General features: G+C 45.0%; 1 protein-coding gene across 1 annotated transcript; it reads left to right on the top strand.

Moving 5' to 3' along the window:
• The first annotated feature begins 1,524 nt into the window (after positions 1-1,524).
• On the top strand, positions 1,525-50,462 carry LOC143766424 (uncharacterized). The gene is made up of 7 exons (XM_077254100.1): positions 1,525-1,633; positions 34,840-34,989; positions 35,119-35,298; positions 35,382-35,505; positions 35,589-35,686; positions 35,885-35,975; positions 49,323-50,462. Exons 2-7 carry the CDS (start codon positions 34,918-34,920, stop codon positions 50,339-50,341), a joined length of 1,584 nt encoding a protein of 527 aa, XP_077110215.1. The 5' UTR covers positions 1,525-1,633; positions 34,840-34,917; the 3' UTR covers positions 50,342-50,462.
• Positions 50,463-72,089: the final 21,627 nt, after the last annotated feature.

A 72,089-nucleotide genomic window follows, 5' to 3' on the forward strand; every position in this document is an offset into this window, starting at 1 on the left:
GTCACTCTACATATCCCATGCCCCCTCACAGCAGCCACAAGGCCCCCTGGATACCCCTCTACATACCCCATACCCCCTCACATCATCCCCCTGGAGGCCCTCTACATACCCCATGGATGCCCCTCTGCATACCCCCTCACACCAGCCACACAGCCCCCTGGATACCCCATGCCCCCCCCCTCACACCAGCCCCCTGGATGCCCCTCAACATACCCTATGCCCCCTCAACAGCCACAAGGCACCCTGGATGCCCCTCTACATACCCCATGCCTCCTCACAACAGCCACAAGGCTCCCTGGATGCCCCTCTACATACCCCATGCCCCCTCACACCAGCCCCCTGGATACCCTCTACATGACCCATCACATCAGCCCCCTGGATGCCCCTCTACATACCCCATGCCCACTCGCACCATCCACACAGCACCCTGGATGCCCCATGTCCCCTCTACATACCCCAGGCCCTCTCACACAAGCCCCCTGGATGCCCCTCTATATACCCCATGCCCTCCCACACCAGCCACACAGCCCCCTGGATACCCATGCTCCCCCCCACAGCAGCCACACAGCCCCCAGGATACCTCATGCCCCCCCTCTCACACCAGCCCCTGGGATGCCCCTCCACATGACCCATCATACCAGACCCGAATGTCCCTCTACATACCCCATGCCCCCTCAACAGCCACAAGGCACCCTGGATGCCCCTCTACGTACCCCATGCCTCCTCACAACAGCCACAAGGCACCCTGGATGCCCCTCTACATACCCACTCACACCAGCCCCCTGGATGCCCCTCTACATGACCCATCACATCAGCCCCCTGGATGCCCCCTCTACTTACCCCATGCCTCTCACAACAGCCACAAGACACCCTGGATGCCCCTCTACATACCCCATGCCCCCTCACACCATCCACACAGCACCCTGGATGCCCCCTCTACATACCCCATGCCTCCTCACACCATCCACACAGCACCCTGGATGCCCCCTCTACATACCCCATGCCTCCTCACAACAGCCACAAGACACCCTGGATGCCCCTCTACATACCCGTTGCCCCCTCACACCAGCCCCTGGATGCCCCTCTACATGACCCATCACATCAGCACCCTGGATGCCCCTCTACATACCCCATGCCTCCTCACAACAGCCACAAGACACCCTGGATGCCCCTCTACATACCCCATGCCCCCTCACACCATCCACACAGCACCCTGGATGCCCCCTAACAACAGCCACAAGGCACCCTGGATGCCCCTCTACTTACCCCATGCTCCCTCACAGCAAATTACAACCTCAGAGCACTCACACCGATTCCTGCATTCTCATTCCCTTGTACAAGGCACCATGGTGCCCCTGGGTCCTCTCCTCACATGGCTCCATAGAGCAGCCCCTCGGTCCTCTCCTCACAGAGCTCCATGCTGCACTGTGCAGCATCTCATTTCCTGCGTCTCTTCTCCAGCAGCAGCCTCTTAAAACGCAGCTGGAGCTTCCTGCTATCAGCTGGTCATTACACTAAAGGAGGCCCCGCCCCTTCCGCACATCATGATTTCAAGGAGTCACTTCTCCCCCTCAAGAAATCAACTCCAATCTAGACGCTGCCATGTATGTGGAGTGCGGCTCTGCAGGTGGAGGTAGGTGGAGATTCCCCATTACTGAGCGCGGGGGACATTAACCCCTTCTGCACTGAGGCTCTTTTGGTGTTTAGATACATACGACCCAACTATGGAGGACAGGAAGTGAGAGAGCGGATTGTTCTCCTAGTACAGGGCCCCTTTCTTGGCCCCACACAGTGTAATGCCCCCATTATGCCCCTGTAAGCAGGGTTCTGCCCCACAACCAGCTGCCTCGGGCACTTTACCATGAGCTGGTACCTCAGATTCTTCCCCGCACCCCTTTCCTTTTCTTGGTGCCAAATCTGTTCTGCCTTTGGGGCTCTGGCCTTTATAATATCAGTAATCTGTCATCAAGGTCTCCTGACCAGGTACCATCTAGACTCTTCCCTCCTGAAACCCTCCCTCTTCCCATTGATGTCACATGGTCCCGTCTGGACGGCAGATAGCAGTCTGTACAAATGCAGCACAGCCCTGAGGAGTCTTTTTTATCACACTCCTTTTTACACCCCTTACACAATATATATGATGCCGCTCACACAGTATAATGTTTCCACAGTACTGGCATCTCTCGTTAAAAAAGGTATTTTCACACTACCGCCATACCCCCCCACACAGTATAATGTTCCTACAGTACCACTATACCCACACACAAAGTATAATGTTCTCATAGTACCGCCATACCCCCACACACAGTATAATGTTCCTACAGTATCTCCATCCCACCACACACAGTATAATGTTCTCACAGTACCACTATACCCACACACAAAGTATAATGTTCTCATAGTACCGCCATACCCCCACACACAGTATAATGTTTCCACAGTACTGGCATCTGTCGTAATGAAGGTATTTTCACACTACCGCCATCCCACCACATACAGTATAATGTTCCTACAGTACCTCCATCCCACCACACACAGTATAATGTTCTCATAGCACCGCCATACCCCCACACAAAGTATAATGTTCTCATAGTACCGCCATACCCCCACACACAGTATAATGTTCCTACAGTACCTCCATCCCACCACACACAGTATAATGTTCTCATAGTACCGCCATACCCCCACACACAGTATAATGTTCTCATAGTACCGCCATACCCCCACACACAGTATAATGTTCCTACAGTACCTCCATACCCCCACACACAGTATAATCTTCTCATATTACCGCTATACCCCCCCACACAGTATAATGTTCCTACAGTACCAACGTCCCACCACACACAGTATAATCTCATAGTACCACCATACCCCCACACACATAATAATGTTCCTACAGTACCTCCATCCCACCACACACAGTATAATGTTCTCATAGTACCGCCATACCCCCACACACAGTATAATGTTCTCATAGTACCGCTATACCCCCACACACAGTATAATGTTCTCAGTACTGCCATACCTCCACATACAGTATAAAGTTCCCACAGTACCTCCATCCCACCACACAGTATAATCTTCACATAGTACCGCCATACCCGCACACACAGCATGATGTTCTCACAGTACTGCTATACCCCCACACACAGTATAATGTTTTCATAGTACCGCCATACCCCCACACACAGTATAAAGTTCCCACAGTCCCTCCATCCCACCTCACACAGTATAATCTTCACATAGTACTGCCATACCCCCACACACAGTATAATGTTCTCATAGTACCGCCATACCCCCACACACAGTATAATGTTCTCATAGTACCGCCATACCCCCACACACAGTATAATGTTCCTACAGTACCTCCATACCCCCACACACAGTATAATCTTCTCATATTACCGCTATACCCCCCCACACAGTATAATGTTCCTACAGTACCAACGTCCCACCACACACAGTATAATCTCATAGTACCACCATACCCCCACACACATAATAATGTTCCTACAGTACCTCCATCCCACCACACACAGTATAATGTTCTCATAGTACCGCCATACCCCCACACACAGTATAATGTTCTCATAGTACCGCTATACCCCCACACACAGTATAATGTTCTCAGTACCGCCATACCTCCACATACAGTATAAAGTTCCCACAGTACCTCCATCCCACCACACAGTATAATCTTCACATAGTACCGCCATACCCGCACACACAGCATGATGTTCTCACAGTACTCCTATACCCCCACACACAGTATAATGTTTTCATAGTGCCGCCATACCCCCACACACAGTATAAAGTTCCCACAGTCCCTCCATCCCACCTCACACAGTATAATCTTCACATAGTACTGCCATACCCTCACACAGTATAATGTTCTCACAGTTCCGCTGTACCCCCACACACAGTATAATGTTCTCATAGTACCGCCATACCACCACACACAGTATTTTGTTCCCACAGTACCTCCATCCCACCACACACAGTATAATGTTTCCACAATAGTGGCTTCCCACAGACACAGGATAATGTTTCCACAGGACTGGCATCCCCCGCACACCGTATAATGTCCCCACAGTACTACCATCCCCCTACTTTCTAATGTTTCCACAGTACTGCTTCCTACATGCACAATATGGTACCATCCGCCTCACTGACCACCTCCGACAATTAATAAATACTCACTTAGCCTCATTCTTGGTGCAAATGCTAATGAACCCAGGATCTATGAGATATTTACCATACGATAGTTGGATAGGCAGGAGTGTATCATCCATAAGGCCGGGATCACACATGCGAGAAATACGTCTGAGTCTCGCATGGTAATACCCGGCATTGCCGCCGTCGCTCGGGAGCGGAGCGTGCGGCCGCATGTATTGCTATGCGGCCGACGCTCCGCTCCTGTGTGACTGCGGCAATGCCAGGTATTACCATGCGAGACTCGGACGTATTTCTCACATGTGTGATCCCGGCCTAAAGGTAGCTCACTTGGTTACTATGATGCCCATAAATTGACAGGGCTTGTGGGGTGTGGTATTGTTTACCCTTCCCATCATCACAATTTCAGTGATACCCACATTCCCATGACGGTGATACCACTGAATAGATTAGTGAATCAGGGAGTCGAAAGCTCCTGATCCACCATTCAGCCTTCGCTTCTGAGTCTGAGACTCTGTGCACTGCAGGCACAATGATGTCACTACATCACACCTGCAGTATAGAGCCTCAGTACTCACACTGAACAGAGACCAGAGCAGCGCACCTCAGGAACCGGATTGGCTGAGTAGTGTGTGTGTGTGTGTGTGTGTGTGTGTGTGTGTGTGTGTGTGTGTGTGTGTGTGGTTTTTTTTTTGTTTTTTTTTAATTTCAGGGATTGTATGGGCATCATAATAAGAGAAGAGCTGTTGGGACTCTCATACTGAATGTGTGGCTGGTAGGGGCCATTATACTGGGGTTGTGGTGGACTGTAAATCCCTCCATACTGAGTGTTTTTTTTTTAATTTTGTGTAGCAGGTTGTGGTGGCCATAATTACAGATGAGTGAATATGTTCGGAAAACGATCGCTAAACATTTGTCATGAATATGCTACATTCAGATTCATGATCGGTAACACGAGCATTTTTCTTAAGATCGGAAACGGTCAGTAACATTCCATAAAAGATGTAATAGATGCCGGCAATACATGTGCCACGTTTGGTAAAATCACAGCCACCAATGTGGGAGACTGGGGTTCAAATTCTGGCTTTGCCCTGTTGGACATAATATACAAGTAGTAATCCATAACGCTATGGTGCCTACCTCAATAAACATGGGAGTGTCACGAGCAAAGAGAGTCATGCTCGCTTGGACGTCGCCTGGATTAACAAGCTCCACGTCAGATGTCGAGGAACCAGGACAATCTGATGATAAATGGGCTACTGGACCAAACCATACATGGACAAGGCAAGAGAACCTGGATCTGATGAAATGCTAGTATAACAGCAGACCAAATGGGAGAGGATATATGAAGCGTATGAGGAAACTCTGGATGGATACAAAACCTGCTTGTCCACTAACTGAGAAACAACTAGTCACCCAAAGTTTCAATATCATAAAGAGAAAGCTATTATCACAACTTGAGATGGATCAACTGCACTGCAGATCCACCCCACATGAAGACCTGGAAGAACAACATATGCAACCCACTGAAGATCCTGATCCAACCCTGCAACTAGAGAGCACTGCAGCTGGTCTCAATCAGAAGATCTTAGATAAACTAAATACCATCAATACCAGTTTTCGACGGCCAAGGCTCAGCAAAGAAACACCACCAGTCAGAATGCTAGAGGATGCCAATAGAGCAGCTCTTGCATCAATACCTACCACCACCATAACTCAAACTAATAAACTGTTCTATGCTACTGCCTCAGCAGTCATGGAAATGATTGGCTATAGAACCAGCAGTAGTATGTGCTCCCCTTGGAAAAGAAGACTGTAGGCAAAGATCAAGGTGCCACGAAGGGAAGTCGGCCAACTATCAGAAATACAGAAGTGTGTAAAGGATCAAGAATAAGACCAAGCTGGACAAGTACAAATGCCTTACCCCAACTGAAGAGACTGCTAAACAAAGGCTCACAGCACTTGCTGCAAGACTAGGGAGAGATACATTAAAGATGCTGAGGCCAAGAAGATAAATTCCCTGTTCTCCAAAGAACCATCCAAAGTGTAAAAAACACAACACCAGTGCAATGTGGCTGCAATATCTGAGAATAAAACACAGCAACCACTTAGAGCAAGAACGAGTCACCATTACAGAAGCAGACTTCCAACAGTGGGTCAAGAACATGAAGAGCTGGACAGCACCTAGCCCAGACATGATCCTCACCTACTGGCTAAAGAAATTCACAGCGGTACATGAATGCACGGCAATGCAGATGAAGCAACTGCTAGAAGCAGGCCACCACCCAGCTTGGCTAACACAAGGAATATCAGTGCTGATCATGAAGGATCCTCACAAAGGAACAGTACCATCCATCTACCGCCCAATAACCTGCCTTACAACAACATGGAAAATTCTGTCAGGTGTCATAGCCACCAAGCTACAGAACCATATGAACCAGTACATGAATCCAGCTCAAAAAGGAGGCATTGAGACTGACACCAGAGGCTCTAAGCACCAGCTCCTAGTAGGTAAAGCAGTTGCTCAAGACTCAAGATCCAGACAGACCAATCTCAGCACAGCCTGGATTGTCTACAGGAAAGCCTATGACTTAATGCCACACACATGGATCTGTGAATGCTTGGTTCTGTACAATGTCACCAGGAAATTAAGAACCTTCCTCAGAAACTCAATGGGGCTATGGAGAACACCATTGGAAGTCTACTCATGACAACTACCACAAGTGACCATCAAATGCGGCATATAACAAGGTGGTGTACTGTCCCCATTGCTGTTCTGCATAGGCTTGAACCCCCTCAGTCAGATAATTACAGAGTCCTGTGTAAGAGTCATGTCGGTCTGGTAGTCGGGGGCAGGTATATCTCGCCCAGGTATTTGTCCTATGTGAATTAGGCCATTCAGTATCTTCAGGATACCGAGGGGTTAATAAGTGCAGGAATAAAGGCTGACCAGCTGGAGGTTTCTGGTGTCAGCCTGGGGCACACAGAATGCCTGTCTGTGTGAGACAAACGTGAGTGGGAGCTGTGCTCATGATCTATGTAATGTTAGCTGGGAGGGAGAAGCCCCCCCAGTTGTTAGATAGGAACGTATTTGTTTAGTTAGCGCCGGAGAGGCTAGGATTTATTTTTATGTTTTGTTTTCTGTATTTGCTTTCACTTTAAATAAACCTGACTTGAGGTCAGTCATCTTGGAAACCTGCTGTCGCCTCAGAATTCAATGCACAAACCACGTGACCTTTGACCCCAGCAAAGGCGATCCCGGAGTGTTTTGTCACATTGTGGTGGAGAATTGCGGGCAACACGTGGCACAGGCGACAGTATGGAAGACGTGGTGAAAGCCCTAGTGCAGGCCACTGCCACACAGCATGAAGCTAATCGCTTGATGGCCGCACAGCTGAAGGAGTTAGTGGACATGACGGCTGCAGACCGCCACCTTCTCCAACAGGTGGCGCAGCGCCTGGTGAGCATGCCTGAGGTAGACCCGGAAGCAGAGTCCAGAAGGATCCATGAGAGTCGGTACTGGCAAAAATTGACTGCAGAAGATGACGTCGAAGCATACCTGACAACGTTTGAGCGGACGGCGTTGAGGGAGAAGTGGCCGAAGGCACGATGGGCCGATTTGATTGCTCCGTTTCTCTCCGGCGAGGCCCAAAAAGCTTACCATGACTTGGACCTGGAAGTCGCTCAGGACTTTGAGAAGCTGAAAGTTGAGATCTTGGCCCGGCTAGGTGTAACGACGGCTGTCCGTGCACAGAGGGTACATCAGTGGACATACCAGCCAGATAAACCGCCGCGGTCTCAGATGTTCGACCTGATTTATTTGACAAAGAAATGGCTGCAACCCGAGGTACTGACAACCCCAGAAATAATCCAGCGGGTTGTCCTGGATAAGTATCTGAGAGTGCTACCTCCAGCGCTGAAAAGGTGGGTAAGCCAAGGAAATCCCACGACAGCGGATCAACTTGTGGAGTTGGTCGAGCGTTATTCCGTGGCAGAAGGACTTCCCGACGAAACCGCTAGCACCCGGTCTGTGCCTTCTCCTCGTGGAACCGGTAAGACTGTTCCAGCGACTACGGGTGAAGGAAAATCGCCAAAAACTGTGGGGGAGGAACCCGGGACTGCTCGCACTCCGAGACCGAGAGTATGGGACGGTGGTCTCAGTAGGGGGCCTGTTAGGTGTTTTCGTTGCCGTGAGAAGGGCCATGTTTCTGCGAACTGTCCTGTTACCACTGAACCCATGCAGTGCGATGTTATAGACTCTAAGAAACGCATGTCTTTGGTTACACGGCTGGTGAATGTGAATGCGGGTCAAAGTGATATAGCAAAACACCTGTGTGAATTATCTGTTGATGGGAAAAGTGTTGTGGCGTTACTAGACTCTGGAAGCGTGGTGACTCTGGTGAAAGCTAGTCTGGTGGCACTTCCGTCTGGTTCGTCTGACAAATTTTCTGTAACGTGTGTGCATGGTGACACCTGCTCGTACCTAACAGCGGTCATATCAATTTCCACTCCCTATGGGTCTGTGCAACACAAAGTGGGACTCGTTCCCGCATTGTTACATGATATAATCCTGGGCAGGGATTTCCCCCATTTCTGGCAGTTATGGGAGAATCAGTTGCTCCTTCACCGTAGCTGTGAACCTTCCCCCATGCCATCTGGAGGTCCCGAGTTCCTAGACCCCACAGGAAGATGTTGCTGGGGAGGTTATTGAATCTAACCTTCAGTTCCCCTTCTCAGTTATGGCGGGGGAAACTGAGGAAACTCAGCGAGGGGCGGAGGCAGACAGCCATCCAGCACCCTGCCTGCCCGATTTGGGAGTCCAGTTGGATGACTTCCACAGCGAACAAATGAAAGATCCTACCCTGACTCAGGCTAGGAAAAATGTAAAAATGATAGATAACGTACCCGTAGAACCTGACACTGGGCTAGCGTACCCGTACATGGTTCTTGAAAATGATTTACTCTACCAGGTAGAAAAAAAAGGGGAAGACACTGTGCAGCAGTTAGTGGTACCCAAACCTTATCGGCGGAAGGTACTGGACCTGGCCCACGGACATATAATGGGGGGACATCTGGGGGTACAAAAAACCACAGAAAGAATATTGCATTGTTTTGTGTGGCCTGGAATACACAATGATGTGCGTAACTATTGTGAGTCCTGTCCAGAGTGCCAAATCTCGGCACCTAAACCTCGGTACTGTAGCCCTTTGGTACCCCTCCCTATCATTGGGGTCCCTTTTGAGAGAATTGGGATGGATTTGGTTGGGCCCCTTCCCCGGTCCGCACGTGGGCACCAACATATCCTCGTCATCATGGACTATGCCACTCGCTACCCGGAAGCCATCCCTTTGCGTAACACTGCTACCAAAACGATCGCCAAAGAATTGGTGCAAGTGTTTAGTCGGGTAGGAATTCCAAAACAGATACTCACCGACCAGGGGACTCCCTTTATGTCGAGGGTAATGAAGGAGCTCTGCAGACTCTTACAAATAGATCCGTTGCGTACATCTGTCTATCACCCTCAAACAGATGGGTTGGTTGAGCGGTTCAATAAAACCTTAAAACAGATGCTCCGGAAGGCGATAGACAAAGATGGGAAGAACTGGGATTACTTGTTACCCTATTTGCTGTTTGCCATTAGGGAAGTTCCCCAGTCTTCCACAGGGTTCTCGCCTTTCGAGCTATTATACGCCCGTTGTCCCCGTGGACTGTTGGACGTCGCAAAAGAAACCTGGGAAGGTCAAGTCACTCCCTTTAAAACGGTGATAGACCATGTAACGCAAATGCAGGACCGTATTGCTGCTGTCATGCCCATTGTTAGGGAACATACACTCACCGGCCACTTTATTAGGTACACCTGTCCAACTTCTTGTTAACACTTAATTTCTAATCAGCCAATCACATGGCGGCAACTCAGTGCATTTAGGCATGTAGACATGGTCAAGACAATCTCCTGCAGTTCAAACCGAGCATCAGTATGGGGAAGAAAGGTGATTTGAGTGCCTTTGAACGTGGCATGGTTGTTGGTGCCAGAAGGGCTGGTCTGAGTATTTCAGAAACTGCTGATCTACTGGGATTTTCACGCACAACCATCTCTAGGGTTTACAGAGAATGGTCCGAAAAAGAAAAAAAATCCAGTGAGCGGCAGTTCTGTGGGCGGAAATGCCTTGTTGATGCCAGAGGTCAGAGGAGAATGGGCAGACTGGTTTGAGCTGATAGAAAGGCAACAGTGACTCAAATCGCCACCCGTTACAACCAAGGTAGGCCTAAGAGCATCTGTGAACGCACAGTGCGTCGAACTTTGAGGCAGATGGGCTACAGCAGCAGAAGACCACACCGGGTACCACTCCTTTCAGCTAAGAACAGGAAACTGAGACTACAATTTGTACAAGCTCATCGAAATTGGACAGTAGAAGATTGGAAAAACGTTGCTTGGTCTGATGAGTCTCGATTTCTGCTACGACATTCGGATGGTAGGGTCAGAATTTGGCGTAAACAACGTGAAAGCATGGATCCATCCTGCCTTGTATGGAGCATCTTTGGGATGTGCAGCCGACAAATCTGCGGCAACTGTGTGATGCCATCATGTCAATATGGACCAAAATCTCTGAGGAATGCTTCCAGCACCTTGTTGAATCTATGCCACGAAGAATTGAGGCAGTTCTGAAGGCAAAAGGGGGTCCAACCCGTTACTAGCATGGTGTACCTAATAAAGTGGCCGGTGAGTGTATGTTACAGGCCCAGGGAGCCCAGAAGCTAAGTTATGATAGAGGCGCCAAGGTCCGTACGTTTGCACCCGGGGATAGGGTGTTGATCCTAATCCCTACGGTGGATAGTAAATTTCTGGCGAAATGGCAGGGCCCCTTTGAGGTCATGGAACGAGTTGGAGAAGTGAACTATAAAGTGCACCATCAAAAAGAGAATCTGGAAGCTATATAGCCATAAAATCACAGAACTTTATTAAAGACATACATACAAAATCGATTAAAAAAGAGGCAGAGAATATGCAAATAAGAACCACCAAGAGGTAAGATGATACAATAATGTTTACATAAATAACAACTTAATGATCAGGTGTTCTATACAAAAAATGCGCAGGATTCAGATATAATTCAGTCCATAAAAATGTACTTCCCTTCATAAAAATAGTTAGGGGTACTATACGCATATAAATATAAATATATATACACCCAAGCTAATTAATGATATTGTGTCTTGCCACAAAGTGGCTATGTGCTTTAATAAATATTCCAGAAAAAACGTTTGGCCTAATAAGTGTATACAAATAAACCTAATCCTATATAATATAGTGTGGTAACCTTCATAAAGAGGATATAATCCTTCACATACCGTAAATCTATTTCATGGAAAATAAATGTCAGGCTTAAAGTGCAAAAATAGTGGCCTAAAAAAAGCACGGCTGGTACACATATAAAAGACTTTGCCAAGTGGCATATATGAAAAGAAAAATAGCTTGGGGTATTACCTCTATGATGGTAGCAGCAGCCCGACGCGCGTTTCGCGTATTGCTTCGTCTAAGGGAAAATGCTTACTACTCGTGTGTTACTAGTTGCTTAAATAACCCAAATTACATCCGCATTGGTGGCGTTCTAATGGCGGTGCTTCCGCCGGCAAACCCGTGTGACGTCACTGCTAGTCAGCGCCACGTGACGTCTGACCACTCCCCAGCTCGACGCGTCAGAGCAAGGGGGCGGACCAGGCGTCAACAGCGACGCGTCTCCACAGCAACATCAAAGCAGGAGACCCACGTAAGCACACACTGCGCCAGTAAGTATCGGTGGAAGATTCTCAATGTAGACAAATATGTGAAGACTATAAAGCATACGGCTCAATATATATATATTAAAAGGTAAGAAGTGTGCCTATCAGAACCAACAAAGTGCTTTGAAAGTAATTGCTCACTAAAAAAATACAAGTAAAGTCATTATACAGAAATATCCACTACAATAGTGCTATATTAATACCATAAGTACTACCATAAAAGTGCCATAAGTAGTGCTGTAAAAGTGCTATAATATAATCATGTATCTAAATACATTATTATCAATAAGAACAAACATATATATTCACTCTAACAAAATGTATATAAGAAACACGAAGAATATATTGTTGTGATTAATACCAAGTGAAGACAACTTTTCTAAATAAAGTATACATATGTGGACATTCATTAAAGACATAAATATAAAAGAGTCGTGCAGCATATAATAATCCTCACTGTAAAAAAGTATAATATCTCAAAGACCAATAAATTTCTTCATGAGATGACACTTATAAACTGTAGCTTCGCTAAAAAATAGCAATAGTTTAGTATATAATGAAAATATTCATAGCTCCACCGTCGGCAAACCCGCGTGATGTCACTGCTAGTCAGCGCCACGTGACGTCTGACCACTCCCCAGCTCGACGCGTCAGAACAAGGGGGCGGACCAGGCGCCAACAGCGACGCGTCTCCACAGCAAAATCAAAGCAGGAAGCCCACATTGGAGCACACATTGCCAGTAAGTATAAGTGAAAGATTCACAATATAAACAAATGAAGGCTATAAAAAATACAGCTCTGTATATATATATGTGTTTTAACCCCTTAACGACCGCCGATACGCCTTTTAACGGCGGCCGCTAAGGGTACTTAAACCACAGCGCCGTTAATTAACGGCGCTGTGGAAAAAGTGAATAGCGCCCCCCAGAGTCGGATTTTCTCTGGGGTCTCGGTTGCCGAGGGTAGCCGAGACCCCAGAGAACATGATTCGGGGGGTTTTTACCGACCCCCGAGTTGCGATCGCCGGTAATTAACCGTTTACCGGCGGTCGCAACAAAAAAAAAAAAAACGCGATTTGCCGTTTAATTTCTCTGTCCTCCGATGTGATCGCACATCGGAGGACAGAGAAATGTGGTCCCCGATGGCCCCCAATAGCCCCCCAATACTTACCTACCTCCCCCGGTGCTCCTCGTGTCTCCCCATGGGCGCCGCCATCTTTTTTCCGGGAAAAAATGGCGGGCGCACGCGCAGTACGCCCGCCGCCCGGCACCCGGATGTTCTTTGGGGTCTCGGCTGCCGGGGGTAGCCGAGACCCCAAAGAACATGATCGGGGTCGATTTGCACCGACCCCTGCTTTGCGATCGCCGGTAATTAACAGTTTACCGGCGACCGCAAAAAAAAAAAAAAAAAAAAAAAAGCGATCAGTTATTTCTCTGTCCTCTGATGTGATCGCACATCAGAGGACAGAGAAATAGGGGGATTCGGGGACCCTATCATACTCACCCGGGGTCCCTGGGTCCTCTTCTGTCTTCTCCTGCCAGCCGGCTTTTTCATCATGGCGGGCGCATGCGCAGTGCGCCCGCTATCTGCTGCCATCTGCCGGCCGGCAGGAGAAGACAAGTTGGGGCTAAAATTAGGGTTAGGGTTAGGGTTAGAGTTAGGGTTAGGGTTGGGGCTAAATTTAGGGTTAGGGTTAGGGCTAGGGTTAGGGTTAGGCTACTTTCACACTAGCGTTTTTTGGCTTCCGTCGCAATGCGTCGTTGGAGAAAAAACGCATCCTGCAAAAGTGCTTGCAGGATGCGTTTTTTCTCCATTGGCTTGCATTAGCGACGCATTGCGACGGATTGCCACATGTCGCATCCGTCGTGCGACGGATGCGTCGTGCTTCGGCGGACCGTCGACACAAAAAAAACTACATGTAACTTTTTTGTGCGACGTGTCCTACATATTTCAGTGCCACGTGCCACGTATTTAAGTGACACGTGCCACGTATCAAAGTGCCACGTGCCACATATTTCAGTGCCACGTATCAAAGTGCCACGTGCCACGTATCAAAGTGCCACGTGCCACGTATCAAAGTGCCACGTGCCACGTATCAAAGTGCCACGTGCCACGTATCAAAGTGCCACGTGCCACATATTTCAGTGCCACGTGCCACGTATCAAAGTGCCACGTGCCACGTATCAAAGTGCCACGTGCCACATCTTTCAGTGCCACGTGCCACGTATTTAAGAGACACGTGCCACGTATCAAAGTGCCACGTGCCACATATTTCAGTGCCACGTGCCACGTATCAAAGTGCCACGTGCCACGTATCAAAGTGCCACGTGCCACATCTTTCAGTGCCACGTGCCACGTATTTAAGAGACACATGCCACGTATCAAAGTGCCACGTGCCACATATTTCAGTGCCACGTGCCACGTATTTAAGTGACACGTGCCACGTATCAAAGTGCCACGTGCCACATATTTCAGTGCCATGTATCAAAGTGCCACGTGCCACGTATCAAAGTGCCACGTGCCACATCTTTCAGTGCCACGTGCCACGTATTTAAGAGACATGTGCCACGTATCAAAGTGCCACGTGCCACATATTTCAGTGCCACGTATTTAAGTGACACGTGCCACGTATCAAAGTGCCACGTATCACGTATTTCAGTATTTATGGATCGGGTTGAGATTAGGGTTAGGGCTGTGTTGGGGTTAGGGTTGGAGTTAGAATTGGGGGGTTTCCACTGTTTAGGTACATCAGGGGGTCTCCAAACACGACAGCCAATTTTGCGCTAAAAAAGTCAAATGGTACTCCCTCCCTTCTGAGCTCTGCCGTGCGCCCAAACAGTGGTTTACCCCCACATATGGGGCATCAGCGTACTCGGGATAAATTGGACAACAACTTTTGGGGTCCAATTTCTCCTGTTACCCTTGTGAAAATAAAAACTTGGGGGCTAAAAATCTTTTTTGTTGGAAAAAAATATATTTTTTTATTTTCACTACTCTGCATTATAAATTTCTGTGAAGCACTTGAGCTTTCAAAGTTCTCACCACATATCTAGATAAGTTCCTTAGGGGGTCTAGTTTCCAAAATTTGGTCACTTGTGGGGGTTTCTACTGTTTAGGTACATTAGGGGTCTGCAAACGCAACATAACGCCCGCAGACAATTCTATCAAAGTCTGCATTCCAAAATGGCGCTCCTTCCCTTCCGAGCTCTGCCGTGCGCCCAAACAGTGGTTTACCCCCACATATGGGGTACCAGCATACTCAGGACAAATTGGACAACAACTTTTGGGGTCCAATTTCTCTTGTTACCCTTGTGAAAATAAAAATTTGGGGGCTAAAAAAATCTTTTTTGTGGGAAAAAAAATATTTTTTATTTTCACTACTCTGCATTATAAACTTCTGTGAAGCACTTGGGCATTCAAAGTTCTCACCACATATCTAGATAAGTTCCTTGGGGAGTCTATTTTCCAAAATGGGGTCACTTGTTGGGGGTTTCTACTGTTTAGGTACATTAGGGGTCTGCAAAGGCAACATAACGCCCGCAGACAATTCTATCAAAGTCTGCATTCCAAAATGGCGCTCCTTCCCTTCCGAGCTCTGCCGTGCGCCCAAACAGTGGTTTACCCCCACATATGGGGTACCAGCATACTCAGGACAAATTGGACAACAACTTTTGGGGTCCAATTTCTCTTGTTACCCTTGTGAAAATAAAAATTTGGGGGCTAAAAAAATCTTTTTTGTGGGAAAAAAATATTTTTTATTTTCACTACTCTGCATTATAAACTTCTGTGAAGCACTTGGGCATTCAAAGTTCTCACCTCATATCTAGATAAGTTCCTTGGGGGGTCTATTTTCCAAAATGGGGTCACTTGTTGGGGGTTTCTACTGTTTAGGTACATTAGGGGTCTGCAAAGGCAACATAACGCCCGCAGACAATTCTATCAAAGTCTGCATTCTAAAATGGCACTCCTTCCCTTCCGAGCTCTGCCGTGCACCCAAACAGTGGTTTACCCCCACATATGGGGTACCAGCATACTCAGGACAAATTGGACAACAACTTTTGGGGTCCAATTTCTCTTGTTACCCTTGTGAAAATAAAAACTTGGGGGCTAAAAAATCTTTATTGTTAAAAAATATATATTTTTTATTTTCACGACTCTGCATTATAAACTTCTGTGATGCACTTGGGCATTCAAAGTTCTCACTACACATCTAGATAAGTTCCATGGGGGGTCTAGTTTCCAAAATGGGGTCACTTTTGGGGGGTTTCTGCTGTTTAGGCACATCAGGGGCTCTCCAAACGCGACATGGCGTCCGATCTCAATTCCAGTCAATTTTGCATTGAAAAGTCAAATGGCGCTCCTTTGCTTCCGAGCTCAGCCATGCGCCCAAACAGTGGTTTACCCCCACATATGGGGTGTCGGCGTACTCAAGACAAATTGTACAACAGCTTCTGGGGTCCATTTTCTCCTGTTACCCTTGGTAAAATAAAAATTTGGAGGCAAAAAGATCATTTTTGTAGAAAAAATGCGATTTTTTTATTTTCACGGCTCTACGTTATAAACTTCTGTGAAGCACCTGGGGGTTTAAAGTGCTCACCACACATCTAGATAAGTTCCTTAAGGGGTCTAGTTTCCAAAATGGTGTCATATGTGGGGGGTCTCTACTGTTTAGGCACATCAGCGGCTCTCCAAACGTGACATGGCGTCCGATCTCAATTCCAGCCAATTCTACATTGAAAAAGTAAAACGACACTCCTTCTCTTCCAAGCTCTGCGGTGCGCCCAAACAGTGGTTTACCCCCATATATGGGGTATCGACGTACTCAGGAGAAATTGCACAACAACTTTTGTGGTCTAATTTCTCCTGTTACCCTTGTGAAAATAAAAATTTGGGGGCAAAAAGATCATTTTTGTAGAAAAAATGAGATTTTTTATTTTCACGGCTCTACGTTATAAACTTCTGTGAAGCACTTGGGGGTTCAAAGTGCTCACCACACATCTAGATAAGTTCCTTGGGGGGTCTAGTTTCCAAAATGGTATCACTTGTGGGGGGTTTCCACTGTTTAGGCACATCAGGGACTCTCCAAACGCGACATGGCATCCGATCTCAATTCCAGCCAATTCTGCATTGAAAAAGTCAAACGGTGCTCCTTCACTTCCAAGCTCTGCGGTGCGCCCAAACAGTGGTTTACCTCCACATATGGGGTATCGACGTACTCAGGAGAAATTGCACAACAACTTTTGTGGTCTAATTTCTCCTGTTACCCTTGTGAAAATAAAAATTTGGGGGCAAAAAGATCATTTTTGTAGAAAAAATGAGATTTTTTATTTTCACGGCTCTACGTTATAAACTTCTGTGAAGCACTTGGGGGTTCAAAGTGCTCACCACACATCTAGATAAGTTCCTTGGGGGGTCTAGTTTCCAAAATGGTATCACTTGTGGGGGGTTTCCACTGTTTAGGCACATCAGGGACTCTCCAAACGCGACATGGCATCCGATCTCAATTCCAGCCAATTCTGCATTGAAAAAGTCAAACGGTGCTCCTTCACTTCCAAGCTCTGCGGTGCGCCCAAACAGTGGTTTACCTCCACATATGGGGTATCGACGTACTCAGGAGAAATTGCACAACAACTTTTGTGGTCTAATTTCTCCTGTTACCCTTGTGAAAATAAGAATTTGTGGGCGAAAAAATCATTTTTGTGAAAACAAATGCGATTTTTTATTTTCACGGCTCTACGTTATAAACTTCTGTGAAGCACTTGGGGGTTCAAAGTGCTCACCACACATCTAGATAAGTTCCTTGGGGGGTCTAGTTTCCAAAATGGTGTCACTTGTGGGGGGTTTCCACTGTTTAGGCACATTAGGGGCTCTCCAAACGCGACATGGCGTCCGATCTCAATTCCAGCCAATTCTGCATTGAAACAGTCAAACGGTGCTCCTTCACTTCCAAGCTCTGCGGTGCGCCCAAACAGTGGTTTACCTCCACATATGGGGTATCGGCGTACTCAGGAAAAATTGCACAACAAAATTTGTGGTTAAATTTCTGTTTTTACACTTGTGAAAATTAAAAAAAATGGTTCTGAAGTAAAATGTTTGCAAAAAAAAGTAAAATGTTAATTTTTTTCTTCCACATTGTTTTAGTTCCTGTGAAGTACGTAAAGGGTTAATAAACTTCTTGAATGTGGTTTTGAGCAGCTTGAGGGGTGCAGTTTTTAGAATGGTGTCACACTTGGTTATTTTCTATCATATAGACCCCTCAAAATCACTTCAAAGGTGATGTGGTCCCTAAAAAAAACATGGTGTTGTAAAAATGAGAAATTGCTGGTCAACTTTTAACCCTTATAACTCCCTAACAAAAAAAAAAATTGTTTCCAAAATTGTGCTGATGTAAAGTAGACATGTGAGAAATGTTATTTATTAACTATTTTTTGTGACATATCTCTCTGATTTAAGGGCATAAAAATACAAAGTTTGAAAATTGCAAAATTTTAAAAATTTTCGCCATATTTCCATTTTTTTCATAAATAATCGCAAGTAATATCGAAGAAATGTTACCACTAACTTGAAGTACAACATGTCACGAAAAAACAATCTCAGAATCAGCGGGATCCGATAAAGCGTTCCAGAGTTATAACCTCATAAAGTGACACTGGTCAGAATTGTAAAAATTGGCTCGGTCATTAAGTACCAAATTGGCTCTGTCACTAAGGGGTTAAAGGTAAGAATTGTCTACAGGACAAAAAATGCCAACAGAATGTTCTGAAAACAGTGGCTCACTAAAAAAATTACAGAAGTAAATTCATTATACAGGAAAGCAGAGTCGATTCAATATCAACTACAATAGTACTATATTAGTGCCACAATTGTTGCCATGAAAGTGCCATAAATAGTGCTATAAAGTGCTATAATATACTTATATACATAACAACAAACATATATATACTTTTAACAGAGATGTATATGGGCTAAACACAGAAGAATATATTATAGTGACTAATACTAAGTGGAAAAAACCCTTCTAAATAGCGAATACATATATAAATATTCATTAAGAACATAAATATAAAGCAGCCGTACAGTATATAATAGTCTTCACTATAAAAAACAGAATATCTCAAAGACAATAAAATTTCTTGATAGGATGACACTTTTTACACTGTTTCTTCGCTTATAAATAACGATAGTCCAGTATACAATGACGATATTCATGGCTCCACCGATAGCGCAGGGATAGATGATATACTGCCATAAGACCAATAGGGCTCTCTGATATCAAAGATGCTAAACAACTAAGAAAATAAAGATAAAAGACATATAAATTAAAAACTAGCAACAACAAACATTAAAACATGCTTAAAATTTAAATTACAAGAAAGGGGCAAAACTAAGGACTTCATTTAAACCTGAAGGTTGGACAGAACCCACTTTATATATCCACTGGGCCTCCAGCTGTGCTAATGTTTTCTTCCAATTCCCTCCCCGTGTGTCGATATGCACCTTGTCAATACCAGTGACCAATAGGAGAGTCGCATCACAGCCATGGTATTTTTTAAAATGCCTAGGTATAGGCTTCAAAAGTGTAGGATCCTCTACACTAATTGCATTTGCTATATCCCGGTAGTGTTCTCTTGCCCTAATTTTGAGTGACCTAGATGTAAGCCCTACATATAACTTGGGGCAAGTGCATCTTGCTAAATAAACTACCCCTATCGAATTACAAGTGATATGCTGCGTGATGGTGAATGTGGTCTTACCGTCACTGGATTTAAACTCAGTAGCACGCAGCATATTGGGACAGGCAATGCATTCTCCACATGGGTAGAAACCCCATTTTGGGCCTTTGGATGAAAAACTCTTCTCTATTTGTGGTCCACGGTAGTAGCTGTGAACTAGCTGGTCTTTAAGGTTAGGCGATCGACGAAAGGTAATGGACAGATGTTGCGGCAAATATTGGATAAGGGTGCGATCATTTGTCAAGATGGGCCAATATTTTTTTAAGGCTGAGTGTCATCTCATGAAGAAATTTATTGGTCTTTGAGATGTTATGCTTTTTTATAGTGAGGATTATTATATGCTGCACGACTCTTTTATATTTATGTCTTTAATGAATGTCCACATATGTATACTTTATTTAGAAAAGTTGTCTTCACTTGGTATTAATCACAACAATATATTCTTCGTGTTTCTTATATACATTTTGTTAGAGTGAATATATATGTTTGTTCTTATTGATAATAATGTATTTAGATACATGATTATATTATAGCACTTTTACAGCACTACTTATGGCACTTTTATGGTAGTACTTATGGTATTAATATAGCACTATTGTAGTGGATATTTCTGTATAATGACTTTACTTGTATTTTTTTAGTGAGCAATTACTTTCAAAGCACTTTGTTGGTTCTGATAGGCACACTTCTTACATTTTAATATATATATATTGAGCCGTATGCTTTATAGTCTTCACATATTTGTCTACATTGAGAATCTTCCACCGATACTTACTGGCGCAGTGTGTGCTTACGTGGGTCTCCTGCTTTGATGTTGCTGTGGAGACGCGTCGCTGTTGACGCCTGGTCCGCCCCCTTGCTCTGACGCGTCGAGCTGGGGAGTGGTCAGACGTCACGTGGCGCTGACTAGCAGTGACGTCACACGGGTTTGCCGGTGGAAGCACCGCCATTAGAACGCCACCAATGTGGATGTAATTTGGGTTATTTAAGCAACTAGTAACACACAAGTAGTAAGCATTTTCCCTTAGACGAAGCAATACGCGAAACGCGCGTCGGGCTGCTGCTACCATCATAGAGGTAATACCCCAAGCTATTTTTCTTTTCATATATGCCACTTGGCAAAGTCTTTTATATGTGTACCAGCCGTGCTTTTTTTAGGCCACTATTTTTGCACTTTAAGCCTGACATTTATTTTCCATGAAATAGATTTACGGTATGTGAAGGATTATATCCTCTTTATGAAGGTTACCACACTATATTATATAGGATTAGGTTTATTTGTATACACTTATTAGGCCAAACGTTTTTTCTGGAATATTTATTAAAGCACATAGCCACTTTGTGGCAAGACACAATATCATTAATTAGCTTGGGTGTATATACATTTATATTTATATGCGTATAGTACCCCTAACTATTTTTATGAAGGGAAGTACATTTTTATGGACTGAATTATATCTGAATCCTGCGCATTTTTTGTATAGAACACCTGATCATTAAGTTGTTATTTATGTAAACATTATTGTATCATCTTACCTCTTGGTGGTTCTTATTTGCATATTCTCTGCCTCCTTTTTAATCGATTTTGTATGTATGTCTTTAATAAAGTTCTGTGATTTTATGGCTATATAGCTTCCAGATTCTCTTTTTGATGTTTATACTGATTTGAAGTTATGCCATTTATCTAGGCAGGTTTTTTTCCTTCTTTTTGATGTATTATAAAGTGCACCAGCCTGGTAAGAGAAAACCAGAACAGATTTATCATGTGAATCTGATAAAACCCTGGAAAGACCGCGTTGCCCTAACAGCGGATCTGCCCCGTCCGGTTTGCTCACAGATTGCCGAGACTCTCTCTGAACGACAAAAATCTGAGGTTAAGCAGTTTTTGTTACAGAACCAACAGTTTTTCTCAGAAAAACCTGGCCAGACTAGGCTAGTGAAACATGAGATTGTCACAGAGCCTGGTGTCACAGTTCATGTGAAGCCATACCGGATTCCGGAAGCACGCCGTGAAGCCGTCTCCCGGGAGGTGAAGGCAATGTTGGATTTAGGAGTCATTGAAGAGTCGCACAGCGCCTGGTCCAGTCCAATCGTGTTGATACCTAAGCCGGATGGCTCTATACGGTTTTGCAATGACTTTAGGAAACTGAATGCGGTTTCTAAATTTGATGCCTACCCTATGCCCCGGGTCGATGAGTTGATCGATCGGCTGGGTAAAGCCCGATATATTACGACCCTGGATCTAACAAAGGGGTACTGGCAGATCCCTCTGGCCGAGGCGGCCAGAGAGAAGACGGCATTTGGTACACCGGAAGGGCTGTTCCAGTATATCTACATGCCGTTTGGACTTCACGGAGCCCCAGCAACGTTCCAGAGATTGATGGATCGAGTCTTGAGGCCCCACAGGCAGTACGCTTCTGCCTACCTAGACGACATCATAATTTACAGCGTGGACTGGGAAGTTCACCTCCGGAAGGTACAGGTGGTGATTGATGACCTGAGAGACGCAGGCTTAACGGCGAATCCCAAGAAATGTCACATCGGCCTTGAAGAAGCCCGATACTTGGGCTACGTGATTGGCAGAGGAGTGGTTAAACCCCAGATCGACAAAATACAGGCAATTCAGGGTTGGCCGCAACCAGTGAACAAGAAACAAGTTCAAGCTTTCCTGGGCATTGCCGGCTATTATCGCCGGTTCATACCCAACTTTGCGGCCATGGCTACCCCCTTGACGAATCTTACCAAAGGGAGGGATTCCGTCATGGTAAAATGGACCTCAGCGGCTGAAGAGGCCTTCCACAGTCTGAAACGGGCTTTGTGCTCTCAGCCCGTACTAGTGACTCCTGATTTCAGCAGTGAGTTTGTGGTGCAAACTGATGCTTCTGATACTGGTGTCGGAGCTGTACTTTCCCAGGTAAGGGACAGAGTCGAACACCTGGTCCTCTACCTCAGTCGGAAACTGAATGTACATGAGCAGAGGTATGCCGTGATTGAAAAAGAGTGCCTAGCCATCAAATGGGCTCTCGACTCCCTCAAATATTACCTGGCAGGTAGGAAGTTTAGGCTGGTCACGGACCATGCCCCTCTCAAGTGAATGCATCTCCACAAGGACCGTAATAGTCGGGTAACCCGGTGGTTCCTTGCCCTGCAGGCTTACTCTTTCACGGTGGAGCACCGCCCCGGGGTGCAGATGGGGAACGCTGATGCCCTGTCCCGAGTACACTGTTTCGAGAGTATTCTTGCTCGACCTGAGTGGTCTGAGCAGGGGGGGAGGATATGTAAGAGTCATGTCGGTCTGGTAGTCGGGGGCAGGTATATCTCGCCCAGGTATTTGTCCTATGTGAATTAGGCCGTTCAGTATCTTCAGGATACCGAGGGGTTAATAAGTGCAGGAATAAAGGCTGACCAGCTGGAGGTTTCAGGTGTCAGCCTGGGGCACACAGAATGCCTGTCTGTGTGAGACAAACGTGAGTGGGAGCTGTGCTCATGATCTATGTAATGTTAGCTGGGAGGGAGAAGCCCCCCCAGTTGTTAGGTAGAAACGTATTTGTTTAGTTAGCACCGGAGAGGCTAGGATTTATTTTTATGTTTTGTTTTCTGTATTTGCTTTCACTTTAAATAAACCTGACTTGAGGTCAGTCATCTTGGAAACCTGCTGTCGCCTCAGAATTCAACGCACAAACCACGTGACCTTTGACCCCAGCAAAGGCGATCCCGGAGTGTTTTGTCACACCTGCTATGGATACAAGTTCAAGAGTGGAAGCACCATCAGCCACTTCGTCTACATGGATGACATCAAGCTGTATGCGAAAAACGAATGAGACATCAATTCACTGATCCACCTGACAAAGATCTACAGTGAAGACAACGGGCTGTCCTTCAGACTGGTGAAGTGTGGCCGATTGGTAATAAAGAGAGGCAAGGTAGTCAAGACTGATGGAGTGGAATTACTAGCAGGGCACATAGCAGATGTACAGACATGCTACAAGTACCTCGACATCCCACAGGGATTCGGTAACCATGATGAGGCAAGGAAAGCAGCAACATCCAAATACCATCAAAGGGTAAGTGTAATGATTATAAGGGATAACTCAGGAGACTCTTTGCATGGAACAAGACAACTACAGGACACAGTTTTATAAGTGGTAAAGTCTATATTATCACACGGTGATTCAAACAGGTGCAGAGAGAAACTCAAGTCCACAACACTTGGAGTAAATATTAAATGCAGCTTAGCAGTCTATAGGAAACTTCAGAGGGAAATGCAATCACACAGAAAGTCTATGAAGCACAATTATTCTTGAGGATACTTGACACGAATAAGTCCTTGGTAGTCCAAAAACAGATAGATATGCTTATAAGGAAGTTCAAATAATATCTTAGCACAACCAGGGAGGCCTGGGTAAAAGTCTCAGGTTTAAGCAGAGCAGCAACAGCTTACATGTCCAGCAAATGCAGATGGAAACAAACACAAGCAGCCAGATGGAGGATTACTGGAAACCGATGTATGCAGCAGAAACTCAGAGCTGAGTAGCAGGATCTCCACACAGGTTCACAGGAGCAGGTGCAGGTGCAAAGCCAGGGAGTCATCAGGAGCTGGATGCAAGGCAGAATACTCTAGCACAGACTAAAGGCTGGGGTGGAGTTATATAGCAGGAAGACACAGTGCACATGAGACCGAAGACTCCATCTTGGAAAAGGGCAGTAATGCACAAAAGGTAAAAATGTTCAGAGTCCTGACAGTAAGACAGGTCTTGAAGAGCCAGCTCAATGGGAAGAATAAAATCTGCGCCATCAATACATATGCCCTGCCAGTTATCAGATACCCTGCTGGCATAGTGTGCTGGCCAAAAGAAGAGATGGAAGCTGCAGATGTGAAGACACGAAAGCTCCTCACAATGCATGGAGATCTCCACCCTAAGTCTAACATCCAAAGATTGTATACCAAAAGAAAGGCGGGTGGTCGAGGCTTGATAAGCATCCAGGCCACCATCACTGATGAAACAAGGAGTATCCAGAAATACATCAGAAAAATGGCACCAAAAGATGAGATGCTGAGAGAAAGCCTAAGGCAGCAACAACAACAGATCTGGAAGGAAGAACAGGAACAGGAACCACCATGGCAAGACAAGCAGCTGCATGGGATGTACAATTAAACCACCCCCCGGTTAGCCCCCCCCCCCCCTTATTGAGAATTTGGGTAAAAAATTATTCCATTCGTTAGATCTTTGTTAGATCCGGTTTGATCAACCAAAACTAACGTTAGATCTCCCCTACAAAATTAGATATTTACGATCTATTTCAGGGGGGGCTAACCCGTAACTAACCCCCCCTACTTTGAAATTTGCCGTTTTTTGGTTAGATTCTAATAGATATTCGTTAGATCCGGTTTGATCAGCAAAAATTAACATTAGATCTCCTTTCCTTCCCGAGATATTGGGGGTGTCAGGTGGGGGGTTAGCTACGGGTTAGCCCCCCCTACTTTGAAATTTGCCGTTTTTTGGATGGATTCTAATAGATATTCGTTAGATCCGGTTTGATCAGCAAAATTAACGTTAGATCTCCTTTCCTTCCCGAGATATTGGGGATGTCAGGTGGGTGGTTAGCTACAGGTTAGCCCCCCCTACTTTGCAATTTGCCGTTTTTTGGATGGATTCTAATGGATATTCGTTAGATCCGGTTTGATCACCAAGAATTACCGTTAGATCTCCTTTCATTCCCGAGATATTGGGGGTGTCAGGTGGGGGGTTAGCTACGGGTTAGCCCCCCCTACTTTGAAATTTGCTGTTTTTTGGATGGATTCTAATAGATATTCGTTAGATCCGGTTTGATCAGCAAAAATTAACGTTAGATCTCCTTTCCTTCCCGAGATATTTACTATCTTTTTCTGGGGGAGGGGGCTAACCCGTAGCTGTCTGAATGCAAAATCCTACAGAGACAAGTAGCGGCTGGGAAAATTCATTGTGGCGGTCTGGACTAGTAATAGGAAAAGCAAATGACCCCAGTAACAGCAAACATCACATGTGACCATTGGATATAAGGCCTCTTTCACATGATCTTAGTTTTGTTGTGTAATACGCTGTTTTTCACGTTGAAATGTACCCATTGAAACCGATGCGTTTATTCTCATGTGTTATTTTCACGCATACGCAAATGCATGTAAAAAAAAATACAGCATGTTCTATTTTGTAGCATATTACACGATTAGCCCATTAATACAAATCACTGGGCTGAGTGAAATATGACGGTAAATACACAGTGACAATGCTGCATTTTTAACGCGCACAATACGTATATGATCGTGTGAAAGAGGCCTAAAGGTAACAATCACTAGTGCGGTCTGCAGAGCGCCTGTGGAGCTAGTTTCTGCTTATCTATGGTCACTGTATAGGGGTAATATTGGTCTTTGCATGGTGTTTTATTTAGTCACAGTATGGCAGTATTATTTCATTACTACGTTGGTGTAACTCTCATCAGAGTGGGGGCAAGTAGGAAATCTTGGGCGAGTTCCCACATTTTTTCCCAGAACTTGACCCCTGGTAGTACCTGATCTGTAATCCAATGTGAACATGTGATGTATGGTGCTGAAGGGGTTCCCTGGGATTTCCCCAGGCTGTGGAACGCTGGTGGGGTGACGTCACCCTGCCAGCGGGAAAGCTCAGGGAATCCTTACACTGCCACAACAGAGGGATGCCAGTGAGCAGTGCTCCCCTGCATATCGTCCTCCCGCTTCACTGCAGCGCCACGGGTAGTCACAGCCTCCCTTGCTGTCGGCCTTGTACTGCAGGGCTTGTCTGTGGTTCCCTGGCGTTTCCCCGGCATAGGACACTGGAGGGGCGACGTCACCCCGCCAGCAGGAGACACCAAGGAACCCCTGCAGTACCACATTCAGAGTTTAATTCCAGCTCAGACAAAACAGGTGTCATATTTAAGCAGTGTGAACTTAAGGTACCGTTACACTAAACGACTTACCAACGATCACGACCAGCGATACGACCTGGCCGTGATCGTTGGTAAGTCGTTGTGTGGTCGCTGGGGAGCTGTCACACAGACAGCTCTCCAGCGACCAACGATCAGGGGAACGACTTCGGCATCGTTGAAACTGTCTTCAACGATGCCGAAGTCCCCCTGCAGCACCCGGGTAACAGGGTAAATATCAGGTTACTAAGTGCAGGGCCGCGCTTTGTAACCCGATATTTACCCTAGTTACCATTGTAAAAGTAAAAAAAAAAAAAACAGTACATACTCACCTTCTCATGTCAGTCACGTCCCCGGCATCCACAGGGTTACGCGCTGCTGCCGAGAACTTCCTGCACTGAATGTGTCATCAGCGCCGGCAGTAAAGTAGAGCACAGCGGTGACGTCTGTGCTGCGCTGTGCTCTGCTTTATGGCCGGCGCTGACACGTTCAGTGCAGGAAGCTCTCGGCAGCAGCGCGTAACCCTGTGGACGCCGGGGGACGTGACAGACATCAGAATGTGAGTATGTACTGTGTTTTTTTTTTACTTTTACAATGGTAACCAGGGTAAATATCGGGTTACTAAGCGCGGCCCTGCACTTAGTAACCCGATATTTACCCTGGTTACAAGTGAACACATCGCTGGATCGGCGTCACACACGCCGATACAACGATGGACAGCGGATGATCAGCGACGAAATAAAGTTCTGGACTTCTAGCTCCGACCAGCGACATCACAGCGGGATCCAGATCGCTACTGCGTGTCAAACACAACGAGATCGCTATCCAGGACGCTGCAACATCACGGATCGTTGTCGTTCTCGTTGCAAAGTTGCTGAGTGTGAAGGTACCTTTAGGCTATGTGCACACTTTGCGGGGGCCCCTGCGGGTTTTCCCGCAGCGGATTTGATAAATCTGCAGGGCAAAACCGCTGCGGTTATCCCTGCAGATTTATCGCGGTTTGTTTTGCGGTTTCCGCTGCGGGTTTCCGCCTATACTATTGATGCTGCATATGCAGCAATATGCAGCATCAATAGTAATGTTAAAGTAAAAAAAAATGGTTATATACTCACCCTCTGACGTCCCGATCTCCTCGGCGCTGCACCTGGCGGTCCGGTTCCAAAGATGATGTGCGAGAAGGACCCTTCATGTGACCGCCACGTCACCGCAGGTCCTGTTCGCACAGCAACTCTGACCGGACGGCCGCGTGCAGCGCTGAGAGGTGAGTATAACATGATTTTTTATTTTAATTCTTTTTTTTACACTCAAATATGGTTCCCAGGGCCTGGAGGAGAGTCTCCTCTCCTCCACCCTGGGTACCACCCGCACATTATCCGCTTACTTCCCGCAACGTGGGCACAGCCCCATGCGGGAAGTAAGCAGATCAATGCATTCCTATGGGTGCAGAATCGCAGCGATTCTGCACAAAGAAGTGACATGCTGCAGAATGTAAACCGCTGCGTTTCTGCGCGGTTCTTCCCGCAGCATGTGCACAGCGTTTTGCCGTTTCCATAGGTTTACATGTAAATGTAAACGCAATGGAAACTGCAGCAGACCCGCAGCGGCAAAATCGCGGTGGTTTCGCGGTAAAAACCGCAAAGTGTGAACATGGTTTAGCCTAGGTTAGCAGATAAACTTTGATATGCCACTATGACATATCAAAAGTTACCTGAAAGTTAAAAACAGGGCAGGAAAAGCAACAGGTGGGATAGCGGCGGAACAGAGGAACAGAGCATGATGGAGCCGATCACATGCTTATCAGCTCCCTAAGCAGTGTGTGATGCCATTGAAAACCATATATGGAAAAACCAGGTGGGGTAATGGCTTGAAAATCCACTTAGCTCCTTTTACATTTGCATGTAGTTTTATCAACACAATGTATCAACTTTTGAGTGATTTTGATCCCACCCTCTGTTTGACCCTGTGTGTGTGACCTTTTCTTTGGATGCTCATTTTCACTTCAGTCATAAGAGCAGGCAGAGAAACACATCCTCGTACAAGTGTGTTCACTAACTAAATGTGAAGGTAGGTATTGATTTCCTATGTATGGCATATTTCTATGCAGGAAGGTCTGATCTACTGTGTGTAATTGTCCTATCTTTATCTGTGCATGAGTGTGTGCATGGATCTGCTGATCAATGTATGCAGATATGGATGGCAGCAGGAGAATGGATGTAGAGAGCTGTGTGTTTGGAAATTAAATCCCACTTTAAGCACATAAGTGCCCAATCGGAAAATGTGCCACGTAGCTGCAAACCAGTCCTTTACTTCAAGCTTCCCCATTACGTTATTTGTGTTGGCCAATCTATATATATAATTGTCTAAGGGCCACTTCTGTCTTTCTGTCCTCAACTTCCGTCACGGAAATCCCGCGTTGCTTATTGGTCTCGGCAGCTGCCTGTCATGGCTGCCGCGACCAATCAGCGATGGGCACAGTCCGATTAGTCCCTCCCTACTCCCCTGCAGTCAGTGCCCGGCGCCCGCTCCATAATTCCCTCCAGTCACTGCTCACACAGGGTTAATGCCAGCGGTAACGGACTGCAGTGTAACGCACTCCGTTACCGCTGCTATTAACCCTGTGTGTCCCCAACTATTTACTATTGATGCTGCCTATGCAGCATCAATAGTAAAAATATGTCATGCTAAAAATAATTAAAAAAACAAAAAACCTGCTATACTCACCATCAGCCGCCTTTCCCGCTCCTCGCGACGCTCCGGTGACCACTCCATGCAAGCGGCAGGTTTCGGTGCCAAGGATGGTATGCGAGAAGGACTTGCCATGACGTCACAGTTATGTGACCGCGACGTCATCACAGGCCCTGCGCTCATACCAACCCTGGGACCGGAAGCTGCTGCCTGCATCGCACACAGGGCCAGGACTTCAACAGGCCTTCGGAAGGTGAGTATATGTTTATTTTTTATTTTAAGTCTGTATACTACGTGGCTCTGTGCAGTATACTACGTGGCTGGGCAATATACTACGTGGCTGGGCAATATACTACGTGGCTGGGCAATATACTACGCGGCTGGGCAATATACTACGTGGCTGGGCAATATACTACGTGGCTGGGCAATACGGGTTAGCCCCCTACTTTGACATTTGCTGTTTTTTTATGGATTCTGATAGATATTCGTTAGATCCGTTTGAGCAGCGGCGACTTCGGTGGGGGCCAGTTGTGGGCAGCATCAGGACTTCACTGGCGATGTGTCGCGGTGGGGAAGGGGGGCAGTGTGCTTCGATGATTGTAAAGAGGCGGGCCTGTAGGCATCACGGGGGGCGAGAATGACTCACTGACCGAACTTTCAGATTGTCCCACTTACTCACCACCTCCTCACTTCACTCTCTCTCTGTTGGTCTTCCCCAATGCTCTGTCCTTGGACCCCTCCTCTTCTCCATCTACACCTCAGGACCGCTGCTCAAACGGATATAACGAATATCTATCAGGATCCGTCCAAAAAACGGCAAATTTCAAAGTAGAGGGGGCTAACCCGTAGCTAACCCCCCACTTGACACCCCCAATATCTCGGGAACGAAAGGAGATCTAACGTTAATTTTTGCTGATCAAACCGGATCTAGCGAATATCTATTAGAATCCATCCAAAAAATGGCAAATTTCAAAGTAGGGGGGGCTAACCCGTAGCTAACCCCCCACTTGACACCCCCAATATCTCGGGAACGAAAGGAGATCTAACGTTAATTTTTGCTGATCAAACCGGATCTAACGAATATCTATTAGAATCCATCCAAAAAATTGCAAATTTCAAAGTAGGGGGGGCTAACCCGTAGCTAACCCCCCACTTGACACCCCCAATATCTCGGGAACGAAAGGAGATCTAACATTAACTTTTGCTGATCAAACCGGATCTAACGAATATCTATCAGAATCGATTCAAAAAACGGCAAATTTCAAAGTAGGGGGGGTTAGCTACGGGTTAGCCCCCCCTGAAATAGATCGTAAATATCTAATATTGTAGGGGAGATCTAACGTTAGTTTTGGTTGATCAAACCGGATCTAACAAAGATCTAACAAATGGAATCATTTTTTACCCAAATTCTCAATAAGGGGGGGCTAACCCGGGGGTGGTTACAATTAACAGATAATGGAGGTTGCTGACATGGAGAAATCTTATCAATGGCTGCAGAAAGCTGGACTCCAAGACAGCATAGAGGCACTAATCATAGCGGCACAAGAGCAAGCACTATGTACCAGATCCATAGAAGCAGGAATCTACCACACAAGATCCAAGGTGCAGACTATGCAAAGAAACCTTAGAAACCTTCCAACGCATAGTGGCAGGATGCAAAATGCAAGCAGGAGCTGCGTATACTGAACGCCACAACAAGTAGAGGGAATTGTATACGGGAACTTCTGCACAGCATATTGGCTAATTCCCCCTAAGTCCAGGTGGGAGACCCCAGAAAAAGTGGTGGAAAATGAAAGGGCTAAAATCCTGTGGGACGTCAAGATCCAGACGTATAAGCAGGTGTTAGCTAACCAACCAGACATTGTGATATTAGACAAGGATCAGAAGATAGCAATGATAATACATGAGACAGTGCCAAGTGACAGCAACATCAGAAAGAAGGAATATGAGAAGCTGGAGAAATAGCAGGGCCTCAAAGGATAACTGGAGATGTGGAAGGTGAAGGCAACAGTGATTCCCGCAGTGATAGGAGCACTTGGAGCAGTGAGCCCTAAGTTTGAAGGATGGCTACAACAGATCCCAGGAGCAATATCTGAGGTCTCTGTCCAGAAAAGCGCAATGCTGGGAACAACTAAGATCCTGCACAGAACCCAGGTCTCTGGTAGAGGACCTGAGAATGGGAAAGGACAACAAAGTCCACCCCCATTGGGGTGAGAAGGAAGGTTTTTTTTTTTTTTGTTTGTTTGTTTTTTATAGATGTCGGTGACACAGTGTATGTATATTACGTAGATAGAAGAAAAGCTGGTAATTCAGCAGCCGCGGTAGTGTACAATCACTGCAGGAGCTGACAGGATAGAAGACCTGGATTACATACAGTAAATACAAATAGAATAAGTAGATATATAGATGTCAGTGACAAATACATTTAGTACAATGTGTGCAGCTTACTGTACATGTATTTAATTAATAAAAGATTTTTCTGAAAAAAAATGGTGTGGGCTCTGTGAGATCCCCGCTAGCACTGTGAGGAAGTCACACAATGCAGAGGCGAGTTCACCGGGAGAATTTCACTGAGGTGAATTTCAACTCTTTCCTTCACTGTGCGACTTTCTTATGGTGCTAGCGGGCATCTCACTGACGTCACCGCAGTTCAGCCTGGCTGGGAACGCAGCCTCAGTGAAGTCACTGAAAGTCACTGACGCTGTGTTCCCAGCAGCTCGTTCAGCAGTGGTTCTCAGCCTGGACGGTCACATCTTGGCACCGTCCAGGTTGAAAACTATTTCTCCCCCAGACATGGATTACGGCATGGGACAGAACGACAGACAGGTATGGTATATTGTTGTTTTTTTATTTTAGTTTTAGTACAGGAGATCGAGGGCTTTGGTGGAATTAGGCGAGGACGTAAGTATGGTTTAATTGAGATTATTAAAAGAGTCTGTCATTTTTTGAATTCACTTTATTCTTGCTGTGTCTTTATTTACCCTATAACTATAGGATTAGTAAAGGATAGGTGTCTTACACTCCATTACTAAGCCATGGGCTTGATGTCACCTGACAATACAAAGGTGACATCAGCTACACAAATTTGAACCCCACTTGCCACTGCTACAGGGCAAGTGGAAAGAGTCGGGCAAAGCACCAGAACTGGCGCATCTAATAGATGTGCCTTTTCTGGGCAGCTGCGGGCTGTTATTTGTAGGCTGGGGGGTCAATATCCATGGCCCCTTACCAGCCTGAGAATACCAGCCCTCAGCAGTCAGCTTTAGAAAGGCTGGTTGTCACAAAATGAGGTTGACCCCACATCATTTTTTAAAATTATTTATTTAAATAATTTAAAAAAGAGCGTGGGACCTCTTTATGCTTGATAACCAACCTTGCTGCAGCTGACAGCTGAGGGTTGAAGCCCCCAACTCTGAATTTTGCCTGGCTCATTATCAAAAATAGGGGGCAACCCATGCCTTTTTTTAATTTATTTACAGCGCAAGAGCTGCTCCTGCTCTCACGGGTATGTTCATACTGGGCGTTTTTGCTGAGCTTCTTTGACATAGAGCATGTCACTTCTTTCAGCATTTTTGCAGCGTCTTTTCATGCATTGACTTGAATGGATGGTAAAAAAGCGCTGCAAATACGCAGGTTGTCCCTTTTTTGCAGCATATTTGCTGCAGAAAAGTTAAGGACAGCCGGATGTGCCCTCACACTCGGCTCTGCTACCTATAGATGGCAGACTGCATGATACGTCCATACAGCCTGTCATTGAGCAGAGTGGACCTGAACCCTATTCACTTGAATGGAGGGGCCCGACAATACAGTGTTTGACACGCTGTCATATGCATGACAGCGTGACAAACACGGCTTCTGAACGGCGGTGAAACCATCCCCGTCGGTCAGAGAGCCGCGGTTCCCCCACTGTCAAAAGACAGCGGGAGCGCTCAGCTGTGATTGGAGGTATACAGGTTACCTCCGGTCACTGGTGGCAGCTGATGGGACAACTGCTCCCATCATCCGACACCTGCTAATAACAGTGAGAGCAGGGGCGGATGATAGGAGTATTCATCAGCTGCTTCTGTGCGGTAAATACATGATTAAAAAAACCTGCATGGGTTCCCCCTATTTTTGATAACAAGCCAGGCAAAACTCACAGCTGGGGGCTGCAACCCTCAACTGTCAGCTTCAGCAAGGTTGGTTATCAAGATGAGAGGGGTCCCCACACTGTATTTTTTTAATAATTCTCCCGGAGAACTAGCCTCTGCACTGTGCGACTTTCTCATGGTGCTAGCGGGGTTTCTCACCAAGGTCACCACAGTTCAGCCTGGCTGGGAACGGAGCGTCAGTGATGTCACCGCTAGACACTGAGGCTGCGCTCGCAGCAGCTCATTCACCAGTGGTTCTCAGGCTGTACGGTCACATCTTGGCACAGTCTAGGTTGGAAACTATTTCTCCACCAGACATGGATTACTGCGTGGGACAGAATGATGGAGAGGTGAGGGATATTGTTGTTTTATTATTTTTGGTTTATTACAGGAGATTGAGGGCTTCGATGGAATTAGGCAAGGTCGTAAGTATGGTTTAATTGAGATTATTAAAGGAGTCTGTGTCATTCTTTCAATTACTTTTTTCTGGGTGTCTGTGTTTTCTTGTAATGTGACTATTGAGTTAGTAATGGGGGCGTCTTATTGACTCCTCTCCATTACTAACCTTGGGGCTTGATGTCACCAGACAATACAAAGGTGACATCAATCCCCCAACTATTACCCCTCTTGCAACCGCTAAAGGGCAAGTGGGAAGAGAGAGGCTAAGTGTTAGAATTGGTGCATCTTAGAGATGTGCCTTTTCTGAGGTGGCTGAGAGCTGATGTTTTTAGCCTGGGCGGGGCCAGTATCCATGGCCCCTTTCTAGGCTATTAATATCAACCCGCAGCTGTCTGCATAGCCTTTGCTGGTTATTAAATATAGAGGGAGCTTATGTCACTTCTTTGGTTTTAATAGCCACTAAAGGCTAAGTATACAATTGTGAGCTGCTATTAATAGCCTGGGAAGCTCCATGGGTATTACCCCCTTCCTAGCCTATAAACAAACTTCTGTGTGTGAATCAGACCTGAGATCTAACGTGATAGAAGATTACAGTGTGGGGAAGACGGGAAACCTTCATATAGACGGCCGATGGTGATGGAGTCAGTGACCGACTCTGTCCAAATGTGTTTCTAGAGCTGTAGTAGAAGATGATGTCGTCCTCATCATGAAGTAGTTATTTCTCATGTCTTGTGTAATGAATATCTCCTGCAGTATTCCTAATGCCGATTCCAGGGTCGGTAAATGAGACGAGAATTAGCGTAATGGAAGATGAGTCTATGAAAAACGTATTCAGCTGCCGACTCCGAGGAAGCTTATTGTCTGTGGCCTAAATATATAGGTTTTATTAGTAGATGTAAAGAAGGAAACTAAATACTGTAAAATAATAAATCTCATATGTTTCCCTTATTATCTCCAGTAATTGTATTATTACACAGGATTCTTATGATGTTACATCAACTCATCTTCTCATTCAGGTCTCTACAATATCAGATCCTCTCAGTGAAGATCTTCTGCAAAAGAAAATTTTCCTGATTTAACCATCAAAGATAGATATGGACAGAGACAAGATGGCGGAGAGGATATTAGACCTCACCCTAGAAATCCTCTTCCGGCTTACTGGAGAGGTGAGAGATTCTGATGACGTCACATTGCATTATTCTTATCTATGACAATAAGAGATGGACAGAACTGGAGAGGTAAGAACTCTGGAAATGTCTGTAGTGAGATTTATTAATGTGTCTCTCCATAACCAGGATTACACAATGGTGAAGAAGACCTCTAGTGACCGCTGTCAGGACCCTGTGTCGGAGGAATGGGGAAGACCCCTGAGCCCAGTCACGGGGCCTCCATCCCACCTCCTGATACATGAGGACATCAATGACCAGAAGATCCTAGAACTCGCCTACAAGATTATTGAGCTGCTGACTGGAGAGGTGACACTGCTGGGAATGCTGGGACATTATACAGTAACACTATGAAGGGATCGGGGGGATGATGGTATCATTGTATATGTCAGGTTCCTATAAGGTGTCAGGATGTCGCTGTCCATTTCTCCATGGAGGAGTGGGAGTATTTAGAAGGACACAGAGATCTGTACAAGAACGTCATAATGGAGGTTCCCCAGCCTCTCACATCTCCAGGTAATAGACAGGACTAAATACATACAGCCTATAGTTATCTGTATGTAAAGAATGAATTCACCCCCTGTATGTGTTTCCTCCAGGTCTATCCAGTAAGAGGACAACACCAGAGAGATGTCCCTGTCCTCTTCTTCCACAAGACTGTAAGCAAGAAGATCCCAGTGTTCCTCAGGATCATCAGGTAGATTGAGAGAAGTCGTCATTAGATCTCCCCCACGATGTGTAGACGCTGGTGAAGGTCTTGTGCTCAGTCTTGTTTTATCCACCAGTATTATATTTTTTATACTTGTGTAATGAGAACGGTGGAGATGGCAGGATTAGAGCTGATCATAGATGTGACATCTCCATCTGTCTGTGACTTTTACAATATTTGTTTCAGGGTGAAGATCTGACCCATATTAATACTACAGAGACATATGTGAGAGATGATGAGCGGTGTAAAGAGGAGATTCCTACATATGACTACCCAGGTGAGTAGTAACTACTAAATGCAGAGAAGTCACAGATTCTTCTCAGTCATCGGCTGTGGTTGCTTTATCGGTGTTGTAGTCCGGCTGTATTGCCATGATCACCATTTTGCCTCTAGACCAAAACATTCTCCTCCACCCAAAACTGTTCAAAGAACTTTGGTCACTGAAAGTTATTTTCTTTAGAACTTACAACCTGGATGATCCATCTACCCCTTGGTATTTTTTTAATTCATTCTTAGTTTTACACTGTGTCCCAGTATTATCATTATTATTTATTATTATAGCGCCGTTTATATCATGGCGCTTTACATGTGCGGAGGGGTATACATAATAAAAACAAGTACAATAATCTTAATACAAGTCATGACTGGTACAGTAGTGGCGAGGACCCTGCCTGCGAGGGCTCACAATCTACAAGGGATGTTTGAGGATACAATAGGTAAGGGTAGAGCTGATTATGCAGAGGTTTGGTCAATCTGTGGTTACTGCAGGTTGTAGGCTTGTCGGAAGAGGTAGATCTTCAGGTTCTTTTTGAAGGTTTCGATGGTAGGCGAGAGTCTGATATGTTGTGGTAGAGCGTTCCAGAGTAGGAGTGATGCATGAGAGAAATCTTGTATGCGATTTTGAGAAGAGGAGATCTTATGAGGATCGGAGGTTGCATACAGGTAAGTACCGGGAGACGAGGTCACAGATGTATGGAGGAGACAGGTTGAGGATGGCTTTGTATGTCAGGATTAGGGTTTCGTATTGGAGTCTCTGGGCAATGGTGAGCCAGTGAAGGGATTGACAAAGGGGAGTGGCAGGGGGAATAGCTAGGGGACAGGTGGATTAGTCGGGCAGCAGAGTTTAGAATAGATTGGAGGGGTGCAAGAGAGTTTGAGGGGAGGCCACAGAGCAGGAGGTTGCATTAGTCAAGGAGGGAGATGATGAGGGCATGGACTAGGGTTTTTGCAGATTCTTGGTTTAGGAATGTACTGATCCATGAAATATTTTTGAGTTGAAGGCTGCAGGACGTGGAGAGGGCTTGGATATGTGGTTTGAAGGAGAGATCAGTGTCAAGGATTACCCTGAGGCAGCGAGTTTGTGGGACTGGGGAGAGTGGGCAGCCGTTTACTGTAATGGATAGGTTCGTTGGGGGGGGTCACGTGATATGGGGAAAAGATAATGAATTCTGTTTTGTCAATGTTAAGTTTTAGAAATCTAGTTGAGAAGAAGGATGAAATAGCGGACAGACACTGAGGGATTCTGGTTAGTAGGGTGGTGATATCTCGTCCAGAGAGGTAGATTTGTGTGTCATCAGCACAGAGGTGATACTGAAAGCCGTGAGATTCTATGAGCTGTCCCAGGTCAAAGGTGTAAATGGAGAAGAGCGGGGCCCTAGGACTGAACCTTGCAGGACTCCGACAGGGAGCTAGGTGAGGATGTGGTGTGTGAGTGGGAGATGCTGAGTGTCCGGTCTGTTAGGTATGATGAGATTCAGGATAGGGCCAAGTCTGTGATGCCACCGGGTCAAAGGCAGAGGACAGGTCCAGGAGGAGGAGGACAGAGTAGTGTTGCTTGCTTTTGGCTGTTAATAGGTCATTGGTGACCTTAGTTAGGGCAGTTTCAGTGGAGTGGAGTGACCGGAAGCCAGATTGTAAGCGGTCGAAGAGGGAGCAGGAAGAGAGATGGGAGGACAGTTCAAGATGGACGTGTTGTTCCCGTAGTTTTGAGGCATAGGGGAGAAGTGATATAGAGTGACAGCTAGATACAGAGAATGGGTCAAGAGAGGGCTTTTTGAGGATAGGTGTGATTGAGGCATGTTTAAACCTTGAGGGGAAAACACCAGTTGTTAGTGATGGGTTGAAGAAGTGGGTTAGGGTTGGAGTGAAGACTGTGGTGAGGTTTGGGATGAAGTGGGATGGGTTTGGGTTAAGTGCACAGGTGGTGAGATGCGATCTTGAGAGTAGAGAGGAGAATCGATCTTCTGTAATGGTGGAGAAGTTGATTTTGGAGGTGGAGGGCTGGGAAGTTGGGAGGAAGGGCTCTGGGGGTTGTCAACCAAAACTCTCTGATGTTATCAATCTTCTGCTTGAAGAATGAGGCAAAATCTTCAGCTGAGATGAGTGGGGAGGGAGGAAGTGCTGGGAGACAGAGGAGTAAATTGAAACTGTGGAATAACTGTTTAGGGTTGTGAGACAGGGAGGATATGAGAGATGAGAAGTAGGTTTGTTTAGCTGTGGCGAGTGTGGCCTTGAAAGTAGTGAGGGACTGTTTGAATCCGATGAAGTGCTCGTTGGAGTGGGATCTTTTCCATCTCTGCTCATCAGCCTTGGAAGCTCGCCTCAGTTCTTTGGTCAGGCTGGTATGCCAGGGCTAATAATAAGGTAGTCATAAACATTATACATGCATAAATATACAGTTCATGTTCAATCAGCAAATAATTTACTGTAGATGTCACCTGCATGCGTGTCAGGACTGTATTAGGAGAACTGCAAAAGCTACATACAAAAACACCACAGAAACGCAGTTAGATCCTCCCATAAAATGTATAGATTTTATTAAATAACCAATAAAACTCCAATCAGAACAGAGGACAGATTAATGGACAGCAGGGAGGGGAAGTAAAACACTCTGTGGCTGTGCAAGATGCCCAAGGACTCCAAAGAGCCATCACTGCACGATCATGCCAACGATCATAATGAATAAGCAATCACTGGCCATATCAAAATAGAAAGGATCAATATCCATATGTATACCGGCATAATAGCATAACGCAAATCATGGCCACATACATCAAAACTACTACCTGGTATTTGTAGCAGCGGGAAGCCGAGAGTCCATCCCGACGCGCGTTTCGGAGCGTAAAGCTCCTTCCTCAGGGGGCGGTGAGGAGATACTGCCATGTGTGTCATTTTATACCACCATGCCGGAAATGTCTGTACTCACGCTGTGCACCTATTGCTGCATCCGCCATGCCCAACGCTCACTCTGCCAAACGTAACAGGAAACACGTGGGGCCCCACATGATCCTGCAGCAGGCGGCATGGAAACGCCGAACACAGCAGGACGCAAGCAGCACGCATGCGCGGTACGGACGCGGCCTTATTGAAAGAGGGCAAGAAGAAGGGCAAACAACATTATCCATGAAAAGGAACTATAAACAAACAGCAAATTATATGGAAAAGATACAACCACCCAACATCAGAATAAGCAAACAGCCTGGACAGTATTAATTGTTCATAGTAAAATGTACCCATATATACATATATATATTTTTTGTTGGCAAAATAACCAACAAAATTATTATTTTTATTTTTTTATTATTTTCATTTATTTCTTTTAAATTTTTTATTTTTCTTTTCTGTTATTTATATGTAATATGCTCTGTTCTGTTATTCTATTGTTTGTGTTGGTATTCCTGGACTGGTTATTTTGTGAAAAACAAAAAGTACATTTTCATTTTTACGGATCAATTTGTGAAGCACCTGGGGGTTCAAAGTGCTCACTTTGCATCTAGATAAGTTCCTTGGGGGGGTCTAGTTTCTAAAATGGGGTCACTTGTGGGGGAGCTCAAATCTTTAGGTACACAGGGGCTCTCCAAACGCGACATGGTGTCCTCTTACGATTGGAGCTAATTTTTCATTCAAAAGTCAAATGGCGCTCCTTCCCTTCCAAGCCTTGCCGTGTGCACAAAAGTGGTTTGTGACCATATATGAGGTATCGGTGTACTCAGGAGAAATTGCCCAACACATTTTAGGATCCATTTTATCCTGTTGCCCATGTGAAAATGAACAAATTGTGGCTAAAAGAATTTTTTTGTGAGAAAAAAAAAAACAAAAAAGTACATTTTCATTTTTACGGATCAATTTGTGAAGCACCTGGGGGTTCAAAGTGCTCACTATGCATCTAGATAAGCTCCTTGGGGGGTCTAGTTTCCAAAATGGGGTCACTTGTGAGGGAGCTCCAATGTTTAGGCACACAGGGGCTCTCCAAACGCGACATGGTGTCCGCTGTCATGATCTCAATGGCAAGAGATCATAGCATCAGCATATATAGGAACTAGCTCTAGGAAGATGGAAACTGAGCTGACCATGAACTAAACCTAACGCACAACTAGCAGTGGCCGGGTAGCATGCCTACGTTGATTCTAGATGCCCAGCACCAGCCGGAGGACTAAATAAAGCTAGCAGAGGAAAATATTAGTCCTAGCTCACCTCTAGAGAAATACCCCGAAAGGAGACAGAGGCCCCCCACATGTATTGGCGGTGAATCAAGATGAAATAACAAACGTAGTATGAAAATAGGTTTAGCAAATTTGAGGTCCACTTACTACATAGCAGAAGACAGAAAGGACACTTTCATGGTCAGCTAAAAACCCTATCAAAACACCATCCAGAAATTACTTTAAAACTCTGGCATTAACTCATAACACCAGAGTGGCAATTCCTGTTCACAAGAGCTTTCCAGACACAGTAACGAAACTACAGCTGTGAACTGGAACAAAAATGCAAAAACAAACATGGACAAGAGTCCAACTTATCTAGTAGTTGTCTAGGAGCAGGAACAAGCACAGAGAGGCTTCTGATAACATTGTTGACCGGCAAGCAACTAACAGAGCAGCAAGGTTAAATAGCGACTCCCACATCTTGATGGGAACAGGTGAACAGAGAAGATGAAGACACCAGTTCAATTCCACCAGTAGCCACCGGGGGAGCCCAGAATCCAAATTCACAACAGTACCCCCCCCCTCAAGGAGGGGGCACCGAACCCTCACCCGAACCACCAGGGCGATCAGGATGGGCCCTATGAAAGGCACGAACCAGATCAGAGGCATGAACATCAGATGCATTCACCCAAGAATTATCCTCCTGGCCGTATCCCTTCCACTTGACCAGATACTGGAGTCTCCGTCTGGAAACACGAGAGTCTAAGATTTTCTCCACAACGTACTCCAACTCACCCTCAACCAACACCGGAGCAGGAGGCTCAACGGAAGGCACAACCGGTACCTCATACCTGCGCAATAATGACCGATGAAAAACGTTATGAATAGAAAAGGATGCAGGGAGGTCCAAACGGAAGGAAACAGGGTTAAGAATCTCCAATATCTTATACGGGCCGATGAACCGAGGCTTAAACTTAGGAGAAGAGACCCTCATAGGGACAAAACGAGAAGACAACCACACCAAGTCCCCAACATGAAGACGAGGACCAACACGACGACGGCGGTTAGCAAAAAGCTGAGTCTTCTCCTGGGACAACCTCAAATTGTCCACCACCTGCCCCCAGATCTGATGCAATCTCTCCACCACAGCATCCACTCCAGGACAATCCGAAGATTCCACATGACCAGAGGAAAATCGAGGATGAAACCCCGAATTACAGAAAAACGGGGACACCAAAGTGGCAGAGCTGGCCCGATTATTGAGAGCGAACTCCGCCAATGGCAAAAAAGCAACCCAATCATCCTGGTCAGCAGACACAAAACACCTCAGATATGTCTCCAGGGTCTGATTAATCCGCTCAGTCTGGCCATTCGTCTGAGGATGGAAAGCGGACGAAAAAGATAAATCTATGCCCATCCTAGCACAGAATGCCCGCCAAAATCTAGACACGAATTGGGTCCCTCTGTCAGAAACGATATTCTCAGGAATACCATGCAAACGAACAACATTTTGAAAAAACAGAGGAACCAACTCGGAAGAAGAAGGCAACTTGGGCAGAGGAACCAAATGGACCATCTTAGAGAAACGGTCACACACCACCCAGATGACAGACATCTTCTGAGAAACAGGCAGATCTGAAATAAAATCCATCGAGATGTGCGTCCAAGGCCTCTTAGGAATAGGCAAGGGCAACAACAATCCACTAGCCCGAGAACAACAAGGCTTGGCCCGAGCACAAACGTCACAAGACTGCACAAAGCCTCGCACATCTCGTGACAGGGAAGGCCACCAGAAGGACCTTGCCACCAAATCCCTGGTACCAAAAATGCCAGGATGACCTGCCAACGCAGAAGAATGAACCTCAGAGATGACTCTACTGGTCCAATCATCAGGAACAAACAGTTTATCAGGTGGGCAACGATCAGGTCTATCCGCCTGAAACTCCTGCAAGGCCCGCCGCAGGTCTGGAGAAACGGCTGACAATACCACTCCATCCTTAAGGATACCTGTGGGCTCAGAGTTACCAGGCGAGTCAGGCTCAAAACTCCTAGAAAGGGCATCCGCCTTAACATTCTTAGAACCCGGTAGGTATGACACCACAAAATTAAACCGAGAGAAAAATAATGACCAGCGCGCCTGTCTAGGATTCAGGCGCCTGGCAGTCTCAAGATAAACCAAATTTTTGTGGTCAGTCAATACCACCACCTGATGTCTGGCCCCCTCAAGCCAATGGCGCCACTCCTCAAAAGCCCACTTCATGGCCAAAAGCTCCCGATTCCCAACATCATAATTCCGCTCAGCGGGCGAAAATTTACGGGAAAAGAAGGCACAAGGCCTCATCACGGAGCAGTCAGAACTTTTCTGCGACAACACTGCCCCAGCTCCGATCTCAGAAGCGTCGACCTCAACCTGAAAAGGTAGAGCAACATCAGGCTGACGCAACACAGGGGCAGAGGAAAAACGGCGCTTAAGCTCCCGAAAGGCCTCCACAGCATCAGGGGACCAATCAGCAACATCAGCACCCTTCTTAGTCAAATCGGTCAATGGCTTAGCAATATCCGAAAAACCAGCAATAAATCGACGATAAAAGTTAGCAAAGCCCAAAAATTTCTGAAGACTCTTAAGAGAAGAGGGCTGCGTCCAATCACAAATAGCTTGAACCTTGACAGGATCCATTTCAATGGAAGAGGGGGAAAAAATATATCCCAAAAAGGAAATCCTCTGTACCCCAAAAACACACTTAGAACCCTTCACACACAAAGAATTAGACCGCAAAACCTGAAAAACCCTCCTGACTTGCTGGACATGAGAGTCCCAGTCATCCGAAAAAATCAGAATATCATCCAGATACACAATCATAAATTTATCCAAATAATCGCGAAAAATATCATGCATAAAGGACTGGAAAACTGACGGAGCATTTGAAAGACCAAAAGGCATCACTAAATACTCAAAGTGGCCCTCGGGCGTATTAAATGCGGTTTTCCACTCATCCCCCTGCCTGATTCGCACCAAATTATACGCCCCACGAAGGTCAATCTTAGAGAACCACTTGGCCCCCTTTATGCGAGCAAACAAATCAGTCAGCAACGGCAATGGGTATTGATATTTAACAGTGATTTTATTAAAAAGCCGATAATCAATACATGGTCTCAAAGAGCCGTCTTTTTTTGACACGAAGAAAAAACCGGCTCCTAAGGGAGATGACGATGGACGAATATGTCACTTTTCCAAGGACTCCTTTATATATTCACGCATAGCAGCATGTTCAGGCCCAGACAGATTAAATAAACGACCCTTTGGGTATTTACTACCCGGGATTAAATCTATGGCACAATCGCACTCTCGGTGCGGAGGTAACGAATCAAGCTTGGATTCTTCAAAGACGTCACGATAGTCAGACAGGAACTCAGGAATTTCAGAGGGAATAGATGATGAAATGGAAACCACAGGTACATCCCCATGAGCCCCCTTACATCCCCAGCTCAACACAGACATAGCTTTCCAGTCGAGGACTGGGTTGTGAGATTGCAGCCAAGGCAATCCTAGCACCAAATCATCATGTAGATTATACAGCACCAGAAAGCGAATAATCTCCTGGTGATCCGGATTAATACGCATAGTTACTTGTGTCCAGTATTGTGGTTTATTATTAGCCAATGGGGTGGAGTCAATCCCCTTCAGAGGAATAGGAGTCTCCAAAGGCTCTAAATCATACCCACAGCGTTTGGCAAAGGACCAATCCATAAGACTCAAAGCGGCGCCAGAGTCGACATAGGCGTCCGTGGTAATAGATGACAAAGAGCAAATCAGGGTCACAGATAGAATAAACTTAGACGGTAAGGTGCAAATGGAAACAGATTTGCCAAGCTTTTTAGTGCGCTTAGAGCATGCTGATATAACATGAGTAGAATCACCACAATAGAAACACAACCCATTTTTCCGTCTAAAATTCTGCCGCTCGCTTCGGGACAGAATTCTATCACACTGCATACTCTCTGGCGATTTCTCAGTGGACACCGCCAGATGGTGCACTGGTTTGCGCTCCCGCAAACGCCTATCGATCTGAATAGCCATTGTCATGGACTCATTCAGACCCGCAGGCACAGGGAACCCCACCATAACATCCTTAATGGCATCAGAGAGACCCTCTCTGAAAGTCGCCGCCAGGGCGCACTCATTCCACTGAGTAAGCACAGACCATTTACGGAATCTTTGGCAGTAAATTTCCGCTTCATCTTGCCCCTGAGATAGGGACATCAAAGTTTTTTCTGCCTGAAGCTCCAAATGAGGTTCGTCATAAAGCAACCCCAAGGCCAGAAAAAACGCATCCACATTGAGCAACGCAGGATCCCCTGGTGTCAATGAAAAAGCCCAGTCTTGAGGGTCGCCCCGGAGCAAGGAAATCACAATCCTGACCTGCTGTGCAGGATCTCCGGCAGAGCGAGATTTCAGGGACAAAAATAATTTGCAATTATTTCGAAAATTCTGAAACCCAGATCTATTCCCCGAGAAAAATTCCGGCAAAGGAATTCTCGGCTCAGATACAGGTGCATGACAAACAAAATCTTGCAAATTTTGTACCTTCGTGGCGAGATTATTCAAACCTGCAGTTACACTCTGAAGATCCATTGCAAACAGGTGAACACAGAGCCATTCAAAGGAGAGAAAAAAAAAAAAAAAAAAAATTTCAGCAGACTACTTATTTCTCTCCTTTCTCAGCCAAGGATTTTAACCCTTTAGTGGGCCGGTCAAACTGTCATGATCTCAATGGCAAGAGATCATAGCATCAGCATATATAGGAACTAGCTCTTGGAAGATGGAAACTGAGCTGACCATGAACTAAACCTAACGCACAACTAGCAGTGGCCGGGTAGCATGCCTACGTTGATTCTAGATGCCCAGCACCAGCCGGAGGACTAAATAAAGCTAGCAGAGGAAAATATTAGTCCTAGCTCACCTCTAGAGAAATACCCCGAAAGGAGACAGAGGCCCCCCACATGTATTGGCGGTGAATCAAGATGAAATAACAAACGTAGTATGAAAATAGGTTTAGCAAATTTGAGGTCCACTTACTACATAGCAGAAGACAGAAAGGACACTTTCATGGTCAGCTAAAAACCCTATCAAAACACCATTCAGAAATTACTTTAAAACTCTGGCATTAACTCATAACACCAGAGTGGCAATTCCTGTTCACAAGAGCTTTCCAGACACAGTAACGAAACTACAGCTGTGAACTGGAACAAAAATGCAAAAACAAACATGGACAAGAGTCCAACTTATCTAGTAGTTGTCTAGGAGCAGGAACAAGCACAGAGAGGCTTCTGATAACATTGTTGACCGGCAAGCAACTAACAGAGCAGCAAGGTTAAATAGCGACTCCCACATCTTGATGGGAACAGGTGAACAGAGAAGATGAAGACACCAGTTCAATTCCACCAGTAGCCACCGGGGGAGCCCAGAATCCAAATTCACAACAGTCCGCTAAAGATTGGAGCCAATTTTTAATTGAAAAAGTCAAATGGCGTTCTTTCCCTTCCGAGCCCTGTCGTGCGCCCAAACAGTGGTTCCCCCCACATATGGGGTATTGTCGTACTCAGGACAAATTGTACAATAACTTTTGGGGTCCAGTTTGTTTTAACCCTTGGGAAAATAAAAAAATTGTTGCTAAAAGATCATTTTTGTGACTAAAAAGTTAAATTAATAAATATAAAATATATAATATACACTCACTGGCCACTTTATTAGGTACACCTGTCCAACTTCTTGTTAACACTTAATTTCTGATCAGCCAATCACATGGCGGCAACTCAGTGCATTTAGGCATGTAGACATGGTCAAGACAATCTCCTGCAGTTCAAACCGAGCATCAGTATGGGGAAGAAAGGTGATTTGAGTGCCTTTGAACGTGGCATGGTTGTTGGTGCCAGAAGGGCTGGTCTGAGTATTTCAGAAACTGCTGATCTACTGGGATTTTCACGCACAACCATCTCTAGGGTTTACAGAGAATGGTCCGAAAAAGAAAAAAAATCCAGTGAGCGGCAGTTCTGTGGGCGGAAATGCCTTGTTGATGCCAGAGGTCAGAGGAGAATGGGCAGACTGGTTCGAGCTGATAGAAAGGCAACAGTGACTCAAATCGCCACCCGTTACAACCAAGGTAGGCCTAAGAGCATCTCTGAACGCACAGTGCGTCGAACTTTGAGGCAGATGGGCTACAGCAGCAGAAGACCACACCGGGTACCACTCCTTTCAGCTAAGAACAGGAAACTGAGGCTACAATTTGCACAAGCTCATCGAAATTGGACAGTAGAAGATTGGAAAAACGTTGCTTGGTCTGATGAGTCTCGATTTCTGCTGCGACATTCGGATGGTAGGGTCAGAATTTGGCGTAAACAACATGAAATCTTTAGGATGTGGTGGAACGGGAGATTCGCATCAGGGATGTGCAGCCGACAAATCTGCGGCAACTGTGTGATGCCATCATGTCAATATGGACCAAAATCTCTGAGGAATGCTTCCAGCACCTTGTTGAATCTATGCCACGAAGAATTGAGGCAGTTCTGAAGGCAAAAGGGGGTCCAACCCGTTACTAGCATGGTGTACCTAATAAAGTGGCCAGTGAGTGTATATCAAGATATACATATATATAAATACCTGCGCTAGAAAATGCATAAATAGGACTGCATGACTATTTACCTTTGGAAAAAGAAGGGAAGGAGAATAAAATAGTCGATAATGAATCTGTATATTGATCCGTGGGTGTATTAACCAGGATTTTCCAAACTCTGGGGACAGGAAATAAATGCACAAAATAGTAAGCAACAACAATAAGCAGCAAATATCTAAAGCTAAGGGCAACAACTACACATATAGAACAGGATTTGCGAAGCTTGTGCTTAAAATTGCTATATTTAAAATTGCACGCTGAAAAAAGGAGTTAGTTACATACTGTTTAACGTGCGGACTCTTGAGACTGGAGAAAGCCGGCAACACAGGGCACTGGTAACTTTATCCGGATAGTAGTAAGTAAATTACTTCCTTAGTTAGTAAGCACCGATGTGCAAAGATATTGATTCCTTTGGCGTGCTGTCCCGGCCGGTGACAGCCGCCCGTGCAGGGAAAAATACCTGTGAATGCGCGCTCGAGAAATGTTGCAGCTGACAGGACCTTCGGAGTATTCGGGTCACGTGACCAGAGTGTCACGTGGTGCCCCGGCTTGAAGGTACGGAGCACTGCAGGAGCCAGAAAACCCGGCCGGGACAGCACGCCAAAGGAATCAATATCTTTGCACATCGGTGCTTACAAACTAAGGAAGTAATTTACTTACTACTATCCGGATAAAGTTACCAGTGCCCTGTGTTGCCGGCTTTCTCCAGTCTCAAGAGTCCGCACGTTAAACAGTATGTAACTAACTCCTTTTTTCAGCGTGCAATTTTAAATATAGCAATTTTAAGCACAAGCTTCGCAAATCCTGTTCTATATGTGTAGTTGTTGCCCTTAGCTTTAGATATTTGCTGCTTATTGTTGTTGCTTACTATTTTGTGCATTTATTTCCTGTCCCCAGAGTTTGGAAAATCCTGGTTAATACACCCACGGATCAATATACAGATTCATTATCGACTATTTTATTCTCCTTCCCTTCTTTTTCCAAAGGTAAATAGTCATGCAGTCCTATTTATGCATTTTCTAGCGCAGGTATTTATATATATGTATATCTTGATATATATTATATATTTTATATTTATTAGTTCAATCCCTTGCCCCTTTATGGTTTAGGGGATATACCAGCTGCTCTTAATGCACTTCATCTTCTTTCCTCTTTTTTCATTAGCGCCGCTACACCACTTATCCAAAAAGTTAAATTAAATGTTCATTTTTCCTTCCATGTTGCTTCTGCTGCTGTGAAGCACCTGAAGGGTTAATAAACTTTTTGAATGTGGTTTTGAGCACCTTGAGGGGTGCAGTTTTTAGAATGGTGTCACTTTTGAGTATTTTCAGCTATATAGCCCCCTCAAACTGACCTCAAATGTGAGGTGATGCCTAAAAAAAATGTTTTTGTAAATTTCGTTGTAAAAATGAGAAATCGCTGGTCAAATTTTAAGCCTTATAACTTCCTAGCAAAAAAAAATTTGTTTCCAAAATTGTGCTGATGTAAAGTAGACGTGGGTAATGTTATTTATTAACTGCTTTCTGTCACATAACTCTCTCGTTTAACAGAATAAAAATTCAAAGTTTGAAAATTGCGAAATTTTCGCCACATTTCCATTTTTTTTTCACAAATAAACGCAAAAATTATCGACCTAAATTTACCACTAACATGAAGCCTAATATGTCACGAAAAAACAATCTCAGAACCGCTAGGATCCGTTGAAGCGTTCCTGAGTTATTACCTCGTTGTGTGAGACTGCTGACTCATCATCCTTAAGTATTCATCAGATTCTCTATACAGAACCCATGGCTCTCATGTTACACCAAACCTGTCTCTTGAGAAGTTTGTGAAAGCTCCAATTTCCTCTACATAATAAAGCTGATCAACTTTTAGGAACCAATCAACAACGCTCGGGCTGCTCTGAGAGCGCCATTTTGTGGCTGCTAATAAAAATAGGTGTAATGATTTGTACTTGGTCTGTGAAATATCCCTAGACCAGTTCAGAAAGATGAGGTTCGGCCGTGGGGGTTTTGAAAGTTTGCACAACTTGGTAATAATTTTCAAAACACTATTCCAAAACCATCTAATCTTATCACATGACCACCAAATGTGCAGGAACACCCCTTTATCTCTATTACATCTCCAACAGGTTGGAGGTATGTTGGGGTACCAGGTATGAGTTACCACTGGGGTGGTATACCATCTTGTGACGATCTTATGAAACCTGTTTTTCCATTGACAGATGATGGACCTGATCGGGGACTTGTTTTTTTGTGAGATGAGAATTGGTATTCTTTTCGCCTACATAACATTGATTGGTTTCTTTTTATTCGATATTTGGGAAACATAATGAACAAACAGTTGAACACCACACACTACTGGTTCATCCAACAAGGTTTTCTATTCGACTGTGAACTATCATTGTCTTGGTAAATAATTAAAGTATTTTACATAGCTTGCCATTTTTATGGACAGTTTAAGTAGAAATGTTCAAAAATATAAAACGTAAGGATATTTTATTAAAAAAATTGTTTTTTATCTTTTCAGATGACTGTACCAGATCAGAGGGACAGCTGACATCTTCAATTTTTAAATCTCATGATCTTGAGATCCTAGAAAATACAACTAAAGTGATTGCTGTTACTCCAGATATATCATCATCCATTCACAGCAAAGATCTATCATCTGATCCTATGAAACAGATCCCATCTTCTGATTCATTACTGACTACCAAGAAAAATCAAAGTCACAAAAGAGGCATTAAAAAACAAACTGCTCCTAAAGCAAATAAGTCATTTTCATGTTCAGAATGTGGGAAATGTTTTATCCTGAAATCCGTTTTTGTTAGGCATCATAGTACTCACACAGGGGAGAAGCCTTTTTCCTGTTCAGAATGTGGGAAATGTTTTAACCAGAAATCACATCTTGTTAGCCACCAGAGAACTCACACAGGGGAGAAGCCTTTTTCCTGTTCAGAATGTGGGAAATGTTTTACCCAAAAAAGGACTCTTGTTGAACATCTAAGAACCCATAGAGGAGAAAAGCCTTTTTCCTGTTCAGAATGTGGGAAATGTTTTAGTCATCAAAAGTATCTTGTTAGACATCAGAGCAGTCACACAGAGGAGAAGCCTTTTTCCTGTTCAGAATGTGCAAAATGTTTTAACGATAAACTGTATCTTGTTAGACATCAAAGAACCCACACAGGAGAGAAGCCTTTTTCCTGTACAGAATGTGGGAAATGTTTTACTCTCAAAAAGAGTCTTGTTGGACATCAAAGAACACACACAGGAGAAAAGCCTTTTTCCTGTACAGAATGTGGGAAATGTTTTACTCTCAAAAAGAGTCTTGTTGGACATCAAAGAACACACACAGGAGAAAAGCCTTTTTCCTGTTCAGAATGTGGGAAATGTTTTAAAGAGAAATCACATCTTGTTTGCCACCAGAGAATTCACACAGGGGAGAAGCCTTTTTCCTGTTCAGAATGTGGGAAATGTTTTAACCGGAAAGGGACGCTTGTTAGACATCAGAGCAGTCACACAGAGGAGAAGCCTTTTTCATTTTCTTAATGTGGGAAATATTTTACTTGGAAATCAACTGTTAATAAACATCAGAGACGTCACATAGGGGAGAAGCCTTTTTTATGTTCATAATGTTGGAATAGTTTTAACCAAAATTGAATCTTCCTAATTGGGTTGTCTCTTGTCATTCCTCATGTTTGCTGACAAAAGGATAAAACTAAACTTTATTAATTTGAAATGTAAAACTATACCCATAATTTACCCCTGAATGTCAGTAGGTGACTAATAGAAAAAACATGTACCCCACCGTTCAGTATATAGGGTGATGTGACGTATACACACTCACTCTCCAAGCCTCTCATTTCTACCAAAGGCGACTCATCAGGAGACTATTTAATATTGACCTATATTCAAGCGAGACTAGACAAAAAAATAAAATAAAATCATGTGTCATGTTATCCGAAACAGTCAGAAAATCAGCCACATATTGGCAGATCCCAGATCTCAAACTATATACTCCGTAAGTTTATAAGCCACTCCAGTGTCAGGAATAGATAGTATGTGACAATACAGTGCAATTCTTGTGTTTTTCCTCCTATAGGGACTAAGTGCCAGGAGTGGTCATGGACCGTTCCCGGCACTTTAACCGCCGGAACACTGCGATCAAACAAGATCGCAATGTTACGGTGGCATAGAGAAGCATCGCGCAGTGAGTGGGCTCTCTGCATGCTTCCCTCAAACCGTCAGAACAATGCAATGTGATCGCATTGTTCTGAGGTTTTCTCTGCCTGCAGACCCCCTAATCCAAAATAGCGGCGGGGTCCTTCATAAAAATTAATTTTAATAAAACATTAATAAAAATAAATATTGTTTCAAAAGTACACATATTTAGTATCGCTGCGTCCATAATGACCCGACCTATAAAACTGTCCCACTAGTTAACACCTTCAGTGAACACCATAAAAGAAAGAAAGAAATAAAAAAAGGAGGTAAAAACAATGCTTTATCATCATACCAACTCATGATTTCACAGGATGGTTTCATAATCCCCACATTGCCTTCCTTCATTAGACCTAAACAGTTTTTTAATTGCAGATCAAGAAACCTCGTATATCTATTGATATGCGATTGTACAAAATTATATGTCGGTCAAATGACACAGAAATTGAGGCGAAGGAGCCAACGAAAGATCGGGAGAAAGGCAAGACAATCTTCTCAGTGGCTGCACATTTCTTGGACTTCCATGGAGCCAACTGTTGTGAATTAGACTTTTTGGCTCCCTCTTGTGGTCACTAGTGGTATGACTCTGGGATTGTCTTTTTTCTGTTTGGCACTCACCTGGGTCGTTAGTCCAGGGGTGTCGCTATATTAACTTCCTGGATCCTTAGTCCAGTGCCTGGCATCGTTGTAATCAGATCCTTCTGTTGCTCCTGTCTGCTGGTCCTGGCTCTTGCAAAATTAAGCTAAGTCTTGCTTCTTTGTTTTTTGAGTTAATTGCTTTGCTACTATTTTTGTCCAGCTTGTACTAAATGTGATTTCTGTCCTTGCTGGAAGCTCTAGGGGGCTGGTGTTCTCCCCCCGGCCGTTAGACGGTTCGGGGGTTCTTGAATATCCAGCGTGGATATTTTAATAGGGTTTTTGCTGACCATATAAGTCATCTTACTATATTCTGCTATTAGCTAGTGGGCCTCTCTTTGCTAAATACCTAGCTCATTCTTATGTTTGTCTTTTCCTCTTACCTCACCGTTATTATTTGTTGGGGGCTTGTATCCAACTTTTGGGGTCTTTGGAGGCAAGAAAGGTCTTTCTTTTCCCTTCTAGGGTTAGTTAGTTCTCCGGCTGGCGCGAGACGTCTAGAACCAACGTAGGCACGTTCCCCGGCTACTTCTATTTGTGGTGCTAGGATTAGATATATGGTCAGCCCAGTTACCACTGCCCTATGAGCTGGTTTTTTGTGTTTGCAGACTTGGTATTTATTCCTGAGACCCTCTGCCATTGGGGTCATAACAGCCAACATTAAAGGATTGAAAATTATGGGTCTGGAATCTGTGGACACTAACATCAGAGGAGGAAACATCATCCCTAAGATGCGAGTCAAAATGGATTTATGACTTAGGCTACGTTCACATTTGCGTTGTTGGGCGCAGCGTCGGCGACGCAACCAACAACGCATGTACACAATGCAGCATTTTGCGACGCATGCGTTGTCATAAGATCCTACAGATCGGGACTTTTGGCGCAGGGAAAACTCTACAAGTAGCGTCCCCTGCGTCCTGTCTCGTGCGTCTATATGATGCATGCGTCGTAAAACGCAGTACAACGCATACCGGCGCATGTCCATGCGCCTCCCATGTTAAAGATAGGGGAGCATGACGCATGCGTCGGTATGCGTCGCCGACGCTGCGCCCAACAACGCAAATGTGAACGTAGCCTTACAGAGCCTTTCTCCGTCTGGCTTAAATGACGAGTTACTCTTCACAGGCTTTTATAAGCAAATCTAAGTGACTTTTGTATACCTTAATCTGGCTGACTTGGACCGATGGGTGTGGCCTAAATGTAACATTGACAACAAGATGGGGTTATCGTAGGCGTTTGTCTCCTTTTTGTACAGATTGGCACCAAATACAATTTTAAAAAATAGTATTTTGGTTGGTACTTACCTTCTTTAAATTTGATCATATACCTTTTGATGATGGATTGGCACCAAATACAAAATCTAGGCTTTAAAATCTTTGGTTCAGGGAATATTTACGAAGAGGTTCACGTAGACCTTACTGAAATTGGGTCATGTGAGAACTATATTACACCTGTGTACATGTTTATAGATAGGAATACTATACGTGACGTACCTCTCGGAGCCAGATGTGGTTTACGGCTCTTAATGGTCAGATAGATTGGGAGAAGAACTCGTAGGTATATACAGTAAGCGTTTGATAGGTAATATTACTCTAATCTCTAGACGTACGAATCCAATGATTTTTTCTGTGCTATAACATTTTTGATCACTGGTCATTTAGGTGAATGACAGCTATGTGAGAATGTTGGTTACCTTAGGTTTGTTCAAAATGTAGCACCATATTCTTTGTAGGTATAAAGTGTCTAATTCCATCTGCCCTATTGTAGCAATAGCTTATACGAGTGGTTTTCTTATTTTACCAAATATGGCACTTATAATCAACCTGGCCTCCGTTATTTATATGGAGAGTGTATTGACAGACAATGACAAAGCATTCACTACAGTCGGATTAGATTTAAATCTAATCGACCTAGTATGTGAATGGGAACAAGTAGACTTGAGTGTGTGTGTCTTTTATTATTAAGAATGAGAAATAAGGAATGATTCGTCCTTATAGAAGGGTCCTTTGTGGCAGTCTAGATGCACTATTTAGTCTCTAAGGAATATGTGGTCCGCTATTTATATATTTCCCTGTGAGTAAATGGAGACACTATACAAACTTTGAAACTCTCTGTATATAAATTATACTATCACTAGGGAATATATGTTACTGCCATCATGCTATTGTCACTAAAAATAATAAAAAAATGGGGAGTGACTTGCCTCTATGGAAGGGTCCTTTTTGGCAGTTTAGATGCACCATCTAGTTTTTAAGGATTATGCGGCCCGCTATGCATATATTTCCCCTTGATTGTACGGGAATACTATGCAAATTCTGACAAATGATACTATCGCTAGTGAATATACTCAACTGCTGTCAGGTAACTGTGTTGGCTGGTGACATGGTGCTCTTTGTTTTTTTTGTGAGCTTTGAGACTCTGTGTAAGGACCTGCGGTCATGTGACTAGATCTGCAGTGTATAATTGAAGGACCTTCGACATGTGACATACCACGCATGCGCAGTGTCTATCTAAATATCTAAGGGAGATCTCTCATGAGTCTGCATAGACACGGACCATAGAGTCCCTTGGTTACCATAACAACGCCAGCATATGCACATTAGAGATTGAATTCTTTACAACTTCCTAGTATTCAGAGACGCCGCACTGAATGCACGTGTACTCCATGCGGTGAGTCTGGCAGCTGTTTCTATTCAACAATTACCCTATATGTATATATTGCTAAACCACATTAAACCCATTAGCCTTTTACTTGCCCCTCATGAAGTCACGGTAGTGACGATACGCGTCGGGTCTACAGGACATGCTTTTAGTCTGCCACCTATCTGATTGCAAATGATGTATGGGGTCTTGGGAACTGGTTGGAATCTAGGACTGGTATAGGATTGGTAATGTATTTATGATAATAATGCTGTTATGTGGGATGCTGGAATTGTCCTTTTTAGAGGGTTACAATGAGCATTTACCCTGGTATTTATAAGTTGGAAGATTCCTCTTAACAAGTCTATGGGACCACAGCATTTCCACTTGTATATTCACTTTGTATTTGGTGCCAATCTTTGGTTGTTAGAAGTGTATTAGACTAATCAATGTATATTTGATACATGATTATCTGACCACAGACCCCTTTAATCTATATATCAGATTGTTATATACATGATTGTTTGGTGTTATTTGGCTAATCATGGCTCCTGATTGGTTAGGCTACATCAAGTGGCAATATTTTCTCTGTGTATTTTAAATGTTTTTACATTTTTGTGTGTGTTTTTTGTGGTTCCTTGTGTGCATTAATAAAATGTCATATCTTATCTAAAGGTGATCCCTGCTCTTTAGTATGTCCTCTTGTCTCTGGTCTATAATTTATCATCATACCACCGTACAAAAAGTGGAATAACACGCAATCAAAAAAACGGATATAAATAAACATGGTGCCGCTGAAAACGTCATCATGTCCTGCAAAAAATGAGCTGCCATACAGCATCATCAGCGAAAAAATAAGTTATAGCCCTCGGAATAAAGCGATGCAAAAATATTTTATATTAAATAGTTTTTATTGTATAAAAGCGCCAAAACATAAAAAAATGATATAAGTGAGGTATCGCTGTAATCGTATCAACCCGAAGAATAAAACTGCTTTATCAATTTTACCACGCGCGGAACACTATAAACGCCCCCCAAAAGAAATTCATGAATTGTTGGTTTTTGTCCATTCTGCCTCCCAAAAATCGTAATAAAAAGCGATCAAAAAAAGTCATGTGCCCGAAAATGGTACCAATAAAAACGATAACTTGTCCTGCAAAAAACAAGACCTCACATGACTCAGGGCCAAAATGTGATGCAAAAACTCCTTTTTGCAATAGAAAGCGTCTTTTAGTGTGTGACAGCTGCCAAACATAAGAACCCGCTATAAAAACCAGCTACAAATAGTAAATCCCCCCTTTATCACCCCGTTAGGGAAAAAAAATTAAATAAAAATAATTTCCATTTTCCCGTTAGGGTTGGGGCTAAAGTTAGGGTTAGGGTTGTGGCTAAAGTTAGGGTTAGGGTTGTGGCTAAAGTTGGGGATAGGGTTGGGATTAGCGTTAGGGGTGTGTTGGGGTTAGGATTGGAGTTAGAATTGGGGAGTATCCACTGTTAGGCACATCGGGCTCTCCAAACGCGACATGGCGTCCAATCTCAATTCCAGCCAATTCTGCACTGAAAAAGTCAAACGGCGCTCCTTCCCTTCCGAGTTTTGCCATGCGCACAAACAGAGGTTTTCGCCCACATATGGTGTATCAGCGTACTCAGGACAAATTAAACAACAACTTTTGCTGTCCAATTTCTCCTGTTACCTTTGTGAAAATAAAAATTTGATGGCTTAAATCTTTTTTTTGTGGGAAAAAAATGATTTTTTATTTTCACTGCTCTGCACGTCCATGCTGAACTTTCCTCCCACCTCTCATCTAACTTGCTCTTTGACAATCTACAATCTGGTTCCCACCCCCATCACTCAACTGAGACAGCCCTGACCAAATCACCAATGATCTACTTACAGCCAAAGCTAACGGACAATACTCTGTATTCCTCCTTCTAGATCTGTTCTCTGCTTTTGACACAGTTGAACACTGCCTCCTACTACAGATCCTCTCCTCCTTTGGCATCAAAGACCTCGCCCTATCCTGGATCTCATACCTTTCCAACCGCACATTCAGCGTCAACCACTCCCACACAACTTCCTCATCCCACCCTCTCTGTTGCAGTCCCCCAAGGCTCTGTTCTAGGACCCCTACTCTTCTCAATCTACACACTTGGCCTGGGACAACTCATAAAGTCCCATGGATTCCAGTACGACCTTTATGCTGATAACACTCAGATCTACCTTTCTGGTCCAGACGTCACCACTCTGATGTCCAGAATCCCTGAGTGTCTATCAGTCATATCCTCCTCTCTCTTCCTCAAACTCAATGTGGACAAATCTGAACTCATCATTTTTCCTTCTCATAGATCTTCCATACCTGACCCATCTATCGCAATTAACGACATCACACTTTCCCCCTTCCCGGAAGTCCGCTGCCTCGGAGTAACCCTTGACTCTGCCCTGTCCTTCAAACCACACATCCAAGCTCTTTCCACCTCCTGTCACCTCCAGCTCAAAAATATCTCCAGAACCCGTCTTTTCCTCAACTGTAAATCTAAAATGCTTGTGCACGTCCTCATCATCTCCCACCTTGACTACTGCAACATCCTTTTCTGTGGCCTCCCTGCAAACACCCTTGCACCTCTCCAGTCCATCCTTAACTCTGCTGCCCAACTAATTCATCTCTCTCCTCGCTACTTCTCTGCTTCCCCCCTCTGCAGATCTCTTCACTGGCTCCCATTCCCTCAGTGTATCCAGTTCAAATTACTAATACTGACCTACAAAGCCATCTATAACTTGTCTCCTCCATATATCTCTGAACTAATCTCCCGATATCTTCCCTCATGTAATCTCCGGACTTTTCCAGAATATCCCCCATCCTCTGGAATTCTTTGCCCCAACACATCCGACTATCAAACACATTTGGATCCTTCAGACGGAACCTGAAAACCCACCTCTTCAGGAAAGCCTACAGACTGCACTGATCCTGCTGTGTCCTCACCACTACTGAAGCTACCGCCTTACCAACACCAGAGCTCCTACAACCCTCTACCTATTGTCTCCATCCCCACCATCATGTAGAATGTAAGCCCGCAAGGGCAGGGTCGTCACCCCTCTGTATCAGTCTGTAATTGTTAGTTTGCTTACTGTAAGTGATATCTTTAATTTGTATGTAACCCCTTCTCATGTACAGCACCTTGAAATCAATGGTGCTATATAAATAAATAATAATAATAAACTTTAGTGAAACACAACACATCTAGATAAGTTCCTTGGGGAGTCTAGTTTCCAATATGAGGTCACTTGTGGGGTTTCCGCTGTTTAGGCACATGAGGGGCTCTCCAAATGTGACATGGCGTCCTATCTCAATTCCAGACAATTTTGCTTTGAAAAAGTCAAACGGCTCTCCTTCCCTTCCGAGCTCTGCCATGCGCCCAAACGGTGGTTTACCCCCACATATGAGGTATCGGCGTACTCGGGACAAATTGCACAATAACTTTTGGCATCCAATTTCTCCTGTTACCCTTGGGAAAATAAAACAAATTGGATCTGAAGTTAAAAAATTTTGTGAAAAAGTTAAATGTTCATTTTTTTAAACATACCAAAAATTCCTGTGAAGCACCTGAAGGGTTAATAAACTTCTTGAATGTGGTTTTGAGCACCTTGAGGGGTGCAATTTTTAGAAAGGGTTCACTTTTGGGTATTTTCTATCATATAGACCCCTCAAAGCTACATCAAATGGGATGTGGTCCCTAAAATAATTTGTGTTGCAAAAATGAGAAATCGCTGGTCAACTTTTAACCCTTATAACTTCCTAACAAAAAAAAAATTTTGGTTCCAAAATTGTGCTGATGTAAAGTAGACATGTGGGAAATGTTACTTATTAAGTATTTTGTGTGACATATCTCTGTGATTTAAGGGCATGAAAATTCAGAGTTGGAAAATTGCTAAATTTTCACCAAACTTCCATTTTTTTCACAAGTAAACGCAAGTCATATCAAAGAAATTTTACCACTATCTTGAAGTACAATGTGTCATGAGAAAACAATGTCAGAATCATCAGGATCCATTGAAGCCTTCCAGAGTTATAACCTCATAAAGGGACAGTAGTCAGAATTGTAAAAATTGGCCCGATCATTAACGTGCAAATCACTCTTGGGGGTAAAGGGATTAAACATCAAAAATCCCACACAGGGAAAAGTCATTATTATACCTAGTGTGATGCAGTGACCCATGTTACAGCCAGGGGGCACTGTATGTGCTCCTCAGGATACGCATGGAGGCGTATCTGTAATAGTGATAATGAAACAGTGTCCGGCATGATTGTAAATGGCCAGTATGTGTGGCAGAGGGAGTCTGTGCGGTAAGCCTGAAGTAATGTTGTTTTGGGACCTGTAGTTCCACAAGTATTTGTATAGTTGTAAAGGGAGGTTTGCAGGGTTAGTTTGAGAGCTGGGTGGGTCGAACTAACCATACACCTCTCCCCGTTTGAGGGTGGTTACAACTACATATTATGACCAGGGTTTGGGTCACATGTTCAGAGTGTATGGACCTGAATGGTCAGAGTGTGAGGCCCTGTGAATGGCCTGTGTGTTGGAATGTCCTGGAGTGGACTTGATTACTGGAAGCACATGGTGAGGCCATGGACTGAGGGACTGTGTGTTGGAAGTGCCTGGGACTAGACATCCTGAATAGCACATGGAGAGGCTATATCTGCAGAGCCTGTGATGGCTACAGTGTTCGGGAAGCTACAGTTCTGTCTGCAGTTCTGGATTATCTGAAGTGCCCTGGTCACAAGGACGGTGACCCCAGTTCTGCAGCTTCCCTGGGAACCAGCACTGACAGGAGTCAGCGTGTGGAGCAGGAGCTCCTGTAAGGTAACTTCAGATAAAGGGGGAATGGGCAGATAAGTATCTGCCATTAGAACAGACTGTCGGTGGTTTATGTGTTCCTTTGATGTTAATGAACTGTAAGCCGAGTTAAAGTGCTATTTGCTTTGTGTAGGCCTGTGATGTGTAACATGGCCTACGGTGTGGTTTATGATGTTTAAATAAACCAAATAGACTGTTTTTGTGAAAAACTGTGCCTGAGTGCTTTAATCCCATTGCCAAGCAAGTGTCCCCCAACCCACTCAGGTAGCTAAATCTCACAGTAGAGTGTGAGAAATGAATTACAGGAAAATCGTATTTTGTTGATGTTCAAAAATAACTCAGACGGGGAGAACCTATATATATTATTGACAAATTGTACAAAAACATGTTGCGCGCGGCGTTCACTCTAGGATGGAATATTGTATGGGAGTTTTATAGGATGAATCAAGTACCAACAGAAAATAAATGACCCAAAACAAACATTTATCAGTAGAAGTAACTCCTCTTTATTAGGTAAAGTATAAAAGAATTGTGCCATTTTCCGATACATGTCGCATTTCCATTTTTCATGATCTTGGTTTGGGTGAAGGCTTATTTTTTGCGTGCAGAGCTGACATTTTTAATGACACCATTTTATTGCAGATACGATCTTTTGATTGCCTGTTATTGCATTTTAGGCTACTTTCACACTAGCGTCGGGCCCGGCCCGTCGCAGTGCGTCGGGCCGAGGTTACCAACGCTAGCGTTCTCTGCGCCGCACAATGGGGGCAGCGGATGCATTTTTCCAGCGCATCCGCCGCCCCATTGTGAGGTGTGGGGAAGTGCGGGGAGGTGGGGGCAGGGTTCCGGCCACGCATGCGCGGTCGGAAAAAGCGGACCGTCGGCGGCAAAAAACGTTACATGTAGCTTTTTTTGTGCCGACGGTCCGCCACAACACGGCGCAACCGTCGCATGACGGTTGCGACGTGTGTCAATCCGTCGCAATACGTCGCTTAATGTTAGTCCATGGGGAAAAAACCCATCCTGCAAGCACTTTTGCAGGATGCGTTTTTTCGGCCAAACGACGCATTGTGACGGATTGCAGTTAACGCTAGTGTGAAAGTAGCCTTAATGCAATGTTGCAGAGACCAAAAAACGTAATTCTGGCATTTTGACTTTTTTTCTCATTATGCCATTTAGAGATCGGGTTAATTCTTTTTTTATATTGATAGATCAAATTATTCTGAACACAGCAATACCACATATGTATATGTTTTGATTTTATTTTCATTGTTTTATTTTAAATGGGGCAAAATGGGGTAATTTGAAGTTTTATTTATTTTTTTTATATTTTTAAAAACATTTCTTTTACTTTTATTAACCAGACGACTAATTTTAGCAAACTAAGAATAATAGAATGTTATCTGTATGTTGGCTTTCAAATTTAAGTGTTGATTTCTGGTTGGTCAAGAAAACACACTTTTGTTTGTGTAAGCTGGTAATATTGACTTTTGTTGTGCAAGTTTCCTTGATCACTAGTGATGTTTGCTGATATAATAATTATGCATTGTGTTATGGAGCCAGTTTGTGGACTTCTAAAGCAGAGATGGAAAAATTATGCAAATAGTTCAAATTATCAAGTACTGCTACTTGATCTAGTCTCCATTCTTACCCTTTATGTAAATACTGAATTAGGGACACTTGTTAAGTCTAAAAATAGGCTACGTGCCTCTGTATAAAGAGACTGAGAGGGAGAAACAGCCAGAGAAATGCTGCCAAGACATCCAGACATCTTAAAAGGACCAGATACAGGACAGCAGCCATTTTACATCATGGCTCCATTATGAGGGACACGGATCTATCATTCTATAGTAAACAACCTAGGGGTTTTCAGCCTCGGAAGAATACAGATCTGCTCCTTTGACCATCGCTGAACCATGGATATGTTCAGAGAAGCCAGGTTGTGATCCTCAGATCAACTGGTCTTGTACCTTGTATGGACTCAATGGACTATCATCTTCCTACACTTGTTGTTACCTCCTCTCTGTGTGCGTGCCACAGGTGGAGTAACCGACCCTGGAATATGAAGACAGATTGTGACCCTTCGGTCAACTGACCTTGTATGGACTGGCATCTTCTTACACTTGTTGCTACCTCCCCTCTGTGTGAGTGCCACATGTGAGGTAGCAACCCTGGAAGATCTGTAGTCACAGCCGCTATTATCCCGGCGAGTCAGCGGAAGGGTGATACTCTAATGTGCACCATCTTGGGTACTGTGCTGGGACTGTTCTATGCGTTATCTGTCTGTTTTGTGGTACAATAAAGCTTTGCCACACTGTTTTACCCTCACCCTGTGTTGCCTGAGTAGCCTTTTGCCTATGTTAAAAGGAGAGCTCGAGTTCAGCGGCACAATCCCTGGTCCCTGCTTTTTTTGACTAGTGGGTAGTGCTCATAGCAATCTGGCAGTGACAACCATAGACTTTTGCTGGAGACCTCTGGTTGTCATGCCAACCCATTAGTGACCCGCAATCATGTGATGGGTCACTGACTGGTGGGACCCCAGTGGAGCCCACATGAAAGGGAGGAAGTCCGACATGAACTCCCCTATTTAACATCCTGATCTGGAGGGAAAAGGAGTTCAGTTCATGTCAGGCAGACAGAAGGAGAGGAGCTCTGCTGGCATGAAGTGCTGCAACTTCTGGGAAAAGACACTAAAAGGAGAACATACTGCAGAGAGTGTGCAGGAAAGCAGAGCACAGGAGAGAAATACCAGAGGGAGATCAGCCAGGAACAAGCTGCTCCTTTCTGAGGCGCAGGAGCCGGTAGCCAGGATACCGAGGAAGCAATCATCTCCAAGCCTTGCTTCAGAGACTGGCAGGACAGTTAATTCCAAGTTGGCTGCCCGACCTTAATACCTGGGAGGCACGGTGGCAACTGTGGGGGCCGGAGCGTCTCTAGGGTCCCTGTAAAATGGCCTCAGGCCATCAGTCATACGGGTTTGTCCTATCCATGCCATCTGTTGGACAGAGAGGAAGGCATAACATCTAGAACATCTACAACAGTTGTGAGGACCTTACCGAGAAGCTCAGCAGGGAGGTACTACAACACATAGGCGCTAGAGGAAGGCTACTGATTTCCACCTGGATAAGGGGACTCTGGAATTGCCTTCAGACCGACCGGACTCTGCCTGCCCTGTTATCTGGCGCTCCGGGCTGAGGATACCATCTGAAGTATTCAGAAAACAAGGTAAAAGACTGCAAACCTGTCTCCTCGTTCTTTACTGCACCTTGCCACTATATAAACTCTTTTAATGGACACCCCTGAGGGCCACGGACCGGGTCAGCCACCTTGACATCCCCCGAACCGCAGGACCCGGTGCCGAGTACCCCATTGCCCCACTCTGAGGGCGATCCATCTTGGCATCACGAACAGGATCTAATTAAGCCTGAAAATCGGGTCATGTGCGCCTAAGAACTGTGCCAGAACTGTATTTGTGATTTCCTTAAAGACTGTGTGTTGCGATTAGCCACCAAAATCCGCCATTGCCGCACCGTGTGGAGCGCGAGGGGAGGAGCCATACCTTCATGGGCAGAGCCAGCTGAAAAGAGCGCGAAGCAAGAAGACGGGTGTCGTACTGCTGCATGGAAAGCTGGAAGTAGACACCATGCAGCAGAGCCGCCAGAAGAGATGCTGCAAAGTGCCGATTCCGGAGAGGAGCCCCGACTTCCACCAGGTTAGCAGAGGGGAGGAACGGCCATATCCGATCCGGGAAGGGAAGTAGCGGCGGTCGCAGCTGCAGACTTAGAAGCGCCTCCAGGCCCCGCATAGGTGCAGCCGCAGGCCTTGTACCGCCGCCGGGTCCTGCAGAGCTTGTCCATCAGCCAGCCGGACACTGCCACTGCTACAGCGGCCATAATGTCATTCTCCATGCCATACATACCTGGAGCAGCCTGGCTCCCACAATACTCTGGAGAATCGCATACATTAACTGACTTTAAAGAAGGGATCTGCAGCCTGCTTGACTTTTATCCCCTGACAGAGACTCAGAAAGTTCACATGGTAACAGGCCAACTGTTTGGAGCGGCTCTGAGAGAAGTGAAGTCCTGGCCCGCTGCGGATAAAAGAACTGTGCAGCAGGTCTTTGCAAAGCTTAAAACCACCTTTGACACCCGCACCGCTACAGAAATTAAATTGACGTTCTATGGGTGCAAGCACAGGCCGCAGGATAGCTTACGGGACTATGCCCTTAATCTCCAGGAGGCACTGTGGGCAATCAAACAGGATGATCCAAACAGCATGCAAGATGAGGATAACTGTTATGATCTGGTGGCCTAAGAGCAGCATGAGACGTACTCTGGAGAAGGTGGTACCTGTACTGACCACAGACCCTGAACTTAACACAACAACTAGAAGTAGCCGTGGGATGTACCTGACACTCCCTAGACACCTCGACACAGCCGGAGGACTAATTACCCCTAGAGATAGAAAAGGGAAAACTATCTTGCCTCAGAGAAAATCCCAAAAGATATGCAGCCCCCCACAAATATTGACTGTGAGAGGAGAGGGAAAAAACATACACAGACGGAAATGAGAATTTAGCAAAGGAGGCCACTTCTAGCTAAACAGAAAGGATAGGACAGAGTACTATGCAGTCAGTATTAAAACACTAGAAAATCCACCACAGAAAATACAAAAATCTCCACAGCTAACTAAAGATATGGAGGGTATATCTGCATCTCCAGAGATTCCAGCTTGGCAAAACAAATCCTTATACTGACCAAGCTGGACAAGACAAAAACATGGAAAAGAACTGAACAATAAGTCCACAGCATGTGGGCAGCAAATAAAGGCCAGAACTTAGCTTTGTTGAAATGAACTGCAAAGCAGAAGAGACCAGGCAGGTGTTGTGAACTCTATTTTTGGGCTCCCTGTAGTGGTCACAAGCGGTACTGTGTAGTGTTGTCTTTCTGCAGGTTGGCTGCATCAGCTGGTTCGTTATCCTTGGTTGGTTTCCTATTTAGCTCACCTGGATACTCAGTTCCTTGCCTGCTATCAATGTATTCAGTGCTCTTCAGATGCCTTGTGACTACCTTGCTCTCAGTCTCTCCAAGACAAGCTAAGTTTTTGTTTGTTCATTTTTTGATTATCAGCATTCATCATGTTTCTTGTCCAGTTTGCTAAAATGTGATTTCCTCGCTTGCTGGTTGCTCTAGGGGACTGAGTTTCTCCCCCCACACCGTTAGTTGGTGCGGGGGTTCTTGAAATCTCAGAGTGGATATTTTGTAAGGGTTTTTTACTGACCGCATAGATTCCCTTTTCTATTTTCTGCTATCTAGTATTAGTGGGCCTCATTTGCTTAATCTGCTTTCACCCCTGTGTATGTGCCTTCCTCTTACCTCACCGTTATTATTTGTTGGGGGCTTCTATATCTTTGGGGATTATTTCTCTGGAGGCAAGAGAGGTCTTTCTTTCTCTCTAGGGGTAGTTAGTTCCTCAGGCTGGCTTGAGACGTCTAGGATTTTTAGGCACGTTCACCGGCTACTTCTAGTGTGTTTGGATAGGTTCAGATTTGCGGTCAGTCCAGCTTGCCACCTCCCTAGAGCTTGTCCTATGTTTGTTACTTAGCTGGAGTAATTTGTGATCCTCAACCACTAAGGATCATAACAGTATAGCAGGCCAAAAAGTGTTTAATGCATCGCCGAAGTGGGATAAAAAGAAGACCTGAGTACATTTTTTTTTTTTTCCTCCCGCTTTTCCTTTGCTGCAGTCTGTTTAGCTTCTTTCATCCCCTTGAACTTTGGGTGGTTTTGAGCTCAGCTGCAGACATGAATGTTCAGACTCTGCACCCGTGCAGTAAGATGTTGTGATTCGGTTCGTGGGCTCCCCCGGTGGTCTCTTGTGGTACTGGTGTCCTGCAAGCTTTGCCTTCTCTGTTCACCTGTTCCTATCAGGATGTGGGAGTATCCTATTTAACCTTGCTCCTCAGTCATTCTAATGCTGGCCATCAATGTATCCAGAGTGATTCTGTTGCATGTTCCTGCTCCCAGTTTTCTGCTCAGCTAAGTTGGACACTTTAGTCCTTAAGTCTATTTTTGTATGTTTTGTCCAGTTTGCACTTATGTGAATCTCTGCAGCTGGAAGCTCTTGTTGGGCTGAAATTACCACTCCAGTGGCATGAGTTGTCACATGAGTTAAGGTAATTTCAGGATGGTGTTTTGAAGGGTTTTGCAGCTGACCGCGAAGTCCTCTGTTGTATCTTTCTGCTATTTAGTTAGCGGGCCTCTCTGTGCTAAATCTGCTTTCATACTACGTGTGTCTTTTCATCTGCTCTCACCGTTATTATATGTGGGGGGCTGCTATCTCCTGTGGGGACATTCTCTGGAGGCAAGCCAGGACTGTGTTTTCTTCTACCAGGGGTAGTTAGTTCTCCGGCTGGCGCGCGGCATCTAGAGACAACGCAGGAATGCCCCCTGGCTACTTCTAGTGTGGTGTGTAGGTTTAGCATCGCGGTCAGCTCTAGTTTCCATCACCCGAGAGCTTGTCCGTTTATTCTATGCTTCTGATGTTTCCTTGCCATTGGAAACCATAACAGTATGGCCAGCCCAAATGTTTAATCTATAGGCTGAAGCAGGAGAGAAAAGGAACTGTGTGAAACCATTTTTTTTTTTTTTTTTTTTCCTTCCTCTGAAGTTGCACTCCAGCTCTAATTGCAGTCTCCTGTTTTCCTCTCCTCTTAACCCCTGAATGGCTCAGACTTTATCTGTTGAAATATGGATCCCCAGAGTCTGGCTACCAATTTGAATAATCTTGCCTCTAAAGTTCAGAATATACAAGATTTTTTGTTACATGTTCCTCGGTCTGAACCTAAAATTCCTATACCGGAGTTTTTTTCTGGAGATCGATCTTGTTTTCTAAATTTTAAATACAATTGTAAATTGTTTCTTTCGCTGAGATCTCATTCTGCTGGAGATCCTGCCCAGCAAGTAAAAATTGTTATTTCTTTACTGCGGGGTGACCCCCAAAATTGGGCATTTTCATTGGCACCAGGGGATCCTGCGTTGCTCAATGTGGATGCGTTTTTTCTGGCTTTGGGGTTGCTTTATGAGGAACCAAATTTGGAGATTCAGGCTGAGAAAGCCCTAATAGCCCTCTCTCAGGGGCAAGATGAAGCCGAAATATATTGCCAAAAATTTCGAAAATGGTCTGTGCTTACTCAGTGGAATGAGTGCGCTCTGGCGGCAATTTTCAGAGAAGGTCTCTCTGATGCTGTAAAAGACGTCATGGTGGGGTTTCCTGCGCCTACTGGTCTGAATGAGTCCATGACAATGGCAATTCAGATTGATCGGCGTTTACGGGAACGCAAACCTGTGCACCAGTTGGCGGTGTCTTCTGAAGAGGCACCACAGAGTATGCAATGTGATAGCTTTCTGTCCAGAAGCGAACGACAGATTTATAGGCGCAAAAATCATTTGTGCTTCTATTGTGGAAATTCTACTCATGTTATATCAGCATGCTCTAAACGAACAAAGAAAGTTGATAAATCCTCTGCTATTGGCACTTTGCAGTCCAAGTTTATTTTGTCTGTAACTCTAATTTGTTCGTTATCTTCTATTGTTGCGGATGCGTATGTGGATTCTGGCGCCGCTTTGAGTCTTATGGATTGGTCCTTTGCCAGGCGCTGTGGGTTTGATCTAGAGCCTCTGGAAGTTCCTATACCTTTAAAGGGTATTGATTCTACACCATTGGCTAGTAATAAACCACAATACTGGACACAAGTGACTATGCGTATGACTCCAGACCATCAAGAGGTGATTCGCTTCCTTGTACTGTATAATCTACATGATGTGTTGGTGCTGGGATTGCCATGGTTGCAAACTCATAACCCAGTCCTTGACTGGAAAACAATGTCTGTACTAAGCTGGGGATGTCAGGGAAATCATGGGGACACATCTTTGGTCTCCATTGCTTCATCTATTCCCTCTGAAATTCCTGAGTTTTTGTCTGATTATCGTGAGGTTTTTGAGGAATCTACTCTTAATTCTCTTCCTCCTCACAGAGATTGCGATTGCGCCATAGATTTGATCCCTGGCAGTAAATTTCCTAAGGGTCGTCTATTCAATCTGTCTGTACCTGAACATGCTGCCATGCGAGAGTATATTAGGGAGTCCTTGGAAAAGGGACATATTCGTCCTTCTTCGTCTCCTCTTGGAGCGGGGTTCTTTTTCGTAGCTAAAAGCGATGGTTCTTTGAGACCTTGTATTGATTATAGACTCTTGAATAAGATCACAGTCAAGTATCAGTATCCTTTGCCATTGCTGACAGATTTATTTGCTCGCATTGAGGGGGCGAAGTGGTTCTCTAAGATTGATCTTCGCGGTGCATATAATTTGGTGCGAATTAAGCAGGGGGATGAGTGGAAAACCGCATTTAATACTCCCGAGGGCCATTTTGAGTATTTGGTGATGCCTTTTGGTTTGTCAAATGCACCTTCGGTCTTTCAGTCTTTTATGCACAATATTTTCCGTGAATATCTGGATAAATTTATGATTGTGTATTTGGACGATATCTTGATTTTTTCGGATGACTGGGAATCTCATGTTCAACAAGTTAGGAGGGGTTTTCAGGTTTTGCGGACCAATTCTCTGTTTGTTAAAGGTTCAAAGTGTGTTTTTGGGGTTCAGAAGATTTCTTTTTTGGGGTACATTTTTTCCCCCTCTTCTATTGAGATGGATCCTGTGAAGGTTCGGGCTATTTGTGACTGGACGCAACCGACTTCTCTTAAGGGCCTTCAGAAATTTTTGGGCTTTGCTAACTTTTATCGTCGATTCATAACTGGTTTTTCTAGCGTTGTCAGGCCTTTGACTGATTTGACTAAAAAGGGTGCTGATGTTGCAGATTGGTCTCCTGCTGCTGTGGAGGCCTTTCGGGAGCTTAAGCGCCGTTTTTCTTCTGCTCCGGTGTTGTGCCAGCCTGATGTTTCTCTTCCTTTTCAGGTGGAAGTTGATGCTTCCGAGATCGGAGCGGGGGCGGTTTTGTCGCAGAAAAGTTCAGATTGTTCAGTGATGAGACCTTGTGCGTTCTTTTCTCGAAAATTTTCGCCCGCCGAGCGAAATTATGACGTCGGTAATCGGGAGCTTTTGGCGATGAAGTGGGCATTCGAGGAGTGGCGTCATTGGCTTGAGGGTGCTAAACATCAGGTGGTGGTCTTGACTGATCACAAAAATTTGATTTATCTTGAGTCGGCCAGACGTCTGAATCCTAGACAGGCGCGCTGGTCGTTGTTTTTCTCCCGGTTTAATTTTGTGGTTTCGTATCTGCCAGGTACTAAGAATGTGAAGGCGGATGCCCTTTCTAGGAGTTTTGAACCTGATTCCCCTGGTGATTCTAAACCTACGGGTATACTTAAGGATGGGGTGATATTGTCTGCTGTCTTCCCAGACCTGCGACATGCTTTACAAGAGTTTCAGGCGGATCGGCCTGATCGTTGTCCGCCTGGTAGATTGTTTGTGCCAGATGAGTGGACCAAAAGAGTCATCTCGGAGGTTCATTCTTCTGCGTTGGCAGGTCATCCGGGAATTTTTGGTACCAGAGATTTGGTGGCTAGGTCCTTCTGGTGGCCTTCCCTGTCTCGGGACGTGCATACTTTTGTGCAGTCTTGCGATGTTTGTGCTCGGGCCAAGCCTTGTTGTTCTCGGGCTAGTGGGTTGTTGTTGCCCTTGCCTGTTCCTAAGAGGCCTTGGACACACATCTCTATGGATTTTATTTCTGATCTCCCTGTTTCTCAGAAGATGTTTGTCATTTGGGTGGTGTGTGACCGCTTTTCTAAGATGGTTCATTTGGTGCCCTTGCCCAAGCTGCCTTCCTCATCTGAGTTGGTGCCCCTGTTTTTTCAGAATGTGGTTCGGCTGCATGGTATTCCGGAGAATATCGTTTCCGACAGGGGATCCCAGTTTGTGTCCAGATTTTGGCGGGCGTTTTGTGCCAGGATGGGCATTGATTTGTCTTTTTCGTCTGCATTTCATCCCCAGACAAATGGCCAGACGGAACGTACTAATCAGACCTTGGAGACTTATTTGAGGTGTTTCGTGTCTGCTGATCAGGATGACTGGGTCTCCTTTTTGCCGTTGGCTGAGTTTGCCCTTAATAATCGGGCCAGTTCTGCCACTTTGGTCTCCCCTTTCTTTTGCAATTCGGGGTTCCATCCTCGTTTTTCATCTGGTCAGGTGGAGTCTTCGGATTGTCCTGGAGTGGATACCATGGTGGATAGGTTGCATCGTATTTGGGGGCAGGTGGTGGACAATTTGGAGTTGTCCCAGGAGAAGACTCAACATTTTGCTAATCGCCATCGTCGTGTTGGTCCTCGTCTTCGTGTTGGGGACTTGGTGTGGTTGTCCTCACGTTTTGTCCCTATGAGGGTCTCTTCTCCTAAGTTTAAGCCTCGGTTCATCGGTCCTTATAAGATTTTGGAAATTCTTAACCCTGTGTCTTTTTGTTTGGACCTCCCAGCATCCTTTGCTAACCATAATGTCTTCCATCGGTCATGATTGCGGAGGTATGAGGTACCACTTGTGCCTTCTGTTGAGCCTCCTGCTCCTGTGCTGGTTGAGGGTGAATTGGAGTACGTGGTGGAGAAAATCTTGGACTCCCGTGTTTCCAGACGGAGACTTCAATATCTGGTGAAATGGAAGGGCTACGGTCAAGAGGATAATTCTTGGGTTACAGCTTCTGATGTTCATGCTTCTGATTTGGTCCGTGCCTTTCATAGGGCTCATCCAGATCGCCCTGGTGGTTCTTGTGAGGGTTCGGTGCCCCCTCCTTAAGGGGGGGGTACTGTTGTGATTCGGTTCGTGGGCTCCCCCGGTGGTCTCTTGTGGTACTGGTGTCATGCAAGCTTTGCCTTCTCAGTTCACCTGTTCCTATCAGGATGTGGGAGTATCCTATTTAACCTTGCTCCTCAGTCATTCTAATGCTGGCCATCAATGTATCCAGAGTGATTCTGTTGCATGTTCCTGCTCCCAGTTTTCTGCTCAGCTAAGTTGGACACTTTAGTCCTTAAGTCTATTTTTGTATGTTTTGTCCAGTTTGCACTTATGTGAATCTCTGCAGCTGGAAGCTCTTGTTGGGCTGAAATTACCACTCCAGTGGCATGAGTTGTCACATGAGTTAAAGGGAACCTGTCACCACGTTTTTGGAAGATGGGATAAAAATAGCGTTAAATAGTGGCAGAGGTGGGCGTTACATTAGTGTGTGTGTTATGCGTTTATTACCCACCTAAGTTGCCGAAATAACTTTGCAAAGTCTCCGTTTTCGCCTGTCAATCAGGCTGGTCAGGTCACATGGGCGTGGTGTCTTCCCCCAGATTTGGCGTAGTTTTCCGTTGGTGGCGTAGTGGTGTGCGCATGCCCAAAGTCCGGAATCCTCTTCCAGGGGATTTAAAATAGCGCGGTGTTCGTTATTGCATTGGTGATCGGTGGGCGCGGCCATCTTCCTTTGGCCGCGCGTGCGCAGAAGCGGCGCTCTGCTGGCCGCGGCTTCAGGAAAATGGCCGCGGGATGCTGCGCGTGCGCAGATGGATATCGCGGCGGCCATTTTCCTGAAGCCGCGGCCAGCAGAGCGCCGCTTCTGCGCACGCGCGGCCAAAGGAAGATGGCCGCGCCCACCGATCACCAATGCAATAACGAACACCGCGCTATTTTAAATCCCCTGGAAGAGGATTCCGGACTTTGGGCATGCGCACACCACTACGCCACCAACGGAAAACTACGCCAAATCTGGGGGAAGACAACGCCCATGCGACCTGACCAGCCTGATTGACAGGCGAAAACGGAGACTTTGCAAAGTTATTTCGGCAACTTAGGTGGGTAATAAACGCATAACACACACACTAATGTAACGCCCACCTCTGCCACTATTTAACGCTATTTTTATCCCATCTTCCAAAAACGTGGTGACAGGTTCCCTTTAAGGTAATTTCAGGATGGTGTTTTGAAGGGTTTTGCAGCTGACCGCGAAGTCCTCTGTTGTATCTTTCTGCTATTTAGTTAGCGGGCCTCTCTGTGCTAAATCTGCTTTCATACTACGTGTGTCTTTTCATCTGCTCTCACCGTTATTATATGTGGGGGGCTGCTATCTCCTGTGGGGACATTCTCTGGAGGCAAGCCAGGACTGTGTTTTCTTCTACCAGGGGTAGTTAGTTCTCCGGCTGGCGCGCGGCATCTAGAGACAACGCAGGAATGCCCCCTGGCTACTTCTAGTGTGGTGTGTAGGTTTAGCATCGCGGTCAGCTCTAGTTTCCATCACCCGAGAGCTTGTCCGTTTATTCTATGCTTCTGATGTTTCCTTGCCATTGGAAACCATAACAGTAAGATGATCCACACTAGAAGTCAAAGTATTCAGGATTTTGTTATTCATAGTCCTATGTAAGAACCAAAGATACCCATTCCTGAGTTGTTTTCTGGAGATAGATCTAGGTTTCTAAATTTTAAGAATAATTGTAAGTTATTTCTATCTCTGAGACCTCGTTCCTCTGGTGATTCCGCTCAGCAAGTTAAGATTGTTATCTCCTTGTTGCGTGGCGACCCTCAGGATTGGGCTTTCTCTCTGGCGCCAGGAGATCCTGCATTGCTTAATGTAGATGCATTTTTTCTGGCTCTTGGACTGCTTTATGAGGAGCCTAATCTTGAGAATCAGACAGAAAAAGCTTTGCTGGCTATCTCTCAAGGTCAGGATGAAGCAGAGGTGTATTGTCAAAAATTTCGGAAATGGTCGGTGCTTACTCAATGGAATGAGTGTGCCCTGGCTTCAAATTTCAGAGAAGATCTTTCTGAGGCCGTTAAGAATGTTATGGTGGGGTTTCCCACCCCTACAAGTCTGAGTGATTCTATGGCTTTAGCCATTCAGGTTGATCGGCGTTTGTGGGAGCGCAAATCTGCTCATCCTTTGGCGGTATTTTCTGAACAGAGACCTGAGT

Source organism: Ranitomeya variabilis, chromosome 4, assembly GCF_051348905.1.
Source record: "Ranitomeya variabilis isolate aRanVar5 chromosome 4, aRanVar5.hap1, whole genome shotgun sequence".
In the NCBI taxonomy this organism is placed as follows: domain Eukaryota; kingdom Metazoa; phylum Chordata; class Amphibia; order Anura; family Dendrobatidae; genus Ranitomeya; species Ranitomeya variabilis.

What these genes read in the sequence shown, in the direction of transcription:
- LOC143766424 (XM_077254100.1), top strand. Translation starts at nt 34,918, where the DNA reads ATGGACAGAGACAAGATGGCGGAGAGGATATTAGACCTCACCCTAGAA. An exon ending in CCAGCCTCTCACATCTCCAG is followed by an intron (nt 35,506 to 35,588) that starts GTAATAGACAGG and finishes TGTTTCCTCCAG; the next exon opens with GTCTATCCAGTAAGAGGACA. An exon ending in TCCTACATATGACTACCCAG is followed by an intron (nt 35,976 to 49,322) that starts GTGAGTAGTAAC and finishes TTATCTTTTCAG; the next exon opens with ATGACTGTACCAGATCAGAG.